Below are 72,089 nucleotides of genomic sequence, written 5' to 3'. Positions count from 1 at the left end.
TAAAATTTATACAGTAATATCCCGATTTTATCACCCCCCTGGTGAATTTTGGGGTGATAAAACAGGGTATGTGACAAAATCGGAAAAAAAAATATTTTAAATTTTTTAATTCATTTTACAAATATAAATCATTTTATGCCTTGGAGAGGCAAAATGCATGAACGGTACCAGTTATTTCTTGTCGAAAATGCTTACAGAATCCTTCCCAGGTACTCAGAAGTCATTCATAATAAACTACTGGCGGTGAAAGTTATTTCATGGAAATCAACGTTGTTTGCGGTATTATTTACGAAAATAAAAAGAATGACTAAAAATTTCAAAAAATTTTGGGGTGACAAAATCGGGACGTGATAAAATCGGGTCGAAAACGTGATTAAATCGGGGGTAGACAAAATCGGGAAGTGACAAAATCGGGTCATTACTGTATTTAGATTCGTACACCGTACCTCGTACAAAAATCGTACAAAAATGTTTGTATGTATGTCCCAAGCAGCACAATTTGTTTCACTACTGAACATTTCACTGTGTTGCAATCGGAAAGAAACCATCTTTCCGCATGTGCCATCAAATATAACTCTATTGCAATCTAAAAAGCGCCTACGGAAACATCATTCGATTGCAGTAAAATTTAAATAATAATATTGCAAAATACTAATGCCGAAAAAATGGGGTTGTTTACAAGTCGTGTCTCGACGTAAACTACGTAAAATCAAATATATTAAACTAAATCAATTCTAGACCAACATTTGAAAAGGGCGTAACAGCCAAAATTTATTTCTACGGATTCTTTGTCCACATATATAGCTTTATATGTAGACGAAGAATCAGAAGGAATAAATTTTGGCTATTACGCCCTTTTCAAATGTTGGTCTAGAATTATTCCGCTCTATATAGAAGAGAAGGAACCATCCCACCGACACTACTACCCAGCTTTAGCAGCACCTCCCACGCTGAGAGGGAGTAAAGACCCCGCTGTCTAGCAGCTGGACCACCCCATTCATACACCCCAATTCAATAATTGATAATACCCTAAAAGTAGGCAATTACCAAGAATTGGAGCGCGCTGTACAGAAGAAACATGATCCATTAAAGAACTAAAATTTTCAATAGTTTAGCGTTGATTTCAATACTATTGGCAAATTGGTAGAGAGTTTGCGAATTGATTGATATATAAATCTTTAAGATCCATTAAAGGATAAAAGAACTATTAATGTTACAAATCTTACATGATTTCGTGACGGTCCTCAATTTTGAAATTTTCATTTTACACCCTGTATTACATGATTTCGTGACGGTCCCCAATTTTGAAATTTTCATTTTACACCCTGTCTTACCCTTAGACGTAGTTTACGTCAAAAAATAAAATAAAAATAAAAAAACTGGATTCGATTTATGGTTGGGATTGATAGCCCTTCACTCTACCTCAGCACCATTTAACACTTCGAAGGAACTGCATGTTGACTCACCATAAAAACCATACGATTATAAATGTTTTGTACTCGAGTTTCCTGTTACTTGATTGCACCATGACCGGAATAAAATGTGAGTTGTCAAAACGTTGAACAATGCTAAATCAAATTGAAGATACATTCAACTTATCTGTAACTTATTTTAAACAAACAATTCAATTTTGAAAGACGCGTCGAAGTTACGTGGTAAAAATATGCAACTTAATGATTTTGTTTCGTGTATGCAACATGCAGTGCAGAATTCTTTGGTTGCTTGTTTCCAAATGTCAAACGCGTACTGTATTGAAATGTTGATGAAACATTGATCACAATTCGAACGTGTTTGACATCTTGATGCAACTTTTGCGTACTTTGATGTTTTGCCAATGCTTTTAATGAAACTGAATAGAAACAAGGTGCTTTTTGGAAGATGTTGCGTGTGATACTTGGGGTATGTTCGCTAGCTACTTCTGAACCCCTGTACCGATTTCAACCAACTTTGGTACACACATTCTCTATCCTAAGGAGAAGAATGGTTATTGGGAAAAAAGGGAGGATAAGAGGGAAGGGGAAATTCAGTGTAACTCCCAACCTCCAGGATCGATTCCAACCAGATTTGGTACACATATTCTCTATTTTTGAAGGATGTTTAGTGAAAAGGTAGAAGGGGCATATAAATCTATCTGATATATAGCGTTAACGCATAAAGCTTCCAACGAATGATTAAATTTGTTATGATTAAATCATTAAACTCTATGATTAAAGATTATGATTAATGATTTATTCATTTTTGATAATGATGACTGATAATGATTAACGATTAAATTCATTTTTGACAATGATTAACGAATATGAAAAAATGAAAAAATCGTTGGAGTAAGATTAACGATTACCGATCGTGATTAAATGTTGACACACTGATCAAGTAACCTTTATTCCAAATTGGTTTAAAAGGTATAAACATTATATGATTATGATTAAAGATTAATGAATAAAAGCGAGATATGCAATGATTAAAATTGATGATAAATGAAAAAACTCAAAACTATTATGAATATTAGTGATTAATGGTTAAATGTGAAATTCTATGATTATGATTAATAAGTAATGATTAAATAAACCATTATCGTGATTAAATCTATGATTAATCACTTATGTTCTGATAGGGGAACTGTGCCGGTTTTGGCCATATTCCTAATTTAGCTAATTTTGCGAATAACTCCAAAAAAAAATTCGTGAGGGTTTCATTAATTCCATCAAAAGATATATATATATATATATATATATATATATATATATATATATATATATATATATATATATATATATATATATATATATATAAAGATAGGTTCAACGCTGCTTTCAACTGATCGATTATTTTGGAAGAATATGTATTTTCCAGGGTTGGCCAAAACCGGTGCACTTCCCCTATATATAACTCAATGTTTGTATGTTTGTGTGTATGTTCCAGCATAACTTTTGAACCCCTTGACCGTTTTCAACCAAGTTTGGAACACATTCTTTTTCTAAAGAAGATGAAGATATTATGAAAACGGGAAGGTTATGGAGGGACTGGGGCATTGTTCAGCTCTCAATCACCTCAGTGTAAGTTCTGATCTCCGTTAGCCGAATTCAGCCAAATTTGGAACACATATTCTTCGGCAAGCCTCGTTGGATAAACGTACAAATCGTGCTGAAAAAATCATCTTTTTGCAACTAGTTGCACAAACTACTATTATGCAGCCCATTTGAGTTGCATAATGGTTATTAAAGCACCAATTTGTATGGAAAAGTAGGCCGTTTTATCACTGAAAGACGAACTGTAAACTAGATATTATGATCAGGAATTGCAAAAAAAGAAGAAGAAAATTATGGCTTTGTCTGTTTTTTTACCACGGGTGGGACAAGTGAAAATTTTCCGACTATGAATGTGAAACAAGTGAAAAATTCATACAAATTTTTGGTTTTCTAAATATTTTGTATCCTAAAAATATTTTTCAAAAATATTGTTCGCAGGCATATTAAGATTGGATAGATGATTCGTTATGTCATAAATATGATCAATTTTATGACTTGATGAACATGAACTATACGATTTCCGTTATCCACTTGCCCCACTGTGCCTTAATTCCTTTAAGGAATTCTTCTAAAATTATTTTATGAATTTGTTGGAGGATACCTTCAAAAATTCTTTTGAAAATTCCCTTAGTAATTCTTTCGGAAATTCCATTAGCAGATCCTTCACAAATTCCTTTATTTTTTTTCGAAAATTCTTAACGATCCTCTTTCAGCCATTCTTCCTGAAGTTCCTTTTGATATTCCTCCAGGAATAATTTAAAACAATCCGGAAAGAATTCATTTGGACACTCCTTTAGTGATTCCTTCCTTAGATCCTCCGAAAATTCCTTTGATTATTCATCCAGAAATTTCTTTAGGAGTTCCTCTAAGAACTCCTTTGAAAACTTCTTTAGTTAGACCATATATTCCTAAAGGAATTTTCGAAGGAATTCCTAGAATTCTCCAGGAACTGCTTTGGAAATTTGTTTTGGGATTTTTTTCTAGGATTCCTTCTAAAATTTCTCCAGGTATTCCTTCCAAGATGGCAAAACATTTTTTGGCTCATAGATCGGAAAAACGATCCAAAAATGTACAATATATATTCAATTGTATGATATTATTGATCTTCTTCTTCTTATTGGCATTACATCCCCATACTGGGACAGAGCCGCCTCACAGATTATTGTTCATTAAGCACTTCCACAGTTTTTAACTGCGAGGTTTCTAAGACAAGTTACCATTTTTGCATTCGTATATCATGAGGCTAGCACGATGATACTTTTATGCCCAGGGAAGTCGAGACAATTTCAAATCCGAAAATTGCCTAGACCGGCACCGGGAATCGAACCCAGCCACCCTCAGCATGGTCTTGCTTTGTAGCCGCGCGTCTTACCGGCCGGCTAAGGAGGGCCTCCAATGATATTATTGATACATTTATTCAACAGACCGCATCGTGCTTTCGTGCTGTGCGGTTATTTCTCTCTTTGCGGAAGGAAGTTTTTAATACTACCCGTAGCTATTTTAATTTCAACGGTGCTTCTTAGCGCTATTTGTACCCACTGATCCCGTTACGATCTTTGCTTGAACCCGTGCCTTCGTTCTACGTTGGACCCGTTTACGGAAGTAAAATTCCGGCAAGCGGTGGTAATCCTGCAGGGACACCGTTCTGGGAAAAAAAAATCTTAGAAGGTCGCGTCTCCACGCTCAACAATGAGCATTAATAAAAACAAGAGGAAGGGTGAGTCTCTGAATTCTCCACTTCCTTCTAAGAAACAAGGTTTCAAGACCGTCCTGCCAAAGCGCGGAAAAAATAGAAGGAAGCTGGAGAATTCAGATATTCCTTCTAACTCTAATATCGGAAATAATTCTTCTCCAATCGAACTAAACAATCTCCAATCAATTGACCAATCGATTTGATTAATGATGAAATTGAGCAAATCGAATATACCTCTAGCCCAGGTGATTCGATTCATGCGAAAAAGCAAAGGATTCCGCCAATTGTGGTATCTGTTGCCGAGTTTTCTGGCTTCCGGAATGAGATTTTGAGTAACCTTCAGGGGATCAAGGTTTCATTTCAGATTGCTAGGAATGGTGACTGCCGCGTTTTGCCGGGATCCTTTGACGATCGCAAACGTCTTCTTCAATATTTAACTGAGAAGCGCCATAAATTCTTCACATACGACGACAAAACTGAGCGATTGTTCAAAGTCGTCTTGAAAGGTCTCCCAAGTGATGATAAATCACTGGATGAGATTAAAATTGAAATTTCTCAATTACTTGTATTTTCACCAGTCCAAGTAATTAAGATGAAAAAAGAAATCCCACTCTGGTACTTCCCAGAGGGCATTTCTCAAGAATTTTATTTAGTTCATTTTAACAAAAGTGAACTAAATAATATGAAAGTTTGGAAAAGGCCTGTATTATGTCCCATGTCCGTGTTACATGGGAACATTTCCGCAGGCCTGGGGAAATTTCAAACCCCACCCAGTGCCGTAAGTGCCAAAAGTGGGGTCATGGAACCAAACATTGTCACATGGATGCTAAATGCATGATTTGTGGTGGAACCTCTCACGCCAAGGACGCATGTCCTGTGAGAGAAGATTCAATAAATTTAAATGTGCAAATTGTGGGGGCAATCATAAATCCAATTTCTGGGAATGCCCTTCACGCAAAAAAGTTTTGAATTCCTGTGCAAAATTGATGACGGGAAATTCCAATCGGATCCCAGATTCGACGGGTAGAAATTTTTCAAACGCTCAAATTTCGAAACCAGATACCGGTCGAGCAATCCATACCCACCACAATTCACAAACAAATTTTGCCGCTCGTCAACGGGTAGCAAGCAATTCAGTAAATTCCAATTTTTCGAATGTACCTACGTATGCAAACATCGCTGCTGGTAGACAAAATTTCTCTTCTCAAAATGAGGTTTATACCCATGTCCCAACGGAAAATAATGGTCATGTTGCCGATTCAGGTAGCATGAATGCTTCCGATTTTGATTTTTTAACTGAACAATTGCATCACATGATTGATGCAATGTTCAAAGCAAATACCATACCAGAAGCTGTTCAGGTTGGTATAAAGTACACACAAAAAATTGTTATCGGACTCCGTTTTAATGGATCTAAATAATTGTGTGAAAGTTCTAAATTGGAATGCCCGCTCTCTAAAGGGTAAGGAAGATGAATTATTCAACTTCTTAACAGTTCATAATGTGCATATTGCCATTATAACAGAAACTTATTTAAAGCCCGGACTCTCCATTAAAAGAGATCCAAATTATTTTATCTACAGAAATGATCGTCTTGACAGCGCCTGTGGTGGGGTCGCCATATTGTCATTAATAGACGTATCAAACATAAATTATTTTCTTCGTTCGAAACCAAAGTTTTTGAAACCTTGGGAGTTTCTGTTGAAACAAATTTTGGTCAATTTTCCTTCATTGCAGCCTATTTGCCTTTTCAATGCAACGGGCAGCAAAAGAATTTGTTAAAAGCTGGGGTGGCATTGTGTATCTCGAATCGAATCACTCGATTCGTACGTTTTTGCATTCGTTTCGAAAAAATTGCGGCATTATGTATTTCGTTCGACTTCATTCAGTCGCAGTACAAGATTTCGAATGGTGCTGTAAGTACTAGCTCAAACGAGTATGTTCTGTCAAACGAAATGTAAACAGAGAGAATAAGAGATAGCTGTCTCCGTGTTTCGTATGCCGCCCGCTGGAGAGACAACCTCCAGCGTATGGCGAATGTGAGTAAATAGAGAGAATAAGAGTAATTTCATCTGCGTGTAGCATGTTGCCTGTTGGAAAGGCATCCTTCAGGGCATGAATTGGCAGTTAATTTATAAACAAGCAAATTGTGCTCAATGACTATAAAAAGGAATATTATTTATTGAGCAGTTGCAACCGATTAAAACATTATGCCTATACGATATGTTTTGTAAATTGAGATATTGTTACGACACAAATTATAAATTTTATGTTTATTCGAGTTTATGCCACAGATCCAATTTTGAGCTAAAGAAGGATTCGAAAATAAATTACTTTGATGTTTCCATGTGTTTTAGTTAAATGCACTTAAGTTATCTCTTACGCGTTTTTTTATTTAACTCAACTATTTTACGTACACACGAATATACACGTTTTTACGCAGATTTTCCCTATCGATTTTTCATGCGGTTTATTGAAATCGGCATGAAATACGTGAAAGCCGCAAAAAAAAAGATTTTAGTTGAAGTTGTTTTTACGCGGATTTCGGGATAATTAGAGATTGCATATTGTCTAGAAACTATAAAAGTAGGTATACTAATGACATTCTTTCCTTCAAGATACAATAATAAAACATTTATTCTCTTCCCGTAGAGAAATAATAACAAATACAATTAAAACTTTCAGCAAGAAATGGCTCTCGAACAACATTCGAAAGATATAAAGGTGACGAGTGTTTTTCATTCGACTTGAGTCGTTTTCCAGTGTGCTATCGAGTATCCATAATGCCAAAACATCTCAATATTCTTGTACCTCATCGAGCATACTCGAACGATGAATCGTTTTCGAGATCGAATCGAAAGCCGTAATGCCAAAGATGTTCGACTCGATAGTATTACGTTCGAATCGAGATGCGCAATGCCACCCCTGATCTTCAAATTCTGACTCGCAACAAATCAAAATTCTTCGTAATTGGTGACTTCAATGCCAAACACCGTTCATGGAATAATGCTCAAAGCAATTCCAACGGCAAAATTTTATTTGAAGATTGTTCTGCGGGATATTATACTATTCAATATCCCAATGGCCCTACTTGTTTTTCTTCCGGTCGAAATCCTTCTACAATTGATTTAGTTTTAACGGATTCAAGTCAGCTGTGTGGCCAATTGGTAACTCATGCTGACTTTGACTCTGATCACCTTCCTGTGACATTTGAAATCTCACGAGAAGCCATTTATAATCCAATCAGCTCTACTTTCAATTATCATAGAGCTGATTGGGATTTATATAAAACGTATATTGATAGGAATTTTGATGTTGATATTCCTCTCGATACCAAAAGTGATATCGATAATGCTCTCGTATCTTTGACAAATTTAATTGTCGAAGCCAGAGGCATTGCAATTCCTAAATGTGAAATTAAATTCAACTCCATTATTATTGACGACGATCTTCAGCTACTGATCCGTCTTAAAATGTGAGGCGACGGCAATATAAAAAGAACTCGCGATCCCGCGTTGAAAGTTAGAGATTTGCAAAATGAAATTAAAAAACGTTTCGCTATTCTGAGAAATACCAACTTTGAGAATAATGTCTCGAAGTTGGATCCCAGTTCGAAACCCTTTTGGAAATTAACGAAAATTCTTAAAAAACCTCAAAAGCCAATTCCAGCGCTTAAAGAGGGAAATAAAATTTTATTAACAAATGGCGAAAAGGCTCAAAAACATGCTCAACAGTTCGAGAGTGCCCATAATTTTAGTCTAGGTCTCACTAGTCCAATTGAGGATCAGGTTACACGAAGCTTGGAAGACATTCTCAACCAAGATAATGTTTTTGACCCTTCGTTGGGAACTAATTTGGATGAAGTGAGATCTATTACTAGAAAATTTAAAAATATGAAAGCCCCGGGTGATGATGATATTTGCTACATACTTATCAAAAAACTTCCTGAGAGCTCTTTATCCTTTTTGGTTAATTTATTTAACAAATGTTTTCAATTGGCACACTTCCCAGATAAATGGAAAAACGCCAAAGTTGTTCTAATTTTGAAGCCGGACAAAAATCCAGCTGAGGCTTCTAGTTATCGCCCAATCAGTTTGCTTTCTTCAATAAGCAAATTGTTTGAAAAGATTATTTTAAATAGAATGATGGTTCATATTAATGACAATTCTATTTTTGCTGATGAGCAATTTGGTTTTCGCCATGGGCATTCAACCACCCATCAGTTATTAAGAGTAACGAATTTAATTCGGCTCAACAAATCTGAAGGATATTCGACTGGACTTGCTCTTCTTGATATAGAGAAAGCATTTGACAGTGTTTGGCATGAAGGTTTAATTGTAAAATTGATGAATTTTAATTTTCCTCTGTACATTATTAAACTGATCCAAAATTATTTATCAGATCGCTCACTGCAGGTAAACTACCAGAATTCTAAATCTGATAGATTACCTGTTAGAGCTGGTGTTCCCCAAGGCAGCATACTGGGGCCCATATTGTATAACATTTTTACTTCTGACTTACCTGATTTACCACCATATGGTGTCAAAAATCTTTGTTTGCAGATGACACAGGTCTCTCAGCCAAAGGGCGAAGCCTTCGTGTCATTTGTAGTAGATTGCAAAAAAGTTTGGACATTTTCTCCACTTACTTGCGAAAATGGAAAATTTCCCCGAATGCTTCCAAAACTCAGCTTATAATTTTCCCACATAAGCCGAGAGCTTCTTATTTGAAACCTTCTAGCAGACATATTGTCACTATGAATGGGGTTCCAATTAATTGGTCTAGCGAAGCTAAATATTTAGGACTGCTAGATCAAAAATTAACTTTTAAAAATCACATTGAAGGCCTTCAAGCCAAATGTAACAAATATATTAAGTGTCTATATCCACTTATAAACAGAAAATCAAAACTTTGTCTTAAGAACAAACTTTTGATTTACAAACAAATTTTTAGACCTGCCATGTTGTATGCTGTGCCAAGCCAATATGGACTAGTTACTGCAATACTAGAAAGAAGGCACTTCAGAGGATTCAAAATAAAATTCTGAAAATGATTATGAAGTTGCCTCCGTGGTATAGTACCAATGAACTTCATAGAATTTCTAATATTGAGACATTGCAACAAATGTCCAACAAAATAATTTCCAATTTTAGACAAAAATCGTTGCAATCTTCTATTGCAATGATTAACTCCTTGTACCATTAGTATAAAATAGGTTAAGATTAGTTTAAGTTGAAAACATTGTAATTCCTACATGGTTCAATTTAACCAGAGGAAAAATTCTAACTGCCAGAGGCAATTGAAATGTATTAATAACAACTAAAAGCGTAACATAGCAAATAAGGATGATAGTGTTAAGAAAACACGGAACACCTAGTCTAAGAGATGAATGCATGTATTAGATAATTAGCAAATAAAACTAGTTAAAAAAAAAAAAAAAAACATTTATTTAAAGTTATAGACCGTTCAATTTAACGGGGAAATTTTCAATGAAATTTAAATATAAACGCCATATTTGTCCTGAAAATTGATTTTTTGCCAATTTTTTTGATAAATTTTGGAGAAGCTTGCGGAAGAATTTCTGGAAAAATGATGAAAGAATTCCTAGAGGAATTTTCGAAGGAAACTTTTACTTTGCCCATTGGAAACGTCAGATGATCTATAAACTTTCTCGACAGTTTGTGAAACCCCCTCAAAAGATGAAAATAATCCATACAAGCTGGCCTCATGATCTATAACTTTGAATAAAGTATCAATAATATCATTGGAGGCCCTCCTTAGCCGTGCGGTATGACGAGGCCAGCTTGTATGGATTATTTTTATCTTTTGAGGGGGTTTCACAAACTGTCGAGAAATTTTTTTATAGACCGTCTGACATTTCCAATGAGTAAAAGTAAAAGTTTCCTTCGAAAATTCCTCTAGGAATTCTTTCATCATTTTTTCAGAAATTCTTTCGCAAGCTTCTCCAAAATTTATCAAAATTGGCGAAAAATCAGTTTTTCAGGACAAATTTGGCGTTTATATTTAAATTTCATTGAACATTTTCCCGTTCAATTTAACTCCACCAGTGATCGTGTTAATTTGCCCCTCTCCTTCAACCCATGTATTTTGCGATTGTAAATCAAAAATCAACAAATGCATAAAATCAACTAATTTTTAAGAGAAGAAAACAGGAAAGCATTTTTTTAGTGCTCAGCTTACTGGAGCGAAAGTAACGTCTGAATAGTTCAAAATAAGAACAAAATCATCCAAGAGAAGCATGCTATAGTCTTCGACTAACCGTGACCCATCACTACTGGTCTGGCCATCAACTTGTACTCAAATTATAAAGTCATCTAAGAGCTAAGAATCTGTAAAATTTCAAGCTACTTTTTTGAAATTCAATTTTCCAACATTTGATGTCATAATAAACTTTCAATCTGTAAGCTGGACCCGATAATAAGGTTAAATGTTGCCTGCGATAGACATCGACTTGCAAACAACTAAAACCTACAAGTCGTATCTTTATGGCGCAGGTCGACACAGTCTGTCAAGTTCATTCATGACATTTCGCTGTCGACTGTGTAGATGACAAACAGAATTATCGTATAACCCATACTACAGAGCATGGTGGATTGCCACAAATTGGCTCCAACATTTCAAAAGGGCGATACTGCATTTGCAAACAAGTGTTTCTCATGTGAATTCTCTTCTTTCATTAAAAGGGGCTGGATTGTGTTGGTGGACACAAATTAGCCCACCAGCGACGGGAGAAACTTTTGTTAACAAAAACAAGTTTCGCCTTTTTGAAATGTTGGTGTCGAAATAGTAAATCTGTCGTATCGTAAGCTAAACCCGTAACAGCAGTATTTGTAGCTAAATGAATAGACTCGGTGGTTGAGCACGTGGTGGTCAAATTTGAATTAGATTTCAGACCACAGTCTGACTGTGTGTGCGATATGCCTACGTATGATGATTGGTAAGTGGTATGTCATCCTCTTATCAATCCCAAATGTACGTATGACGAAATCCATATTCACAATCGAGAACCTTCCTGATGAGTATGTTATCGACACACGATATGTTGTCTGTAAATATTGCTGCTCTTGAAAATCCTTCTCTTTACATCATATGTAGCATTTTGGTTGTGTTCGATGCAGCTGATAAAAAAATACTCACGAGAACTTGTAGAGCAAATACGCAGACAGTCTCTCTTTCCAGAACGAAGAACTCTGTATTTGTTACTCGAAGGGGATAGTCAGTCAGTCAGTAGTATGTTTGCAGTCCTAGGAATTAGTATTTAAGACGCTGCTCAGTGAACCGGTTTGTTTTGTTCAATCATTCCACATTGCAGGCATTATATAAATAGTTATATCCATTGCTTTCTTCTGCCGAGTCCCTAGAAACGCGACGTACGATATTCACTACTGGAGATAAGATTTGTGGAACATTACGGAGCTTTGTGGTTGAATAGTTGATATCGAAAAGTGATAGTTCTGTTTGTGCAACCTTACTGCAGAAGTGTTCTTATTAGAAAAAAAACATCCCTCTGTACAGTGTATTAGCTGATCTAGCTTTGTGAATGGTACCACCTTATCTCCCAAGGTTACAATAATAAAAAAAAGGCTGTGAAAAGTGAAATCATCGTCGTCATTCATCGACATCGAGGCTACAAATCGAATTCTTCCTTTTGAAGATTTGTGTTGTTCGACTGTCTGAGGTACAGGACCGATCCATCATCGCAAAACATCTAGAGTACTGAAAGAAGCATCTGAATCGAACGAAAATGCTATCGCATCTATTGAAGGAGAATGCCAAACTCACGGTCAGCACCGGAAATGTGCTAAATGTGAGCGATCTTCGGAAGAAAGCTGGCCAGAAACCAACCGATGAGGTAAGTGCAGCTAATCATGTATCCATCTTAAGGCACAAACACGGTGCTTCGGGGGATATGCATCTCACGCAACATTCACAGGGCCCTACCCACGGAGTAAAAATAGATCCCTTAAAAATTTCAAAACTCTAAACTAAACTGTCGAGGTGGTTTGATTTTTCCGCTTCGCTTATAATGTGGAACGGAAGGGTGGGTTACGGGCGCGGGTGTGCATAGGGAAAAAAGTTCTTGCCTCCGAAAACATATTGAGTACGCGAGTCGTCGATGGGGAAATTTATTGCTATTTTGGCAGATTTACTTAAAACGATGTCGATGGTTCACCGCCAGCGCGTAGTTTGCGGCGATGGTTGAGTACACTCATAACATCGCTACAGTGGCGATCCGGTCAAAGTGTATACCTACGTATGGACAACATTCTGTACAAATTAATGATCCACTCTGGAAACTGGAATTTGTTGTGATAAAATTGCATCAACTTAAATAAGGGAATGTCGTGTATGGACATTTGTAAATTATGAGTAAATCGTTTCATTTCTAATTAATTGTATCAGTTTGTAACAAATATACAAATATTTCTACTTTTATATTCATTTTCCAACTGTGCATAGAAAGTTCTTAATCGGTCAATGCAAACGTCACGACCGAACGGGAATCGACTACCTTCGACTTAGAAATACTTCAGCCCTTGCCATGCATTCAAATTTGAATTAGCCCAATTCGAACATGTGTAAAACAAGAATCATTTAAATAATAAACAACAGAATGATAATTATATTTTCTTAATTTTAATTCCAATCAAAAAACCAAATTTGTTTTGATAGAAATGTAAAAATATAACTGGTTAAGGAGCGGAGGAACTTATCAATATAGAGTTAGGATACTTATGAAAATCAAAGTTATAAAAACCAAAATGTGTATAAAATTGTTATAAGCATTGTAAGGCATAATTTTGTAATTCAAGCAATACTTCTCCTAAGTTCTGATTTCTTCGTCGTTGTTATCGTCGTCGTGGGGGAAATTTATGGCTATTTTCGTAGATTTACTAAAAGCGTTGTCGATGGTTCGCCACCGGCGCGCAGTTTGTGGTAATGGTCGAGTGCTAATAACATATGTAGCTACAGTGGAGAACCAAACAACGCGTACGTATTTCTTGTTAAAGTAAGTGCCCGAGCAGCACAAGTCAGACAAAAATTGTTGCAGCAACTTGATTGTGACTGAATTCAGTCATATATAAGTTACAGTAACCTATGTGGAACATGTGTGCTGCTAGGGTGATGAAATTTTATTTTAGATTTAACTCAACAATTCGAGCACAATCAGGATTTATTTCTACGCACATTTTTTCAATGACGGTGGTATCCACGAAAATATGAAATTCTTCTTAAAATATAAATCCACATTTTTGTTTTGATGTTTATGTACACTCAGTATGAATTTCTATAATTTTTGCACATATAATGTGATCAGTTACATTGGCCTTTTGCAAAATATGTGCGGCTCTAATAATTATCTGTTCGTTCAATCATGATAAATTATACGTGCAGAACTTTTATAACACGATAAGATATGGATATAGATTTTAAACGGAAGCATCGCAATAAATCCATTAGTATTGCATTCAATTTTAAACACGAATCTAATAAATAGCAGAAAGCAATATCAATATTTTGCAATTCTATTCAAAATGAGTCTTAACACCTATTTATTGAATTTTCATTTATTTTCAATTAGAAGTTCAAATTATTTTTTTCTTTTTTGATATTTTTTGACTCGTTTCCTCATGTTTATTGGCGGGAAAACTGAAATATCAGTAGCATCGGGAATACGGGTCCCTAATATGGAGGGAAATCGCATGGTGATTAAGGGAAACCGAATTTTCTATAGGCTGGCAGTGGTGATCGTATTGTGTTCCTGAAATATAAATAAACAATTTAGCGTTTATCACAGATAGTTAAAAAACACAAGGTTACGATTGCATCACATCCGACGTCCAAGTACAGAATAGTCGCTGAATAGATTATTTACCAGGTTGTTTACCGGAGTTTCGCTCCTGTCAAGAAAAAAATGTGTGATTCATACAGTTATTGTAAAATATAATGAAATTTAGTATTGCCCAAGTAACCACCAAGCATTAATTATTACATGTAATCAATCATAGATCAGCATATTAAATGCTAATTGCATTAGATCAGTTTTAACGATGTAAAGATGCATTTATTCATCAACTGTCAAGCAACGATACAGTAGTTCAGCTTAACGAATGCAGGGATGCATTACTTATGTTTTATTTCAACATGTCAAAGTAGTGAAGCATAATTTCGGTCGTAAAAGGGCCATTTTCCATTTGAAGTCAACTTTAATGACTGTATTATTTGTATGCATATATAGCTCCGTGGTTACTGATCACCCACACTTACCGTCGGATTGATTTTCAACTTCGCGGCTCAAGGCTTAATATGTAATTCCATGTTCTTCTTCTGACTGTTGTCAATTTTCCGTATCACAAATTTTAACCGTTTTTCTTTTTGACAGGCCTTTTGTGTGCTGCATATGATGCACTTCAAATTCAACTAACCTTAACCATAGTTTTTATTAGCTGCATATAAATCTTAAAATAAGCCTCCACTTAAAATTCTAAGTGCGAGAACATTTAAAAAATATCATTCGTTTTATTTAAATGTAGAATGACCGAAAATCTACACAATTGCCAGAACAGGCTCTAAATCTCGCCTTCTTGTGCCCGTCGGATCGTTGTCGAGAACCATTTTCTCCGAGTTACTTTCCGACATTCTGGCTACGTGCCCGGCCCATCGCAGTCGTCCGATTTTCGCGGTGTGAACGATGGATGGTTCTCCCAGCAGCTCATGTCACTCGTGGTTCATTCGCTTCCTTCACGTACCGTCCACCATCTGCACCTCACCATAGATGGTACGCAGAATTTTCCTTTCAAAAACTCCAAGTGCGCGTTGGTCCTCCACGAGCATCGTCCAGGTCTTGTGTCCGTAGAGGACTACCGGTCTAATGAGCGTTTTGTAGATTGTCAGTTTGGTACGGCGGTGAACTCTATTTGATCGGAGCGTCTTGCGAAGTCCAAAGTGCGTACGATTTCCAGCCACTATGCGTCTCCGAATTTCTCTGCTGGTATCATTTTCGGCAGTCACCAGTGAGCCCAAGTACACAAATTCATCTACCACCTCGATTTCGTCAGCACCGATAGAAACTCGTGGTGGGAGGCTTACATTGACCTCTCTTGAGCCTCTTCCTATCATGTACTTCGTCTTCGACGTGTTGATGACTAGTCCGATCCGCTTGGCTTCCCTTTTCAGTCTGATGTAGGTTTCCTCCATCTTCTCAAAGTTGTAACTGCCATAATATCTGTGTCATCGGCGAAGCCAAATAGCTGGACGGACTTATTGAAAATTGTTCCACTCGTGTTAATCCCTGCTCTTCGTATTACCCCTTCCAAAGCGATGTTGAATAGCAGACACGAAAGACCATCACCTTGCCGTAATCCTCTGCGGGTTTCGAAGGGACTCGATAATGCCCCTGAAACTCGAACTACGCACATCCCCCGATCCATCGTCGCTTTGATCAACCGTGTCAGTTTATCCGGAAATCCGTGTTCTTGCATTAGCTGCCATACATAGTTATATATTATGAAAATTAGTCGTGACGAAATTCATAATTTAATGTTAAATTTGGTAACATAATGTGTACCAGATCATAGTTTTAAGTTTCTGTGATGTAAATGATAAAATCATTGAAATTTCAATTCAATATAACTTAATTTTGTATAACATGATTATATCGGAAACCTTGGTGGACGAGCACGTGGTTGTCAATACAAATCAAAACAAACCCCATTCCATTTCACGCAAACCGCCGCTGGAACCTAATTTATTCACATAAGCGTTTACGAAATGTATATATTCGGATATCCCAATACGATGAAGGTCCTGCCGCAGCATTTCATCGCTATAACTCAACGATGTTCGAACATTTTGGCGAGAAATCTGTGTTGCATTTAGCTCACTGAGTCTCAAACGATTCCATCTCGAAGAAGTTTCCGTGTCATGTAAATTTAAGCTATCGTGCAGCCTGATGAAGAATTATCGAATCACCAAAACGCTTGACCTGTTACTCTTTGAGCGACTCGATATTTTGAAGCAGAAACACCCGAGAGGCTAACAAGTGAGGCTCTCACTTTGAGGACCAAAGTTCGATTCCCATGCTCTGCTTCTTTTTTTTGTTTTCCAATAAAAATAAGAACTGTAAAATTCCAGCACGCGTAAATTTAAAACAACCTATAACTTTATGTTATTTAACACGGAGCAGATTTGTTACATCTACTTGAACGGAAATTTACAGGTTTTGTTCGTACTGTATAGCTGGTCCCGATCGATTGTATCATATGCGGCTTTGAAGTCGATGAATAGATGATTTGTGGGCACGTTGTATTCGCGGCATTTCTGCAGTACTTGGCGAATGGCGAACACCTGGTCCGTGGTGGAGCGTTCGCCCATAAAACCCGCCTGGTACTGCCCCACGAACTCTCTTGCAATTGGTGCTAGTCGACGGCATAAAATTTGGGAGAGTACCTTGTAGGCGGCCTTCAGCAATGTGATTGCTCGGTAGTTGCTACAATCCAGCTTATCGCCCTTTTTGTAGATGGGACACACGACACCTTCCATCCACTCCTGCGGCAAACTTCCTCCTGACCCAGTGCAGCGCTCTAGCCAGTACCTCACCATCGTGTTTAAATAGCTCTCCTGGTAGTTGGTCAACTTCAGGAGCTTTGTTGTTCTTCAGCCGGCCAATCTCCTTCTGGATTTCCTGGAGATCCGGAGCCGTTAAAATTATGTCCTGCGCGCGTTCTCCCAGGTCCATCACCATACCGCCATCTTCATCTGCCATATCGCCATTCAGGTGTTCTTCGTAGTGCTGCCGCCATCTTTGGATCACCACACGCTCGTTCGTAAGAATGTTCCCGTTTATGTCCTTACACATATCAGGCTGTGGCACGTGGGCCTTACGTGAACGGTTTAACTTATCAAAGAACTTTCGTGTGTTATTAGCGCGGTACATTTGCTCCGTCTCTTCACGGTCTCGATCTTCCTGCTGGCGCTTTTTCCTCCGGAAAATCGAGTTTTGTCTGTTCCGCGCCTGTTTATATCGTGCCTCGTTCGCCCTCGTGCGGTGTTGCAGCAATCTCGCCCACTCGTGTTAATCCCTGCTTTTCGTATTACCCCTTCCAAAGCGATTTTTAATAGCAGACACGAAAGACCATCACTTTGCCGTAACCCTCTGCGGGTTTCGAAGGGGCTCGAGAAAGCCCCTGAAACACCCGATCCATCGTCGCTTTGATCAACTTATCCGGAAATCTGTGTTCGTTCATTAGCTGCCATAGCTGGTCCCGATCGATTGTATCATATGCGGCTTTGAAGTCGATGAATACATGATATGTGGGCACGTTGTATTCGCGGCATTTCTGCAGTACTTGGCGAATGGCGAACACCTGATCTGTGGTGGTGCGTTCGCCCATAAAACCCTCACGCCTATGGTGGGCTTATTTGTGCTCACCCACGCAATCCAGCACCATTAAATGAAAGAAGAGGATTCGATGCTTCCATCAGTGGTGTTGGATTGCGTGGGTGGGCTCAAATTAACCCACCAGCGACGTGAGAAGCTTTTGTTTACAAAAGCAGTTACGCCCTTTTGAAATGTTGGTGCCGATATCAGGCTGTGGCACCTGGCCCTTACGTGAACGGTTCAACTTCTCATAGAACTTTCGTGTGCTATTAGCGCGGTATAGTTGATCCGTCTCTTCACGGTCTCGATCTCCCTGCTGGCGCTTTTCGGAAAATCGAGTTTTGTCTGTTCCGCGCCCGTTTATATGTTGCCTCGTTCGCCCTCGTGCGGTGTTGCAGCAATCTCGCCCATGCTGCATTCTTCTCTTCTACTAACTGCTCACATTCGCCGTCATAACAGTCGTTTCTCTGATTCGGGGGCTCCGTACCAAGTGCAGCGGTTGCGGTGCTACCAATGGCGGATCGAATATCTCTCCAGCCATCTTCAAGAGACGCTGCGCCTAGCTGCTCTTCCGTTGGAAGTGCCACTTCCAGCTGCTGCGCGTATTCTTGGGCTAGTCTGCTGTCTTGTAGCCGCCCAATGTTAAGCCGCGGCGTCCGACTTCGACGCGTGTTGTACACCGTCGAGAGTTTTGGGCGCAGGCATACTGCAACGAGGTAGTGGTCGGATTCAATATTCGCACTGCGGTAAGTGCGGACGTTCGTGATGTCGGAGAAGAATTTATCGTCGATTAGAACGTGGTCGATTTGGTTTTCCGTTTCTTGGTTAGGTTATCTCCATGTGGCCTTGTGAATATTTTTGCGGGGAAAGAAGGTGCTTCGGACTACCATTCCGCGGGAGGCTGCGAAGTTTATGCATCGTTGGCCGTTGTCATTCGATACGGTGTGCAGACTATCCGGTCCGATGACCGGTCTATACATTTCCTCCCTTCCTACCTGTGCGTTCATGTCACCGATGACGTCCCGCAGTGGGCATCCATCGTATGTCTGCTCCAGCTGTGCGTAGAACGCTTCTTTCTCGTCGTCGGGTCTTCCTTCGTGTGGGCAGTGCACGTTGATGATGCTATAGTTGAAGAAGCGGCCTTTAATCCTCAGCTTGCACAGCCTTGCGTTGATTGGCTGCCACCCAATCACACGATGGCGCATCTTACCCAGCACTATGAAGCCGGTTCCCAGCTCGTTGGTGGTGCCACAGTTTTGGTAGAAGGTAGCCGCTCGATGCCCGCTTTTCCACACTTTCTGTCTTGTCCAGCAAATCTCCTGCAGCGCCACGACGTCGAAGTTGCGGAGATGTATTTCATCGTAGATCATCCTGTCGCAACCTGCGAAACCTAGCGACTTGCAGTTCCATGTTCCAAGCTTTTAATCGTGATCCTGTATTCGTCGCCTAGGTCTTTGCCGATTATATCGAGTCGCATTATCTCTTATATTGTTCGTAACGATTGGTTTTCTAGGCGGCTTATCGGGCCTGCGCAAATCTCCTGTCTCGTCGGAGGGCCGTCGTGTTAGGGCTGTTTAACGTCCCACCTAACACCAGGACTTGGGCTTGTGCGCACACGGCACACGGTCGCTTTGGTTGGGCCTACTTGCGGATACATGCAGCTTTTTATAGGAATTTAAGAAGGCCCACTGTCAAACCCCACCACTTCCTAGGCAAGCCTCGCAACTGGCCTGGGGAGGGATCGTCAAGCCCTTGGACATAGTCCCTGCTGCCCACAAAAAGATCACTGTTGGACTATGGGATCGGAAGTTATGGCCAAAACACAAATTTATACGTAAAAATCGCCAAAAAAATGTCATTAATTTTTCAGGCACTTATCCTCAACCGATTTGCTCGCAACAAATTGCATTCGACGCAGGATCCTGTCCCATTGTTTCCTATTGGAAAATGGCCAGGTCGGACTACGAGATAGGAAGTTATGGCCAAAACACAATTATTATTATCAGACTAAGGCCGGAGTGGTCTGTGCTGCACATAAAAGTCTTCTCCATTCAGCTTGGTCCATGTCTGCACTTCGCCAACCACGCAGTCTGCGGAGGGTCCGCAAATCGTCCTCCACCTGATCGATCCACCTTGCCCGCTGTGCACCTCGCCTTCTTGTTCCCGTCGGATCGATGTCGAGAACCATTTTCACCGGATTACTGTCCGACATTCTGGCTACGTGCCCGGCCCACCGCAGTCTTCCGATTTTCGCGGTGTGAACGATGGATGGTTCTCCCATCAGCTGATGCAACTCGTGGTTCATTCGCCTCCTCCACGTACCGTCCGCCATCTGCACCCCACCATAGATGGTACGCAACACTTTCCTTTCAAAAACTCCCAGTGCGCGTTGGTCCTCCACGAGCATCGTCCAGGTCTCGTGCCCATAGAGAACTACCGGTCTTATAAGCGTTTTGTAGATAGCCAGTTTGGTACGGCGGCGAACTCTATTCGATCGGAGCGTCTTGCGGAGTCCAAAGTACGTACGATTTCCAGCCACTATGCGCCTCCGAATTTCTCTGCTGGTATCGTTATCGGCGGTCACCAGTGAGCCCAAGTACACGAATTCTTCAACCACCACCGATAGAAACTCGTGGTGGGTGACTTATATTGACGTCTCTTGAGCCTCTTCCTATCATGTACTTCGTCTTCGACGTATTGATGACTAGTCCAATCCGTTTAGCTTCGCTTTTCAGTCTGATGTAGGCTTCCTCCATCCTCTCAAAGTTACGTGCCATGATATCAATGTCGTCGGCGAAACCAAATAACTGGACGGACTTCGTGAAAATCATACCACTCGTGTCAATCCCTGCCCTTTGTATTACTCCCTCCAAAGCGATGTTGAATAGCAGACACGAAAGACCATCACCTTGCCGTAACCCACAACGCGTTTCGAAGGGACTCGGGAATGCCCCTGAAACTCAAACTACGCACATCACCCGATCCATCGTCGCCTTGATCAACCGTGTCAGTTTATCCGGAAATCCGTTTTCGTGTATTAGCTGCCATAGCTGGTCCCGATCGAATGTATCATATGCGGCTTTGAAGTCGATAAATAGATGATGTGTGGGCACGTTGTATTCGCGGCATTTCTGCAATACCTGACGTATGGCGAACACCTGGTCTGTGGTAGAGCGTTCACCCATAAATCCCGGCTGGTACTGCCCCACGAACTCTCTTGCCAAAACACAAATTTATACGTAAAAATCGCGTAAAAAATGTCACTCATTTTTCAGGCACTTATCCTCAACTGATTTGCTCGCAACAAATTGCATTCGACGCAGGATCCTGTCCCATTGTTTCCTATTGGAAATTGGCCAGGTTGGACTGTGGGATCAGAAGTTATGGCCAAAATACAAATTTATACGTAAAAATCGCGTAAAAAATGTCACTCATTTTTCAGGCAATTATCCTCAACCGATTTGCTCGCAACAATTTGCATTCGACGCAGAATCCTTTCTCATTGCTTCCTATTGAAAATTGACCATGTCGGACTATGGGATTGGAAGTTATGGCCAAACTACCTTTTTTTAATAGATAAATCACAAAAAATGTCACCTATTTTTCGGACACCTAACCTTGATCGATTTACACGCAACAAGTTGCATTCGACGCAGATTCCTGTCCCATTGTTTCCTATTGAAAATTAACCAGTTATGGCTAAAATGCAAACTTTTACGAAAAAACCGCGTCAAGAATGTCACTCATTTTTAGGCATTTATCTTCAGATTATTTGCTCGCAACAAGTTGCATTCGACGCATAATCCTGTCCCAATGTGTCCTATTGAACATTGGCCAGATCGAAGTATGGGGTCGGAAGTTATGGCCGAAACAACATTTTTGCGTTTTGTCTAAAAAGTATACAAAAAGGCTATATGTTCGCTCCAAAATCAAACTTTTACAGAATGCCTTGAGTTCCATAGTGTTATATACCAATCGACTCAGCTCGACGAACTGAGATGATGTCTCTGTGTGTGTATGCGCCCAATAAAAGTGCGAAAAGTTTAGCTCACTTTTTCGGTACTTATCCTCCGAACCGATTTACTTGCAACAAGTTCAATTCCACGCGGAATCCTGCCGTATTGTTTTCTATTGAAAATTTGGAAGATCGGACTATGGGCAGAAATTATGGCCAAAATACTTTGTGTTATAAAAAAGCGCGTAGAAAAGTCTAGCTCACTTTTAATGCACTTACCCTCAATCGATTTACTCACAACAAATTGCATTGGACGCGGAATCCTGTTCTATTATTTTCTATTGAAAATTGGCCAGATCGGACTATAACCTTAGAAATTGGCCACAATTTTTGCCTTTCTTGTGAAACAAAGTTGTTCCGAAAGGCTATAATTTCTCTCCGAAAACGAACTGTCGGATGCTTCCACACTGATACACTTCCCTCCCTCTTCATACGGGAATTTGGCAGAAGGACGGTCATGATATTTATATCATAACAAATATTTTGCCCTCCGCTCGCTTGATGGGAATGACATTTTCGTTTTCTTTTTGTGTAGTCGGAGCTTCAGTTTAACAAACATCCAAAAGTAAAATCCTTAAAATATATGACTGGGTAAAATAAAACAGAGGTATGTACGTCAAAAAGATGGGGAAAGGATAAAAATTGTCGAAATTCTTATTAGCATATTGTAGATCAAGTTGAAAACCGAACCGATGTCTCGCGACAATCGCATTTTCTGGCATTTCCGGATGTTGCAACTGCATCGCGAGTGGTGCGCATCTATGCCATAGTCGTGCACCACTCGCGATGCAGTTGCGACATCCGGGAATGGGACAAAACATGATTTTTGGTTTTCAACTGGATCTACAATATCTTTGCTCGAAATAATCCGATTTTCATAGAACGGACAGATTTTTTTTTCTTTTTTACTCCTAGCTACTAGCTCATCTATTTTCAAGTACACACATTTTACGAAGGTCGAGAAAGGCACCATCACATGTTTCGAAATGGACAAATTGATATGAAATTTGTGAAAAAGAATCCACGTGTCTTGGAGGGACTCGAAACCTCAACCTCCTACTCTCTAGATAGGCGTGATAACCCCTACACAACAAGACCACTTAAAGGTCACGTTTGCGGAAAAGCCATCAGAATACGAGTACCAACCTCCACCGCGGTTAGCTCTTTTCTGCAAATTGGATAGCTTTCGGATGCTTGATTTGTCCAATCTTCACATGTGCTTTAATGTTGTATATACATAGTCAAGCGAGCCCACCTTGTTTTATTATCGAGAACATCACCCTCTATGCCCCACAACAACGGCTGGGCAGACTTGTATAGAGAGTGTAAATCAATCACACTCTGCTGTGCCAAAGGCTTGCTGACACACCACACCATACCACTTAGTGGCGAAGTATTTTCTCCACTTTTATCAATTATTAGATTGAGCGTATCTTGAATTCCTATTAAAAATAGGTTATGAATGCTTAAAAGTAAAGTTTGAAAATTGTAAGGATAGGGAAAAATAAAAAATGATCGAATTTTTGCTTTCTTCTTTTTGTCCGATTACGACATCTGATTAATGTTCTATCAAACGACAATGGCGACCTAGTTTCGGCGAAAATTTCTTATGCACGATTTATCGAGTTTTCACACCTCACTTTCTGTTCTTGCAAAAGGCGTGATATGTTTATTGTAAACAAACGCTTCCCATGTTTATGATATATTTACAGTTCAAGAAATGTTGATTTTGCGTGTTATCAGTTTTCTTCTGTTTAAAAGAAGAAAACCAAAACAAAATGACTCAAATTATTACTTTTCACACATGAAAACAAGCAGGCGCTAGGCTATTGCGCCTCGGCAAATGTATCTAACACGACAACTTCAACGTTATATTCTTATTTAATAAACTGCATCGTTAATTTGTGAATGAGCAAAGGTGACGTCGAAGTTCGGGAAAAATAATATTGCCCTCATTGATTCTTGATCCTACGCCAAGAATAGGGCCTATGCTGAACCTGGAATAAACTGTCGTTATCCCGTAAGCTGTACGCATTTCTACAATGCTTTTTCGGATGAATTTATTTTTGATTCAAACTTGCAAAATGGTCCCGAGATGTTATACATAAAAAAATAAACGGGGTGTGGTGAAGCTCAATAGCATTCAAGTAATACTTTGTCGACAGATGCATGCAACTAGCTGATAGCTTACAAATCTTATATCGTTATCCAAAAAATCTGATATTCATATCAGTTACTTTCTTGACATGTATTATACAGTGTGACACATTTTCATATCACAGTTGCACATATCACTCAACATATTTCCACACTTCCACCCATCGCCGATATCTATAGATATCTATTATATGTATCTATACTATGAGACATGTCGGATATCAGACGAAGTATACCTCTCACATGGCAAATCATGAAAGGATAACTTTTGTATGGAATGCAAAATTTCTCATCGACGACGTTGAGGTTGTTTTTGGGATACAAATAGCTCTCTTCATTGGTATATTATTTATGACAAACGGCAAACAGAGTGGCAGTTTCCATTTTAGAACAACACATCTAACATTCACAAATTTCTCTGATCTTTGAAGACTTCCATATGAAAAAAAGATACCGTAAACCGGGGTCTAATCGATCGTTTTTTGACTTTCTCATATTGGCAAGTTTAATTTATGATCGAGAATTTATATAAAAGTTTCATATAATGATTGCTTTATAAATGTCCAAAATGCATTTTTCCACATCGTTTCCATTAGCACCAATTGTACTTCATGATATGCTTTGCCATCACACGGTTTTTGTTTGACCTACTACGGCTGCTACCCAAGCCGTCGAGTGTCATTCAAACGATCCGTGATGAAGTAGGCAAGATAAAAATAAAGAACCCCCTTCTAAGTTGCATTGTAGCTTACTCGATATTCCAACACACAGCAGAAATCGCACGGAGAGCGTGTTATCATCTTTCGTCATTATCATCGCTATCACCGTTATCAGCTCCATAAAACTGAAGCGATTTGGACCAATTTGAATCGATGCAATAATGGCTGTAATGTCATCAACCTGAACCGGTGCGGTTGTAATATGTAGAATGGAAGCACGTGTTCGTTGTATCTTCTCAACCTCAACATACCTACACCGACCGGCTGCTCGAATGTTTACTTTTTATTTTGCAAACAGACAGTGGAACCACCAACGGTTTCGGTGCGGTTTGTTTCGCGCCGTATAATCACCATCGCAACCTTGTGGCCTTGAAGTGGCGCTTGTATTTATTCTTGGCGATTCACAAGCGACTTGCCCAGTGATGCCAGAGGGGACTGTAATAAAATGAGCTGCGTATAATGGATCAGCTGTTGTTGGTAGCAACACCGGTACATAAACCGTTCTGGGAACGGTTCGAAATGCAAGTCATCCAAGCGAGATTTCACCACCATGACGTCACTACATTGAGTAATGTGTTCAATCGACTGAATATCGTAGTAATGATGACTTGCAGTTTAGGAAGCAACACCGAGAAGGAGTTATACGCTTACTTCATGAAGTAATTTAAATTCGTAGCTAGTATTTCTATAAGTACCGTTTTAACTCAAATCCCGAACATTACTCATTTTAGCGTTTTAGCGCCCTCAAACTAAAATTTTCATCGGTTTTCCGCACTGACGATCAAGATTACAAACGAATTCAAGATCCTATGGAGAAAATTACATGAATAAAGCCAAAATGGTCATTTAAACGCGAGTGTTCGGAATATGAGTCATGTTCGGAATTTGAGTCAAAACGGTAACGCTACGAATTTAACATCATTACTATTTTTATTGGGTTCTTTAGCCCAGAGAGTAGTTGATTATTACCTCGCTTCTTGCTTTTTATTTTCCTAAATTCACGAAAATACGTAAATTTCCAGATAGACATTTCCAGAACTGGGAGCATCCATAAATTACGTAACGCTTAGAGGGGGAGGGAGAGGTTGCCCTAAATGAGACAATTCATACAAAAATTTCAAATGATTCATTCAAAAAGTGCGCTACGTAATTAATGGATCTTCTCCTAGGCTATAACAAATAAGAAACATTATTATTATCATTATTATTTATTTATAAAAAAAATGGAAGAGGGAAACAACCCCTTTGAGTGAATTCTTTAAGAATTGCTTCTCAAAGAAGCGCAAAACCGCTTCATCTTTATAGAAAAAACGTTACAAAATAAAACTTTAAACTAAAGGTTCATTCTGCCTAAATACATCGAGGAGCCAGATACTTTGAACGAGGACATCATGAAGTTTCTTCATTCTTCGGTTCCAAACAAAGAGCATTAGGAAAGGAGATCAAACAGAACTTCAAAAAGTAGTCAAAAGGTTCAAGTTTAGTTCGAATATGAGATAAGTTTCGTTATAATACGTTATTCCAATTTCACCACATCATGTACCTTTTGTTCTTCAGCTTCCCCATTTTCCGTCATTGCTGCGATCTTAGCTCTTGGTTCATCTTCTTCCTTTCCATCGTGTATACGCTTTTGACCGCTTCCTTGACGGGACTGAGCTGAACAAGTTCGAGCTAGATGGCCACGTCGGTTACAATTATGGCATACATTGTCCAGATTTGGACAATCTACAGGGGCTGGCGCATCGTTAACAAGCACTTCTGAATGAACTTGCATGGAGAGACTTATTACGATGATATAAGGGACCTTTTCCTCGATAACATCCATGATATCTAGATCCAGATCCACGTCTTAGCTGAAATCGTTGAGATGTGCCTTGCGGTATTGCAGCTACTGTAGCGATGTTCTGTTGGGTTAGTTTCTGGTATTCTTCTTCGTCGAAAATCTCCATCTCTCGGTCTCGTACCATAGCAATTAGGCTATCCATGTCGCATTAGTTAACCCAATTTCGTTCAGCTAAAACGCGCACACGACTGTCACTTGTCCCTTTAACAATAGTCCGATCTATAGCCTCCATTTCCTCCTCGAATTTGTAGTCACACAGCCTAGCTGCCGCTGCTACTCGACGAACGAAGGAAATGTTAGATTCTCCTTGGAGTTGTATAGTGTTCATCAACTTGCCTCGTTGTCCAACAATATAAGTCCTTGATTCGAAGAATCGATCTAGCTGAGCAATTGCGTTAGAGAACGGATGTGTAATCTCCGGTGGTATATCTACAGCATTCGATGTTCCTTGCATCACAGGTAAAAGCTTCGTCCCAGCTTGAATTTTAAAGATGTTCATCTTCGCACCTTCATCCGTTGCTTGGACCAGATTAAACGAAGCTGTTACAACCTCCTTCCAATACTCGTATGCCTTCTTGTCAATATCAATTTCCCCTTCAGATGGACTACATTCCGGGACATTTAACGATCCGAGTGACATGTGGTTCATGGTGGCTAACAGGGACTCGTTGCCAGATGCTTGTTGTTGACACATTTCATTTTGTCCCACTTGATTGTTTCCGGAGTTTTCTTTGTCAAGCAGTAATAATTAATAATTATTAATAATTATTGTTCGTTCTGCTACCATTTGCTCAATTAGCATCTTTTTCGAAATCTTACTCTTTGATTTGAGTTTCATTCTGTAATAACACAGTAACAGGTATACTTTGTAGATTGACTTAGGGTCTGTCTCAATTGGATAATTAAACTGAAATTAAACTTAGAAGTGACATTTCCATAATTATCGAATAACCCTGCTCGCAGAGCAAGATTACTTTTGACAGATATCGAATCATTTTCCATCGATGTCTTATTGGAATTGCTGGGTAGCACCAGCCATTCTTATAACGGGGTGATTTTTTAATTTTCGAACTGTCACTTTTAAGTTTAATTCTTCAAATGAGACAGACCCTTAATCATTCTTTTTTTAGGACGCTGCCTCGACTACAGCTTTATAATGATATTTTACTCTGGTTTAACTGTCAGAGTTCAATCATATTTATCAGATTATGTCTCGTCTACAGCTCTGTAGACTCTGATTACTATTCAGGAGTCCTGACGCTCTGCATTAACAAGGGTTAAGTGCGCAATAGTGGACCCCAAACCAATAGTGGACCCTCCAGCCATTTTTGCATTATTACAGCACAATGTTTACATTTTACTACGAAATTCCACCGGGAGAACCTACCTTACAGTCCTATGATTTGATTATATGGATTGGAAATGCTATGGAAAGTAAAATTAGATGATTTTTTACAATTCTATTAAAAATAAACACGAGAGTGTCCATTAGAGTCATTCAAAATTTGACTTTTTTGCACCCCTACCCCCACCCCAATGCTTAAAATATTGCATTTTCCGTTTTAATAATCCTCCTAAATTTTTAGTTAATTTGGATTTAATTTGAGTGAATACGCGCAGTTTGAAGTTTGTATTTAATTCTGAAAAGTTTACTGTAAATGTCAGTAAATGTATTTTTGCCTTTCTCATACAACAAAGTTGTACAGAAAGGCTATACGATTGATTGTTTGCCATTGAAAATTGGCAAGATCGGACATTGCATATCTTAATTATTAAAAAATCATTGTTTTTTTTTCCAAAGGACCCCCCCCCTCTTGAAAAAAAAAACGATTTTTTTGGCAAAAATGGTGAGAATGCGTTTTACTCAATTCCAAAACATGCAAAATGATAAAAAAAATGTGATTTACTCCACTAAAGAGCTTATTTGACCTTTCTAATGTGATTTTTTCAATATACTGTATAATGCACGAGAAAGGCATCTCACTGCTAGGTCGATTAATTTTTTTTTTTTATTTAAGAAAATTGCCATGATAGCGTGGTAGTATTTCCATCATATAGTCCTTTCAAAGAGAATACCGCTACCAGTAATAACGATTTACAAGATCCGGCCGGAATCCCATTCGTGGCATAAAAACAAATAATAGCAATACTATTGGCCCTCCTTAGCCGTACGGTAAGACGTGCCTCAAAGCAAGACCATGCTGAGGGTGGCTGGGTTCGATTTCGGATTAGAAATTGTCTCGACTTCCCTGGGCATTAAAGTATCATCGTGTTATCCTCATGATATACGAATGTAAAAATGGTAACTAGGCTTAGAAACGTCTCAGTTTGTGTGGAAGTGCTTAACTAAGCTGAGGCTCTCTCTCAGTGAGAAAGTGAAAGTTTGTTTCTTGTCCAGTCGTGTTTCTCCAGTAAGCGGATCGGCCGGTCGTCGAAATTTAATTTTGTTTTGCGCGGAAAGCAAATTTTATTCTCACCGAAATTTTATTCATTTATTCCGAAATTTTATTCTGCTTTATTTATTTAATGTGTTTATCAACACGCATCTTACAGCCCAAATGATTTTATATAATGCTATTCAAACTAATACTAAAGCGTACAGGCTCTTAATGGTTCAACAAGTTACAAAATAAACGAAAAGTAGAACTATGTACGAAGAGCAAACAAATTGAAAAACTTTCGTCTAAGATTAGAGCGACTAACACTAAAGTCGAACACTGAAGCCACTCTGTTGAAGATCCTTTGCAATCCAGTAATCGCACCGTGCATGCTGTAGTTGGTGCGTTGGAAAGGTAAACGGAGCATGAGGTTATTTCTCAAAGACCGAGGGGCAACGTTAATGTTCACATGCCCAAGAATCGTTGGACAGTCTAAGCGACTTTGAAGAGCGTCGGCGATGAACAAAGCCCTCGCCGTATTCCTACGCACGTACAGGGCTCCAGATGTATTAGTTGGCAACGATCGTGGTAACTCGGCAGATGAACAGGGTTTCTCCATGGTAATTTGCGTAGTGCGTAGCGCAAAAACCTGCGTTGTACCGACTCGATTCTCTCAACGCCATTGTTGTAGTTTGGGCTCCAGACTTCAGAAAGGTATTCTAAGATGGAGCGCGATAAAGAACAGTATAACGCTTTCAGGCAGTAGATGTCGCTGAAGTTTTTGGCGATTCTGAAGATGCATCCGAGAGATCGAGAAGCTTTAGCTACAACATACGATACATGCTGTTTAAATGTGAGTTGGGAATCCAAGATAACTCCCAGATCCTTAATATTGTCCACGCGTACGATATCTGCGTTCAACAAACGGTAGCTGAAGTGAATCGGATTTTTTTCCGCGAAAAGGAAATTACTGAACATTTCTTCGGGTGTACCATCATACGGTTGAGTCTGCACCAATCAGCGAACAATTCAAGCTGCTGTTGGAGAAAGCAACAATCTTCTGTTGAGCGAATTAGACAAAACATCTTGAGGTCGTCAGCGAATGACAATCGTGGTGCCTTCAAAGCTAGATGCACGTCATTGAAGTACAATAGAAAAGGAATGGACCCAAGTGGCTACCTTGAGGTATCCCTGATGTTGAAATAAAGCTGGGAGCCTGGTTATCTCCAATGATAACCGCGGTCTTGCGGTCTGTGAGGTATGAACGGAACCAATGTAGGAAGCTACCGTTAATGCCGAACTTGTTCATTTTGCAATCGCAATGTCGTGATTCACTTTATCGAAAGCAGCGGCCAGGTCCGTGTAAATCACATCGGTTTGCGCACGTTGTACCATACTATTTGTTATAAAGGAAGTCAGGCAGAGCAAATTAGTAGCTGTCGATCGCCCAGACGTGAAGCCATGTTGGTCGTTACTGAGAAACGGTTTGCAATGGGCCTCAAGTGGCTCCAAAATAACCAGCTCGAATAATTTGGAAACAGCGTTTAATGAAGTGATCCCGCGGTAGTTATTGATATCGCGTTTGTTGCCCTTCTTGTGAACCGGAAACATGTTTGCAGTTTTCCAGCAAGCAGGAAAAATACCACTATTGATTGATGCTTGGAAGAGAAGAAGTATCGGGGTCACCAGAACGTCCAAATGTCTTTTTAGTAGAACCGAGGGAAAACCGTCGGGTCCCGGAGAGAAGCTACATTTAAGCCGAGAAGAAGCACTGATAACCATCGTTGCATCAGTGTCGAAGGCGCCAAGAGTTTGGTTGACGGTCGGAGCAGTAATCGCAGCGTTCTCAATTTCCACGGCTGTTAGTGCCTCGTTTGAGAACACGCTCGAAAACTTCTCGGAAAAGAGCGAACAAATGTCCTGGGTCGTAGATGCCGTGTTGTCATTGAGCGTCATGGAGGAAGGTAATCCAGATTCCTTGCGTTGCTCGTTGACGTATTGCCAGAAGCGTTTAGGATGCGATTTGAGGTTGCGTTGAATATTAAGCTGATATCGAGAGTGACACTCCTTACTGGCTCGCTTGTACTCATAATTGAGCCTAACATAATGGTTGCGCAGTGAGACTGAACGATGCTTGGAAAACTGCCGTAAAGCAGCTTTTTTAGTAGTTTTCAACCGTCGCAGCGAGCTGGAGTACCATGGAGGACTAACTATCTTACGACGAACTTTCTTTGGAACGTGTTGATCAATGACGTACGCCAAAACATTGCAAAAAGTTTGTGCTCCGATATTCACATCTTCTAGGTCCAGAATGTTACGCCAATCGATGGATGACAGTAGCTCAGTGATGTTATGATGGTCGGCTTTGCGGAAATCGAAAGATACGGATTCATAAGAGGTATTGAAATCATGCGTCAATCCGAGGTTAACCACGACGAGCAGCGGCGGATGGTGTGCCACTGATTTTACTAGCGGTGCAGGTGCAATCAGGGAAGATGTAGCTGTGCTATGATCACTGATGAAGCAGAGATCAAGGTGACGATTATTCTCGTTGGCGATGGAACTAACTTGAACTAATGCTGCTGAACTATAACTATCGAGAAGCTTTACCGCTCCGGTGTGTAGAGAAGAATGATCTGTGTCTGGATAGAGATAGCCGTTGGGTGAAGTTATCCACGTTATGCTCGGTAGATTAAAATCCCCAAAATTATGATTTCATCAAGCGCAGTTGCTATTTCTAGAATATTAAAAAGCGAACTGCAGTGAGCTTCAACATATTCTGTATCCCGGACTCGGTCAGGTGGGATATATAGCGCACACAAAAACAGTTTACGGTCACTAAGTTCGATCGTTATCCAAACCTGCTCGAGGCAGTCCCACGATGATTTTTCGACAGCTTTTGCTTTAAGACTAGAATTCACGGCAATCAGTACATCGCCACCTATTGTTTTACGACTGTTGTTGGAATTTCGATCGCATCGAAAAACCTCGTAAGCAGGACCAAATATCTGGCTGGAAAGCGTGTCATCTTTCAACCAAGTCTCAACGAGAACTATGATATCGAAGCACTGATCAGATGCTGCAAGGCGGTAATCCTCGACCGTGGAATTAATGCCACCCACATTTTGGTAGTAAAGCAGCAGTCGTTCATGTAGCTTCTGGAGCGGATGTGTGGAACTGAAAGCGATGAGCGAATCAATACTGGAATATTGCAAAACATTGGGGTATACTTGCATCCGCGAGGATTTTGGAAGACCTCCTCGCCGACACCATACGCAGGACCAAGACGGTTGCAGGTCGTTGACGGGAAGGGCTCGACTGCGATGGGTGGCTTAGAGGCTTCCATACAGCTTACGGCTAGCGTGCGTCCCAGTGACTCGATGCATACAGTACGGTTAGATTCGTCCGAAAAAAGTTGACTGGAAGTCGTAGATATTTCAAAACACGAAGTGTTCGAGAAAGAATTGTACTTGCCCGAATTTGGATTTTGGAAGTCCTCTTCACCGACCCCAAACACAGGACTGGGACGGCTGCTGGTCGTCGGCTGGAACGGCTCGACTGTGATGGGGGGGTCCAAGGCTTCCAATAGGCTTCGGGCAGTCGTGCGTCCCAGTTTCCAAAGATGGTTATTGTTTGCGCGGGTGAGTGAGTTAATCAGAAAGTGAAAATTTAGTTTGCATCCAGTTGTGTAGGGGCTCATTCACAAATTACATAACGCCCTGAGGGGTGGGTGGGTACCCAATATTCCGTTACAAAATGTTACGGCTTGTCTAGGGAGTGGGTGGGTTTGTTCAGTTCTGTTACGGGTAACGAATAATGTAAAAAATGATATCACTAATTAAATTCAAATTTGACAGCATTATTATTTATTCTGCTTTGCGCGGGTGAATGAGTTAATCAGAAAGTGAAAATTTAATTTGCATCCAGTTGTGTACTGTGCGGTCGATAAAATTAATAATTGGTGTTCGTTTGAATGTGTTTGTTCGAAATCAATCAAACTACACGCTATACACGGCAGACCGTTTACCAAAACGAACCCTGCCACACTCCCTACCCCATATACCCAAATTCCAGTGATTTTTCGTGGAAGTGCAGATGACTCGTCAGCTTCCATCAAAGCGAGTATCACGTCAACAGTTTCCTACTTATTCCTTAATTGACCTACATTCGGACACGGCCGGCGCTGGTATTGCTTATTTTGGGTCACCAGTTCTTACACATTGAAGATGATGTTAGTCCCAAAGTTCATCTGTTGGTTCTCTGTGTAATTACTAATTACCTGGCAATAACGGAGTAGCAACCGTGGGCGGTCAATCATGCTCATGCTCATGCTTACTAAGCTGTGGCTCTGTCCCAGTGTGGGGATGTAATGCCAATAAGAAGAAGAAGAAGCAATATTATTTCGAGAAAGCTTCATCATTGCACTTACACATAAGTTTACGATGTAGCTTATGAAAGCTGAACTAAATAGTAAAATTTCTGTAGAGGGAAGTGCTAAAGCGTAAGAGGCTGCCGGTAATGCATGTCGTTTTTCAAATGATTGATACAAAAATAATATTCGTGCACATGTTTGAATGACTTGGAAAATAACTGTGAGATGAGCAAGAAAAAAAAACACACGGTTCGAAAGAAAACCGTAGGATGAAATTCCAGAAATCTCGATTAACTTTTCAAAAGGACCTAAGTAACATTTTTTTCATGAATTAATTTGAATACTGCAATCAATAGCTTTCATGTTGTTCTGTTGATTGCGCTATTCGAATTAATTCATGAAAATATGACTAGGAAGCTCGTTATTTTATTGGTAGTTTAGGCTATAAACATAATCAGACAATGCATCAACATTATATACAGGTACGCCATGTTGATATAGGGCTTGAAACTGTTCGAAAACAAGATCCATGCTGATTACGTACCAATTTTCTTGAATGAAGTTAAAGAAGCTCAGCGTTCAGCAAGCTCTACATTTCGTGCTTACGTCCTTGAAGACGAGGCTGTTTGTTTTTCCAATTTCGTTTATTTGGTAGGCTCAGGCGTGTATAACACTTTACGGAGCCATTGTTCTTTGTGATATATACAATCAATATCATTTTATTTTACGGTTAGTAAGAGGGGGGTAGAAGCCAGCGTACTCGTGGTGACTCGAGGTTAGTTTACAATGTTTAAGGATGGACAGGGCTTAGGATTTGGGATCAGGAAATTTCAGCTTCTCATCCGGGCATTTGGCGTCAGTGACGATGTGGCGTGTCGTCGTGCTCGAGGAATGGTTCGACTGGGAGCATCTTCCAGATGGCAAGAGCTATGGAGCTCTACGGAACAAAAACTCAAAGGTGCAGCCCAATCGGGTTGTACGCAAAGGTGACGTTGAACTACGTGGCTTTATATAATGTACAGGTTTTCGACTTTACTGTTCGATGAGAGAAACCAAAGCAAGCGTTTTTCAAGCCCAGGTTGAATCTGTTTTCGTTATTTCTAGACCAACATTTGAAAAGGGCGTAACAGTTACGCCCTTTTCAAATGATGGTCTAGATTTATCTTGCGCTCCTGAGATTGAGTGAGCATTACGCACTCTGGTCATAGATATAATTATCAAGATGTTGAGGTCAGAGCAAATTAGTACTCATTTTATGATTTCTCAGTCTAAAACCCCGGTGGCTCGTGATAGAAAATCACATCGTGAAAGCTGGGCTGATAATGGCGTTTGGTGGACTTCCTATGGAAGAAGTCAGAATTGACGCGATAAATAAGTTTGATAATAATTATTATTCCTTCATGTGAGTTACGTGGGACTTTGGACACATAGTAATCTGCAAAAACGAACTGAAGAAAGTTTCCCAGAACACATCCACTGCAGCAGTGAAGAATATTCCGAGCTTCTCTACTGGCATCAATAGGAGATGGCGAGTTCGATTCTCGATCCAATCTAGGATATTTTCGGGTGGGAAACATTCTCGACACCCCGAGCATAGTGTATCCATTGTATTTGTCACACAAGATACATATTGAATACTCATATAAAGCTTTCAATTAATAACTAAAACAATGCTAATAGAACTTTGAAAAGCAGGCCAAGTTCCATTTGGAATGTAGTGCTATGGAAGAAGAAGTTTGCGATACACTTACGAGATTGACTGATTCACCGAAACCTAAACTGCTAAATATTATTATTATTGCTAAATTGTTAGCAAGTTTTCAATACAAAATATTATCATACCTAAATATTGTAACACACTGGAGTCGGTTTTTGCGCGGAGGATGTGGGCCGAATCCCGAAATTCTAGTGAAAACTAAATCGCATAAAAAGTGAATCGTGTACAAAAACTGCGTGAAAAATGACTTCATTGTACATCGGTTATGAAGCGTTGACTCTTCCTTGATCGAATGGTCCAAGAAAATTGTAAATCCATCGAGAAACGGCTGAGATATTAACGATCAAAGTCTATCATATTTTCGTGACGTTTTTTGATTTTTCGAAATCGTAAAGTGTACCCCAATATAGAAAAGACAGACGTAGTTCTACGTCAAAAGGCAGAGACAGAACAAAAAAAACTTTAAAGAAAGAAAAAAAAACAAAATGTTAGATTTTGATGCCAGAAGCACAAAGAAAACTATAAATGGCCTGCATATAGACAACATCACGATCTCCCAAAACACCGCGAACTTCCCTGAAGGGTTGTTTACCTCGGGCCACAAGGGTATCCAATAATTGCTCTCTGGAGGCGTCATTTTCCGAGCAGGACCAAACTACGTGATCGATGTCATCATAACCAGCTCCGCACCTACATAAGTTGCTATCGACAAGGTTTATTCTGTACAGATGTGCGTTTAGTGAATAGTGATTAGACATAAGTCTCGACATCACGCGAATGAAGCCTCGACTTAAGTCCTCACCTCTGAACCACGCTCGCCCAGAAACTTTTGGAACTATGGAAAATAGCCACCGTCCAAGTTCGTTGTGTGTCCAATTTCTTTGCCAACTTTGAAGAGTACTCTGACGGACTAATGGGAAAAACTCGTTGCTCGAGAATTGTCTATCATAAACCTCACCTTCCTGTGCGCCCACCTTTGCCAGCGAGTCTGCCTTCTCATTGCCGTAGATTGAGCAGTGAGATGGGACCCAAACAAAGGTAATCTTGAATGATCTTTCGACCAAAACACGCATCTGCTCTCTTATGTTTGTAAGAAAGTAAGATGCGTGTAACAGGTTTCATCGACCGGAGTGCCTCGATAGAACTAAGACTATCCGAGAAGATGAAATAATGGTCTACGGGCTGATTGGAAATTATCCCCAAAGCGAAGTTAATTGCTGCCAGCTCAGCAACATAAACCGAACACGGTTCCTGAAGTTTTCGGAAGGTGGTTGAAGTTACATTGAAAACACCGAAGCCAGTGGATCCGTTAATGCGAGAACCATCAGTGAAATATCTACTGTTGCAATTGACATGTTCATATTTTTCAGAAAAAATGGAGGGAATAGAAATATTTCGAAGATGATCTGGTATTCCTTGAATAGCATGTTTCATGGACAGATCGTATTCAATTGAGGAACTGTCGTTGGTGAAGTGAACTCGAGGTGGATTATAACACGGAAGACAAAGATCTGAAGAAATGTAGTTGAGATAGACTCTAAGGAATCTTGAACGACAAGCCAGTTCAAGCATTTTATCGAAGTTATCTAGAACAAGTGTGTTAGTTGTTCCACATTTGATGAGTATTCTAAGTGAGAGCTCCCAGTAACGGTGCTTCAAAGGAGTGACTCCAGCAAGCACCTCCAGGCTCATGTTATGCGTTGAATGCATACAGCCAAGAGCAATACGCAAACAACGATACTGAATTCGTTCCAATTTGATCAGGTGGCAATCAGCTGCTGAGAGGAAGCAGAAAGAGCCATACTCTAAAACAGAGAGAATAGTCGTTCTATAAAGTTTGATGAGGTCTTCCGGGTGAGCACCCCACCATGTTCCGGAGATAGAACGTAGAAAATTGATCCTTTTCCGGCATTTTTCTATCAAATACTCAAAATGGAGTTTCCAAGTACATTTAGAATCAAACACGACCCCAAGGTATTTAGAAGATAAAGATTGGTTGATGTCATCATTCAACAGTTTAAGTTTCAGTTGAGCTGGGTACCGCTTCCTAGTAAACACAACCAACTGAGTTTTTTGCGGTGAAAACTCGATCCCTAGATGTCTGGCCCAAACAGTCAGATTATCCAGGGTACTTTGCAATGGTCCTTGCAAGACAGCTGCACATGGACCTCTTAGAGAGACCACGGCATCATCTGCAAGTTGTCTGAGCGTGCATTGTCCTTCCAAACAATTGTCAATATCTTTAACATAGAAATTATAAAGCAAGGGACTTAAACATGAACCTTGGGGAAGGCCCATGTAGCTATTTCTGGAAGTTGTCAGAGTACCGAGTGTAAAGTTCATTTGTTTTTCTGACAACAAATTATACATGAAATTGTTCAAAATAACGGGTAATCCACTACTGTGCAGATTGTCTGACAGTACTTCAATGGAAACTGAATCAAAAGCGCCCTTAATATCCAAGAATACTGAAGCCAATTGCTCCTTGTGCGCAAAGGCCAGCTGTATATCTGCAGAGAGCAACGCTAGACAATCGTTTGTTCCTTTCCCTTTTCGAAATCCAAACTGAGTATTTGAAAGCAATGCATTTTATTCGACCCAATGGTCGACTTTTGAAAGGATCATTTTCTCCAATAATTTTCTCATGCATGATAGCATGGCAATCGGTCGGTATGAATTGTGATTAGACGCTGGTTTCCCAGGCTTTTGAATAGCTATTACTTTGACCTGTCGCCATTCAGGTGGCACAATGTTGTACTCCATGAAACAGTTGTACAGGCCAAGTAATCGTCTTTTTGCGATATCTGGGAGGTTTTTAAGAAGATTGAATTTGATGTTATCGCATCCCGGAGCAGAGTTATTCGATGAAAGAAGAGACATAGAAAGTTCCAGCATTGTGAATGGTCCACCCAAAGAACCGGGATCAGTGACTGATTCTCGAAATAGCGGTTCTGCTGGTACGGAATCTGGGCAGACCTTTTTGCGAAGTTGAATATCCATCGATTGGAGTATTCTTCACTCTCATTGGTGGAAATGCGGTTCCGCATGTTGCGAGCCGTTTTCCAAAGTGTTGTCATTGAGGTTTCTCGTGATAGTCCCTCGACAAAACGTCGCCAGTAGCTACGTTTTTTTGCCTTGAGAAGATTTTTGAGTTTTCTTTCGAGCCTCAAATACTCTTCAAAAAGCTCGGACCTTCCGTGTTTACGGAAAGCCTTGAAGTCATCAGATTTCTCAGAATACAACTTAGTACATTCATCACCCCATCCAGGGGTGACTGGTCTTCTTATGACAGATGTACTTGGAACGCGTCATTTCTGAGCTTCTAGTGCGCTTTTTTGAATCAACTCAGTAAGGAATCGATATTCATCCAAAGGTGGAAGAGTATCAGTTGATTCAATACCAATTTTTACCGCCGATGCAAATTTTGGCCAGTCAATGTTTTTCGTGATGTCGAAAGGAACATTAACTGGCTCAGATTGTTGATAGCTACTTTTAATTGTGGTAACTATCGGCATATGATCACTACCATGGGGATCTTGAATTACCTTCCACGTGCAATCTAATGATAGTGAATTTGAACATAAAGACAGATCAATACGGCTTTGTTGACCATTCGGTCCTATTCGAGTTACTTCACCAGTGTTCAAAATATTCAAATTGAAATCGTCACACAAATCATAGAAAATAGGCGCTCTATAATCGTCATACGTTTCGCCCCATCCAATACCATGTGCGTTCATATCACCCAATATCAATACTGGAGATGATAGGAGGGAGACTGCGCTCCAAAAATGTCGACGATTAATAGAGGCATTTGGAGGAATGTACACTGAAGCTATGCAAAGATCTTTATTCTTCACATTTACTTGGCATATGACGATTTCTAAGCCGGGAACAGTCGGAATGGGAATTTTGTAGTAGGAGTAGCATTTTTTGATCCCCAAAAGAACGTCACCATAATGGTCATCCCGATCTTGGCGAATAATATTAAAATCGTGGAAGTTGATTTCATCTTCAAAAGAAAGCCATGTTTCACAGAGTGCAAATATATCGCAATCGGAATTGCGAATCAAAAACTTGAACACGTCTAATTTATTTTTCAGACTATGACAGTTCCACTGCAGTACAGTGATTGTATCTTCGGTATTGGCCGTATTATCCATCGAAAGATACAATTCCTGCAAGAAGGGGCCATGAAACAGTCAATTGCTTCAGATAACTTTCCACTGTTGGTATAAAAAGGTCAATGATAGGCCTCAATGAATTCGGAATATTGAATAAATTCAAAAAACGGTCCACAAGGTCCTTAAAGGAGATCAATCCTCGCTTGGACGGAAAACTTTTACTAGAAGTGCGAATTACTTTTTTTCTTTCGTTGATTCTCCTAGCCGGATTTTTCTTCGAAACATCGGATTTTGGCAATGGCGGGAATGTCTTACTGCAACTAGGATCAAAAGAAGCAGTAGGGACAGGTTGCTTCAGGATTTTAAATAAACCCCATTACCTTCAGATTTTGCCAAGCTTTTATGGATGATTTTTGTTCTCTTGCGGCGCGATCCGGGGAAGACGGTTTGCTTCCTCTTTTTCGGGCACGTGTACCTCCGCAGGATCATCCATATCGGCTGCGTCAGAGTCCAATTCATCAATGGATATGGAATCATAATAATCACTTACACGAACGGTGGCTGAAATAGCAGTCGATGCAGTGGCTGTGGCGGATGTGTCTTGCGACTTAACCATACGACTGCTTGGAGCGCTGTACCAACGAGCGCTTCACTTTTTGGGTGCGCTTTTTGTACACCGGGCATTCCTGCAAACCATGGGGAGGATTCAAACCACAATAAGCACATTTTGTTGCTTGTTGCTGGCAGGACTCCTCCCGATGCCTTTCAGAACATTTGCCACAACGTGGTTTGTTGTCACAAAACTCGGCAGTGTGACCAAGTTGTTTTGCAATTGGTACAATTAAATACCCTTGGCACAAAAAGACGCACCGGAAATAGCATGTTTTTAATATCAACATATTTTGGGAGCATCGAACCGGCGAACGTCACCCGAAGCGAACCTGACTTGGAATATACCTTCTTTTCATCTACCGTGGCTGCTGAATGCAATTCCTTGCAGTCCAGAATATCCACGGTAGACTCCATTGCATTCTTTAGGCGGCCTTTTCCCGCAAGTACATCCTTGCAAGTCAGGCTCGCTGCGTTGATCACACCTTCAATTTCGACCTCCCGCGAGGGGACATAAACCATATATTCAACATTGTACGCCCTGTCGCCAGCAATTTCATTCGCCACCTGGTATGTAGGTGCGGTGATGCGTAGTTTGTTCCTGTTGATCTGGCTAAAATCAAGCTTCGGAAAACGACGCGTCAAATCTCGTTTAATGCCGAGAAAATCTAGGCTCTTTACTTTCTGCCGAAAGTAAACAACCCAAGGCCCAGGCGAAGCCGCATGGTACAATCGAGTGCGCCCTCCATCTTTAGCAGGCACATTGCCTTCTTCAGTCTCCTCCTCCATTCTCACCCCGCAAGGTGGAAGGATAATTTTGCTTATACTAACTTAGAACTAATAGCAAATTAGAAAAAAAAAACTTAAAAAACTAATTCGATTATTCTAAGCAGTCCCACTCTGTATCAAACAGAAGGGAGAACAATAAAAAGTTTTGCCACTTATCTGCCCCTGCTGCTGTAGGTAGCAGCAGTAACAATAGCCTGCTTCACTGGCGTCGCCAGAAGCAGCTACTTCACTCGCCGACAGCAATCGCCTTGGATCCGTAGGTAGGAGCGCACCACACAATAGCCTTTTCACTACCGAACACAATCCGCGATGAGACACAGCACACACGTCTGGCTCGTTCGAACTATCGGCACGGAATGAAACGAGGCTGTTTGTAATTACTGCAGATCAATAACCCTTCATCATATAAGATTTTTTCACACTATTCACGAACGGAAGCCACAAGTTCGTAATTCGACATTGTTGTTTCAAAAGGGCGAAAGTCGCAAACGTAAACATTGACTTCTTCTGCTGATTTCAGGAAGATTTGAGACTTCTGGCGGTATTTTCCACTTCCGTTCGATAGAAGGCCTGGAGCGCCACCAGTTCCAAGTGGTTGTTAGCTGGGAGCGGTCCTAGTTTTTGAGGAATTTGCAGGAAAAGGCATTGTTTACGTTTGCGACATTGGCCCGTTAGAGATGAGCCAGCATAGGGCTGAAAATCTCTTTAATAAAGATATATATATAAAAAAAAAAAAAACATTGGCCCTTATGAAACAACCGTGTCGAATTAATCCGTACTGCGGTCTGGCGGGATGTCAATAGCTCCAATCACAACATGATGACTAACAATTGTCGCATTAATGAACAACAATTCGTTGGAGGTTGACGGAGGTACTGCAGTCGTGGATTATAGTTCTACTAAAACATAGTGGAAGATCTCCAATTTATTTTTCAAATAAAATTTTCCACATGCGAGTTTTTACATCGAGTTTTCAAACATTCTATAGCACAAGTTAAACACAATTGATACCCAGCACTTTTTCTAACCTTATGTATGGAGAAGTTTCGTAAAATAATAAATCCATGAATGTTGATAAGAAGTATATATTCATAGTTGAGAATTGTGTAACATTTCTACACAAATGTCGTAATTTCCGTTTCATGGAAATGTGGCCGTGAGAGAGAAAGGACAAGCGGAAATGCTTTGAAGATACTGCACCTTAAAATCTAGTCAAGTCACACTTGCATCGCTGTTCTCGTTACATCTAACCGAGTGTGGTCTCTCTTTCCACTAATTGCATTTGGTTGGAAGCTTTAATTGCCAGAGATTTATTACTGTCACATTAAATCGCTTCTGCCCGTACGACCGGGCGGCGTTACGGTCGACAAGTGATATCTCAGCTTGACGTGCAAACATGGAAACTCTTTCAGGTTGTGTATGGTTTGGCAAGGCCGAACGGAGAGATTGATATTTGATATTCATGAAGTTTGGGGAAAGCGAATTGGGTTAGGCGAATCGGGAACGGATTTTGACATTCTCGTCTGTTGATCCAGTGTGTCGATGGGAATTGGACAGATTGTTTCTTCAAATGCCATGCTGTTTTTTTAAACATTATTAATATGGCCGCGTGTTGAAATTCGAGCAACAGATATGCAAGGAGCCAAAAAAAGAACAAGCTTTGTCGAAGCAGTCATATACCCTATATGAATATCAGCTGTTGCACTGCGATGTTTGGCATTTTCCATGATGATCGTATCGAGGATGCAAGGTTTTTAATTAATTAACTAGTTATTTCTGGTAGGGCATGACAAATCACTCCACTAAAAATTGAAGCATGATGTATCAAGCTGCACTAAAATTGAAATTCATTGACGAGAAATTTAAAGCTCTTGTTTCAGCAGTGTTTTTCATATGTACAAGTGAAATTTAAATAATAACACATAATTTGAAAAAGTGATAAAGTCTCGATTCAAGAAGACCATTTTGATTAGCAACTGAAATATTTCTTCAACTGAAATGAAACTTATTTTAGCCCCTATTTTATGGCAAGTGGTCCCTAATCGATTGTACCATTACCATTTATTTTCAGTTGGTTGACAGCCTGCGATCGACATTCGCGGAAGCGGAGGTCGTTGAGTCCGGTGGGTCTCGTCTGGTGACACGCAAAAACAACGACCTGCTGGAAAAGATAAAGGAACATTCGCGAACGGACATCAAGGTTGGGGCGAAAATTTTCCTGAATCACTTCTCGGAATCCTACCTGACGGAGGCCGTGGAGATTTTGTTCGAAACGCTGAATGTATCCTACCTGGACAATCTAATTTTGGCCTTCCACCCACGGACGGTTGTGAGCAATGGGGTTGACGAAATCAACGGGGAGGTGAAGGAAGGCGTCATCGAGTGGGCTGTGGGTAGCGAAAATGCCGGTGGGAATCTGCGGAAATTGTGGAGCATTCTGGAAAAATATGCAACGGACAAGAAGATCGGTCAGTTGGGCATTGCAGATTTGGACGTGGACTCGTTGAAGGATTTGTATGAAGGATCCACTGTGCATCCTTCGATAGCGCAGATCAATTTGGCTGCCTGTTGCGTAGTTCCTCCACAGCTGCAGGAATATTGCAGCAAGAACGAGATTCAATTGCTGACACACAGTGATCCACAAGGTATGCATGCTAATAATTGTTATGTTAAAACAGTTGAAGTTAAATAACAACATTAACCATTACAGAACTTCTACCGCGACAAGTGCTGGATGATTTGGAGCTTAGCACCTGCCTGGCTGCATGGACCACCCGTTTCCAGGTGCACATCAAATGCCGGGGGGTTCTCGCAGCTAAGGGATTTATTGTTAGTCTGTCTCATAAGTAAATACTGTTAATCACTAACAACGTACGTAACATTCATGTTAATTGGTCGAATGTCAAGGTTAGGATAGTCACTGCTTAGCTTGTTAGAGAAGCGCCATCGCTACAAACGCAAAAATCTAGAACTGTCCAACGAAAACAAAAACCGTTAGAAATATTTATCGACTATCGACGAGAAGGAAACCAACGGTAGGACATGCTTTCAATGGCATCTACGTATTCATATTCCGCACTAGTAGCAAGCAAACTGGGTTATGCAAGAGAAGCACTCGTGCTTATATTTTTGTTAGTCACTGTCATACACGGGTACACGTTTCTTGTGTCGCATTTACTTCACATGCTTGATTACAGCGCTAAGCGAGCCTTTCCCGTGCACTATCAGTAATTTTTATAAAAAATAAAATGCTTTACTATGCACTGTACTCATATTGTACACAATAGTAGCGAACTTGGGCACAGGGATAGCAAATCACGAATGGTTAACGATTTTCTAAAAATTTTGAACAAATTGCATGTAACTTGCAATATGTAATATCTCATAGGGATCTACATATTTATTACATGTTGAGTTTTTGAAACACTCAAAAACGAGATGCCTTTTAATAAAATAAATATACTCAAAAATTTGCCTGATTTTTTTTCAAAGGTAGAGTCACTGAGGATCACTTCCTTTATTCTCACAATATTTATGGATACATATATAAATATTACTTGAATTAAATGTAAAATATATGTAATGGGGAGCTATGGAGTTTATAAAATTACCTAGGCATAAAATCATAAACTTCAGAAAATTTGTCAATTTCTCTGAGTTTCTTTGAATTTCCGCAGGGATGTTATGATTAAGAACTTTATCAATGCTTGAAAGCCCGCTATCAGCTAAAAAAATATTACAATTGTCGCTGCCAGTGGTGATATTCTTTAATAACAAATACAATCCATCGTGCGTGGGTTTTGCCAAAATCAAAAGAAAGTTTCGTCTAGAGATGTCGTAAAATCCCGATTAATCGATTAGTAACTAATCGATTGCTCTCAATTCTTGTCGATTATTGAATCGATTAGTCGTTGGGAAGTAATCGATTCAAAATTAATCGATTATCACAACGATTAATCGATTAATCAAAGTAATCGATAAATTTGCGACATTTCTAGTTTCGTCAAAATCCTCACCGCACCAGAGACCTAGTTACTGTAAACATGCTGTATGGACTGTGAAACTACATAATCCGACGGTTCACGCTCTGTACTGAACTCAATTTATTTGTCTATGATCAATGTGTGGTTTCATGCTGATTTCTAGACTCCATTTCTATTTTTTTTAAATTTGTTTTATCATTTGTGGCCTACAATATAATCGTTATCTACTCGTGATTCTACTAAGAGAACATATTTGTTGATGTAAAGATGTGCTGTTTGCAAAGAACTCCCCGCAGTGCGAGCTGTTCTTAGCGTGTTTAGTGTGTATGTGTACGGGAAGTGCACGAAAGCGAAAATGTGTCCTCGCTCAGAGTGACGAAGAGTCGACATTGTTGGTTTGCTTCCTTACTAGTTGTATGTTCTAAGCAATGTTGAACGCAATCGAACCCAGATGATTGATGCAAATTGAAATATTATAGATTGCAGCGCTGTATTTAATACAAACCAAACATAGGGCTAGAACTGTTAGAGGACTATGTGATGTAGGCATTATACACAACTTGTAACAACATTATTGAATAAGGTATGCAAACATGTTAGAAAAATAGACTATAAATGATTGATTACATAAAAACTTCAAACACTTTTACATCGAAAAAATAGGCAGTCTGCAGCATAGTTTTCGTTATTTTTGAAATTTCTATGAGCATTTCTTTTTATTTGTCAGTAAGTGGAAATTATATTAAAGTTTATTTGAGTAATTTGTTATTCATATACTGAAACTTTGAATATAACTCCTTGGTTTTTTTTTTTAAATCTGAACAAACATGGGTAGATTGAACCTAAGGAGTGGAATATATGGCAAAAATAGCCAAGAACGCAAATCCTTCAACTTATTTACTCGAAACATCACAACCAGCGAGCATCTCAATTGGAAGTTGGGCGCCAGTCATTGTTATTTGGTGTGGTATAACTTGGTGCAAGAACTATAGCGTGCCTGTGATGAGTGGTGCCCCACCTCTGGTATTAAATCTGTAAAGCTATGCGAAAGAAATGTGTAGGCTTTGCTAATCTTAGTTCGGAATGATTCAGAATACCTTACAAGGATTGTGTAAGGTGATCAATTCGGGTATCCTTGGACTACGAAATTTACGTTTATTTCCCCGGAAATTTCACCCGTAATTTCTTAAGAGATTCGCCAGAGAGTTCCTCCTGTAATTTTCCCTGGAGGATTTGTTTGCCTCATGAAATTACTCCAACAACTTTTCATAATTTTTTTTAAAAGCTCTAAAAAATTGGTTCAAAGCTTTGGGAATCTATTGAAAAATCGTTCAGAATATTTTCGAAAGTTTCTCCAGGAATTTAATCCGGTTATTCCTCCAGAAATTCACGAATACGTCTGAAAATTTCTACAAGAACTACTTCGGAAATTGCTTCCAGACTTCACTTTTACCGCAAGTCGATTTTTTAGAAATCGTCGGAAATATTTTTAACGTAAATAACCATTAAAATCAATAACATTAAACGTATTTTCGGTTTGTTGTTTTAAAACAACATTGCGCATTTAAGGGTTAAGTTTAATGTCCAAGTAAATCCTAAGTAAAGTTCTCCAGAAATTGTATTGGAGACGACTGCAAATAGTTTTCATGAAAGAATTGCGGCTATCTCAGTCTTTGTGCAATTCAACATCGCACATATGATTCACCCATCATGTTTATATTGCTTGCACTCGCGACTCACCTCGTGATGAAGAAGGAATTGACTGACTGCGAATGTGTCTCCTGCATGCGATGGCTGCTACGATCTGTCAGGTGACTGAAGAACAGTATGTTTATGTTTATAGACCTGTTCAACACCACACATCTCCCCTCTTCTCTAAAAAAAATACGGCTGGCAGCTATGTTTAAAGAAAAAACAACTTTACCGACATATTATTAATGATGGGGTTACTCTCTCACAATGATAAAAAAACATCTTGAACCAAACGATCACTTCCGGCGCATTATTGTACAGCGAGCGTCTAATTTCGTAATCGAAACAAACCATCATTATGGTTGCCCAACCTAAATATGGAAAATCATTCTCAAGACATTACCGTGCAGTGGTAGCTCGCAATGGAAACACCATTTTTAATAACCCTCTTTTGCTTCTAGTAAAAATCATACTACCTTTACTACCTTTACTACCTTTACTTTCTTTGAGCACACGTCTATTTCAATGTGTAACTATAAATGTCAAACAATCAGCAACAAAATCTAGAAACCAAACCGGAATAGTATCGATAAACTGTTCTTAACTATAGGCTGATATATTTTCTCAACGCAATCAATCTCCACGAGCACCCTACGAATCCACGATAAAATCTTAATTCTTGTGGGCGTTCTACCATTGTGGAGAAATAAAAATCCTGCCTACTACAGAGTTCTCACCATTCCGGTCTGTAGTAATACTATTCTTCTTGCGGGCGTCCCACCAACGCAGAGAAAGAATCTACTGAATGCGGGCGTCTCACTACGCTGAATTGTGATAATTCCGATCCACAAAAACACATTTTTTCTTGCGGGCGTCCCACCAACGCAGAGGAAAAAACACTTCAACGCGAGTGTCTTTTCACGCTTAACTAAAACAATAAAACTCTTTTTATTGAACTCCTCGCTAAACTAAACTCCTTAAATTTTTCAATAGAAAGACAACATTCAAAAAGTGGTTCTTTCAATTTCATCAATAATTTTATTGTGTGTGTATTGATAATCATACTTTAGTTTAAGAAGCCGGTTCATATCGCCTTGCTCCGAAGTTAATCATCTTTCACCCATCGCACACTTGGAATAATCCATCAACAAGCAAATCCTACCGGCGGGATCAGATTCACAAAGTAACTTTCGTAAGGTTTTCTTTACATGAGTTAAATAGAGTAGTTTATTACTCTATTTAACTCATGTAAAGAAAACCTTACGAAAGCTACTTTGTTTTACATACCAATCAAAGAGTATGAACATGAACCATAAAATGTCAGCACATAAACGTCCCAAACATCCGATGTTTTTCAAATGTCCAAGAACAGCACCCAAAAGCTGGGACGGTGGATAAAATCAAAACGATAAAATAGCATTCTCATACTATTTTTTTAATCATTATCATTGTTTACAAAGCATTTCTTTGTTTTCTGTTAGAAATGTCAATCTTGCCTGTTTGCTGCTATTCTATAGGCATAAAATGCTGAAGAGAAAATAAATAAAAAGTAAAACGTCTCATAAAACATCTTATAGCTAACTACTAACAAAACTCAATAAGTGAACGGTACGAATTAATTTTACATTCGGCGCAATCACTTATGGAACGTACACACGGTCAAGCAGTTTGACCAACACCGACTCCACCTCTCGTTTGTTCAAACATCCATCAAGTTTCACCAACAGCGGCACGAACAATCAATTTATTCGACCAACAATATCACACACGAACGACCGAAGCGCCAACTTAAGCACCAACCATCAGAAAATATATGGGGGTTTGTGCAACTTCACTACAAATGCTCAAACATGTTTGACGAACCTTGACTCCGCCCCCGACAGCTCAAACCAAAATCAAACCATTTTATTTTTTTCCAACCGAGCCGCCGACTGTCAAATGGCTGTTTGAACAACTTCACACACGTTCAAACAAAGCAGCAATCGAAGCGTTTTCTTGGGGGCGGAGTCAATGTTCGTCAAAATGCTTGACTGGTGTGTACGCTGCATTATGCAATGCAGCAAATCGAAAAAATAGCAACGCCAGCACACACTCCTGGCAGGATCGCCAAATGTGCAATTCAACATCGCACATATGAATCACCCATCATGTTTACATTGCTTGCACTCGCGACTCACCTCGTGATGAAGGAGGAATTGACTGACTGCGAATGTGTCTCTTGCATGCGATGGCTGCTACGATCTGTCATGTGACTGAAGAACAGTATATTAGACTTGTTCATGTTTATAGGCCTGTCCAACGCCACACAGTCTTTAAAAGCATTAAACGGTTAACGTTTTACCGTTAACCGTTTAATAGTTTTTAAGACTGATATAGCCGCAATTCTTTCAAGTTCTCCAGAAATTTCTGCCGGAATTACCTTAAAAGTTCTCCAAGTACTTCCCGCAAAAATTTTGCCAGAAAACTCTGCAGGATTTTTTTCTGGAAAATTCCCTCAGGAATTTCCCCATAATATCCTAAAAAATATCCTGGAATTTTCGAAAAGATAACTTCAAGAATGTTTGCACAAACTTTTCCAGAGATTTATCTAAACTTCCCCGAAAATTCGTTTCGAAATTTCTCCAGAAATTCATTAAAGTAATATGCAGAAAATAACTGCAGGAACTTTTCGGGAAGAACTCCGAAGGAGTTACTAAAAGAGTTCCTGAAGCAATTACTTAAGTTTGAATCCTTGTTTGGCAAATGGTGGGTAATGCGTTGTCGTTGGTACTTCGCGGACCTGAAGGAATAAAATAGACCCTATTTCGCGAGCCTATGCCTCTTTCCACCAGCAACTCCTATTCCTACCTCCACGTGGTGCCGGGCGGGATACGAGCAACCTTAGGGAAGATCGGGTAACTAACCCCGGTCGGAACTTTGGTCGTATGCTGATAGGAAAGGGGGAGGTTTGATTTTCTTCGGAGGTGGAATGTTCAGAATGTGCAGTTAACCCGTTTCGGCCCGGGTTACGATTTCAAATTGTAAAATCCACCGTTCTCTTGTTTTTCTACCGATTTGCATGAAATTTGGAGGAAAGATGCATTAAACCCTATATTTTTATGTAGATGTATTGATTTGGTGATTGGGTCCTTGGGTACGGTTTTATCGAGGGGGTCCCCTGGGTCAAATGGGGTCAAAAATAGGTCAACTTCCTTTTAATCGTAGATAACTAGTAGAAAATGCTCTCATTAATGATGCAATCGTTTTTATTCATCATTTTGCAATAGTGGGAATGGAAACTGCACGTTTGGACCCCCAAAATCCGGTTACAGATGTTCCGGGAACCTGGTTCCCCCAGGGAAGTGGTCACTTTCTGAGTTGTTCTGAAACCCAGCTTGCGACACATCAAACTTCATGATTTTGCAACACAAATATAATAGAAGACATTTGCAGAACATCTGACCACATTGGCCACTTCCGAAAGTTCCTTGGGCACCTGGTGCCCTCTGGAAAGTGGTCACTTTCTGATTGATTCCTAAACCCAGCTTGCGACACCTCGAACTTCATGATTTAGCAACGCAAATACAATAGAAGACATTTGCAGAACATCTGACCACATTGGCCACTTCCGGAGGTTCCCTGGGAACCTGATGCCCCAAGAGAAGTGGTCACTTTTTGAGTTGTTCTGAAACCCAGCTTGCGACACATCAAACTTCATGATTTTGCAACGCAAATACAATAGGAGACATTTGCAAAACATCTGACCACATTGGCCACTTCCGGAAGTTCCCTGGGAACCTGGTGCCCTCAGGGAAGTGGTCACTTTCTGATTGATTCCTAAACCCAGCTTGCGACACCTCGAACTTCATGATTTAGCAACGCAAATACAATAGAAGACATTTGCAGAGCATCTGTGCACATTAGCCACTTCCGGAGGTTCCCTGGGAACCTGATGCCTCAAGGGAAGTGGTCACTTTTTGAGTGGTTCTGAAACCAAGCTTGCGGCACATAAAACTTCATGATTTTGCAACGCAAGTACAATAGAAGACATTTGCAGAACATCTGACCACATTGGCCACTTCCCGAGGTTCCCTGGGAACCTGATGCCCCAAGGGAAGTGGTCACTTTTTGAGTGGTTCTGAAACCAAGCTTGCGACACATAAAACTTCATGATTTTGGAATGCAAATACAATAGGAGACATTTACAGAACTTCTGAGCGCATTGGCCACTTCTGGAGGTTTTCTGGGAACCTGATGCCCCAAGGGAAGTGGTCACTTTTTGAGTGGTTCTGAAACCCTGCTTGCGACACATCAAACTTCATGATTTTGCAACACAAATACAATGGAAGACATTTGCTCAGCATCTGGGCACATTGTCCACTTCCGAAGGTTCCTTGGGAACCTGATGCCCCAAGGAAACCTCCCACTTTTTGAGTTGATTTGATACCCAGGTGGTGACACATCAAACTTCAGCTCTTTTCATCACAAATAGACATTTATAGACATTACAGCCATTTACAGAGCATCTGGGCACATTGGCCACTTCCGGAGGTTCCCTGGGAAGCTGTAGCTCTCAGGGAAGTGGTCGCTGTGGAATGTTTCTGAAACCCAGTTCACAACACATCAAATTTTCTGATTTTGCAATACAAATACAATAGAAGACATTGGCAGAGTATCTGGGCACAATGACCTATTGCGGAGGTTTCTTGAAAACATACTGCATTTCACAACCTTGGGTGGTTATGAAACCCAGCTTGCGACACATCCAACTTGATGATTTTGTAACATAAAGAAGTTGAAGGCATTTGCACATTTGCAGAGCATGGGGGTACATTGGGGTCATTCGCTGAAAACCTCGCCAAACACCCCCCCCCAGAAAGTCATGAAACCCTGCTTGCTATATATCATACATAATTTTGTAACACGAATACAATAGACAACATAAGCAGAACAGCAAGACCAATTCAATACTTCTTGAGCTTCGCGTGTGCAGCCAGAAAAGTGATTACTTTTTTATGGTACTCCAGCTTGCGACATATCAAGCTCCTCATGAAACCTGGTGTCTTCAGCACAGCGCAGCCAGAAAATTGTTAATGGGGGGGCGGGGGGTAGGTTTCTGAAAAAAAATATTGTTTGAGAGGGTTCGAAAATAAAACTCCTCCCCGTGGCTTCGCCACAGGTAAGTGAATGTTGTTAGGTGGTTTTGAAAGCTATCTAGCAATACATCAAATATCATGGTTTTCTAACACAGATTCAATGAAAGATACATGGAGTTCGAAGTGTCGCAAGCTGGGTTTCAGAGCCACTTACAAAATAACTACTTCCCTGAGGGCACCAGGTTCCCAGGGAACCTCCGGAAGTGGCCAATGCGCTTAGAAGTTCTTTACATGTCTCCTAATGTATTTGCGTTGCAAAATCATGAAGTTCGATGTGTCACAAGCTGGATTTCAGAATCAATCAAAAAGTGACTACTTCCCTAGGGGCATCAGGTTCCCAGGGAACCTACGGAAGTAGCCAATGTGGTCAGATGTTCTGCAAATGTCTTCGATTGTATTTGCGTTGCAAACTCATGATGTGTGTCAATATGTCGCAAGCTTGGTTTCAGAACCACTTACAAAGTGACCACTTCTTTTAGGGAACCAGGTTCCCAGGGAACCTCCGGAAGTGGCGAATGTGCACAGATGCTCTGCAAATGCCTCCTATTGTATTTGTGTTGCGAAATCATGAAGTTTGATGTGTCGAAAGCTGGGTTTCAGAACTACTCAAAAAGTGACCACTTCCCTGGGGGCATCAGGTTCCCAGCGAACCTCCGGAAGTGGCTAATGTGCACATATGCCTGCAATTGACTCCTCTTGTATTTGTGTTGCTGAATCATGAAGTTCGATGTGTCGCAAGCTGGGTTTCAGAACCACTTACAAAGTGACCACTTCCCTGAGGGCTTCAGGTTCCCAGAGAACCTCCGGTAGTGGCGAATGTGTACAGATGCTCTGCGAATGTCTTCTATTGTAATTGTGTGGCAAAATCATAAAGTTTGATGTGTCGCAAGCTGGGTTTCAGAATAACTGAAAAAGTGACCATTTATCTTGAGGCATCAGGTGCCTAGGGAATCTCCGGAAGTTACCAATGTGGTCAGATGTTCTGCAAATGTCTTCTATTGTATTTGCGTTGCTAAATCATGAAGTTCGAGGTGTCGCAAGCTGGGTTTAGGAATCAATTAGAAAGTGACCACTTCCCAGAGGGCACCAGGTGCCCAGGGAAATTCCGGAAGTGGCCAATGTGGTCAGATGTTCTGCAGATGTATCAATCATGAAGTTCGAGGTGTCGCAAGCTGGGTTTAGGAATCAATCAGAAAGTGACCACTTCCCTGAGGGCACCAGGTTCCCAGGGAACTTCCGGAAGTGGCCAATGTGGTCAGATGTTTTGCAAATGTCTCCTATTGTATTTGCGTTGCAAAATCATGAAGTTTGATGTGTCGCAAGCTGGGTTTCAGAATCAATCAAAAAGTGACCACTTCCCTGGGGGAACCAGGTTCCCGGAACATCTGTAACCGGATTTTGGGGGTCCAAACGTGCAGTTTCCATTCCCACTATTGCAAAATGATGAATAAAAACGATTGCATCATTAATGAGAGCATTTACTACTAGTTATCTACGATTAAAAGGAAGTTGACCTATTTTTGACCCCATTTGACCCAGGGGACCCCCTCGATAAAACCGTACCCAAGGACCCAATCACCAAATCAATACATCTACATAAAAATATAGGGTTTAATGCATCTTTCCTCCAAATTTCATGCAAATCGGTCGAAAAACAAGAGAACGGTGGATTTTACAATTTGAAATCGTAACCCGGGCCGAAACGGGTTAAAGGATCAAAGGCCGATTCTTCTACTTTAGCATAATCAACGTCCACACCACACACTCCGGAAGTACTGATGTTGACAAGGATGCATTCTCCTCTACATGCTCGATCATGAGTACGACAGCTCCCCAAGCCGCGACGTTATAATCATCATAAGCGATTTAATCGATCGACTATATATTGGAAAGTTCAGCGTTCAGCGGCTGACAAACGAAACCGACATGGCTAATTGATTTCGCCATAAGCAGCACCTACTTCCAACAAATCCTACCGTATCGGTACACCTGGAGATCACCACTGCAGACAGAACCACATATCGACCACATTTTAACTGGTCAACGGCACTTCACCGACATTGTCGACGTCAAGACCTATCGTGGCGCTAACATCGACGCTGACCACTATGTGGTGATGGTAAAACTCGATGGGGCCCCAAAATCACCAGAGTTGCGGCCGATCCACAGATACTGGGCTAGAATGGAAACACGAGCTTCGGAGGCATCGAAAATCTATATATCTATCTTCTTGTATACTTATACATAAATAATAATTTCTGTCTGTCTGCCCTTATAGACTCGGAAACTACTGAACCGATCGGCGTTAAAATTTGTATGCAGGAGTTTTTGGGGCCGAGGAAGGTTCTTAGGCTGGTTTGAGACCCCTCCCCGTTCTAGAAGATGGGGGGCTCTCATACAAATGAAACACAATTTTCTACATAACTCGAGAACTAATAAACAAATGTTAACAAATTTGACATGTGGAGGTTCTTGGAAGACAGATTTTTTTATGGTGCTTCGAGACTCACCCCCATCCAAATGTTCGATTTATTAACTGTACAATAAAGAAATTGCAAATGCAAAAAATAAATCAGAAATTGGACGAGACCAAGTTCGTCGGGTTTGCTAGTGTTTAATAAAATGTTTAATTGGCCTCTCACGACTGCATTTCTTATTGGCTAGTAATACTAACATTTTCATTTTTTTTGACTAATTTCAGGTCCAAATGTCCAAAATGTCCAAAAACTTTCTAAAACTCATTTGCTGCAATCTTATTTTGGCCTAATATTGGGAGAGCACACTCTCATTGTTCAGGCCGGTTCATACTGAAGCACTTATTTGATTTTTTGTTTTCGGTTATTGCAATAGTTGAACGCGCCAAAAAATATGGGTGTTTGGGAATGTTGACCTTGAATAAGTTGAATAGCGGAATGAGACAATGAGATAACTTATTTTAAGAAAATTATTTTGAGCTTTTTAGTGGAATGTCTTCACTTGTCATAAGACGAGTTTATACAATCCCATTGAATTCCATCACTTAATTGTATCTTGACAGATACGTATTTCGACCTCAACAGTAAGGCCGTCTTCAGTGTCTCGTACTTGACTCGAATTGACTTGAGACTGAAGACGGCCTTACTGTTGAGGTCGAAATACGTATCTGTCAAGATACAATCTATTACAAATCTTATGACAAGTGTATGAGATAATGTTTGCGTAGAGAAGGATTGAGATCTGCAAAATGTTGGTTAAGGACCTGTAAAAAACCTTATGAGTTCATTTAAGAATTTAGCTCCAGCATTTCCATGTATTAAAGAATTTAAGTGAAATAGATATGCGTAAACCACGCCGACAACGCCTAAATACCGGGGGGACCGAAATCCGTACAGCACCGAAATCCGTCCACTTGAAGGGATATCAATAAATCAAAGGGGATTTAAAGTAATTATATACAAATAATTTATCTTATCTTGTTCTTTACTTGACAGTAAGATTTTAGGCCATTGATATGGAAAGTAGGTTTTGAAATCAAAACAACATGAATCGAAAACAAATCACCACCCACCAAACGCGGAGTTTCTGGCGCCATTTTTAAACGTGTAAAACATTATTCCATCAAAAGTAAGTGTGTTTTATTTGCAAATTGCGTTTAATAAAGTAAGCTAAACGGATTACAAATCAAAGACATCGCTTCTCAAGGTACGCATTTAATTATGAACAGTGGTGTCAATCAGTCTGCTTCAATTCAGATTTCTAGTTAAAAATAGCTGTATGGATTCGAAATTCGTCCACGGTGAACGGATTTCGGTTCGGAACCTTTCTTAGTTTCTAATGGGTAAATGCGCAACACTTTAAAAGTAGAGGCCTTCGTGCTCCTGTATCAACGATAAACGTTTCATTTGCATTTGTTGCTTATTCTCTAAAGCCTTTTTCACATACATACTGAGGTGCTTAAATGTACGGATTTCGATGCCCCACGGTATTGTATTTTAGTCCCTGACAATCCCGTGACAATAGGTTGATAAACTTATTTTTGGCGAGTAGTTCTAAGTGATGTAATTTGATCCCGTACACTCTTTAGTCTTCCTAATACATTAGAAAAAAGTTACACATTATGCATTGGGGTCCATTTGGACCCAAGATTTCATCACGATCACAAAAACTAAAATTTCAACCGATTTTTGATCTTCAGGCACAAAACGAAAGCTGAAGATACTTAGAACAAGTTCATGGGGTGATTCATCCAAATTGACCTCTCTAGTCCCCGGGAACCTGTACTAAAGAGATACTGTTTGGCATCAAACTTTCCCAAATTTATCCCTCTAGCAGTCATCGGAGAGCCCTCTGGAAGATCCGGAACTACCTTAAAAGTGGCCAATTCTAAAAGTTCATCCCAGAGCTTCGCGATTTTTAGGTAACCATTCATTCTGGCAAATTGTGGGTGCAATCAATAGTTAAAGCCTTCTGTGACCTATAAATGTCTCAGAAACGATCCTCCGGATGATCCGGAAAATCCGTAAAATGGCCAATTGCAAAAGTTCATCCCAGAGCTTCGCGCGATTTTTTCGAAACCATTCATACCGGCGAATTGTGTATGTAATCAATAGTGAAAGTGCTCTGAGACCAAATGCTCCCAAAACCCCTCATAAAAATGGTCATTTCTAAAAGTTCATCCTTGAGATTCGCATTATATCGTAATCATCCGTCCTGGCGAATAATGAGCGAATAATTCCGTGATCCCAAAAAGCTCCTGAAACGGTCATCCGAAAGATTCGGACCATACGTAAAAGTGGCTAATTTCAAAAATACATCTCAGAGCTTCGCAATTTATCCATAACCGATTTTCCTGTGCAATCAATTGTGCAAGTCTTCTGCGACCCGCAAATGCTACCGAAAGGGACCGATACCACAAAATCATTTCAGAGCATTGCTGTTTTATTCGTAACCATCCATACGGGCAAATTGTGTACGCAATAAATTGTTTAAGTCTTCTGAGATGACTTCATACGGCTTTCCGTGAAATCCGAAAAATCCGTAAAAGTGGCCAATTCCAAAAGTTCATTCTCAAAGAAATTTTCGAAACTGTTTATATCAGCGAATTTATTATGCAATCAATAGTGAAAGTCTATTGTGACCTGAAATGACCACCAGGAATTGGCCACTTTCACGGATATTCCGGATCTTCCGGAGTACCATTACCGTACAGTATCGAAGACTTTTATTATTGATTGCAAACACAATTCGCCAGGTTAGGTGGTTACGAAAAAATCGCGATGCTTTGAGATAAAGTTTTGGAATTGATCAATTTTACGAATGAACCGGATCTCCCGGAGGACCGTCTCTTGAGCACTTGGAGGTCACAGAAGACTTTCCCTATTAATTTGCCAGAATGAAAGTTTACGTAAAAATCGCTGTTTCGGGACATTTCTAAACCACAGAAGACTTTCACTATTGATTGCAGTCACAATTCACCAGAATGGATGGTTACGAAAAAATCGCTATGCTCTGAGGTGAACTTTTGAAATTGCCCACTTTCACGGACGTTCCGCATCTTCCGGAGGACCGTTTTTGTGGCATTTGGAGGTCACAGAAGATTTTCATTATTGATTGCATCCATAATTCGCCAGGATATATTATTATGAAAAAAAAAAAAAAAAATGCAAAGCTCTGGAACGAACTTTTGGAATTGACCATTTTTACAGATGTTTCAGATCTATCGAAGGACCGTTTCTGGGACATTTAGGGGTCACAGAAGACTTTCGCTATTGATTGCAGGTACAATTTGTCAGAATGGATGCTTACAAAAAATCGCGTAGATCTGGGATGAACTTTTGGAATTGGCCATTTTACGGATGTTCCGGATCTTCTGAAGAACCATTTCTGGAGCATTTGAAGGTCACGGAAGACATTTACTATTGATTGCACCCACAATTTGCCAGAATGAATGGTTATCAAAAAATCGCAAAGCTCTGGGACGAACTTTTGGAATTGGCCAGAATGAATGGTTACGAAAAACCGCGGAGCTCTGGGTTTAACTTTTAAGCACATTTGTAGGTCACAGAAGACTTTAACTATTGATTGCATCCACAATTTGCCAGAATGAATAATTATCAAAAAATCGCGAAGTTTTGAGATGAACTTTTGGAATTGGCCATTTTACGGATGTTTCGGAGAACCATTTCTGGGGCATTTGGAGGCCACAGAAGACATTTACTATTGTTTGCACCCACAATTTGCCAGAATGAATGGTTACGAAAAAATCGCGGAGCTCTGGGATAAACTTTTAGAATTGGCCATTTTACGGATGTTCCGGAACTTCCGATGGGCTTTCCGATGACCGCTCGAGGGATAAATTTGCCCAGAAATAACATATACAATATGGCAAATACAGTTGGGATCATCAGAGCACATATTTGCAAGCAATTTTATGTTTAATAACCCGAAACTCGAAAATTTGTTGCCAAATTGAGTAGCTCCAACAGTACCTCTTTAGTACGGGTTCCCTGGGGACTAGAGAAGTCAATTTGGATGAATCACCCCATGAGCTTGTTCTAGTAACCTACACTGCCGCTAACCGCAAGTCGGGCACATCTGTATATGGAGCCCCATATACAGATGTGCTCGACTTGCGGTTAGCGGCAGTACAGCTTTCGTCAAGTGCCTAAAGATCAAAAATCGGTTAAAATTTGAGTTGGACCACTTTTTTGTGGCGCCTCTTAGGGAATCTTAGTTTCCGAAAGTTAGGAAGATAAATAATATAAAAAAAAATGTCAGTATTTTTCAGATTTATATCTCGTTGCGTTACAAAGTTACAGCAATGTTTTGGGTGTGCTTGGGTCGAAATTGACCCCAATGCACTAGGAAGGTTAGATCGGACGCTTTTGCTAACAAGATTTAATACATTTTTCAAATCATATTCGTGTACGATGCTGGGGGAGGTGGCTCAAAAAACACTTTATCAAATTTTTTGATGGGCCGCCCTTTTATTCGGTTCTATTTGATGCCATGATGCTCTGGACAAAATTTCAGCCAAATCGGTCAAAGTTTGGGCTTTGCTAAACTCATTGGAAGTTTATATGGAAAAATCTATGCAGAAACATCCAAAAACAGTGATTTGCAGTTGGACGACACAATTTACGATGAAGAACTATGATACTCATTCAGTTCTTGTAGAATTGATTACAGAATGTTATGCTGAAAACCGCGAGAAGATTAGAGTTTATTGAGCAAAGATATTAGCATTTTACTGGAGTGTTGTAGGGGTGAATTTATTTCTTTTCAAAGGTAAAAGAAACGGAATTTGCGAAAACCCCACTTCACTGCCGTAATCTGGAAAAGTGACGTAACAGCCATTTTACAACATGCATGTTTTCCATTTTTCTGTTAAAGAGCTCGATGAGTAGTACTTGTTAACACCATTTTTGGGAAATGGCGTATACGTCACTTGTTCAGATTACGGCAGTTCAGAGAAATGCTAATAATTTAGCCGGGCAAACTTTAATCTTCTCGCGGTTTTCTGCATAACATTCTGTATTAAATTCTTCAAGATCTAAATGAGTATCATAGTTCTTCATCGTTCATCGTCCAACTGCAATTCACTGTTTTTGTATGTTTCTGCATACATTTTTTCATATAAACTTCCAACGAGTTTAGCACCGCCCAAACGTTGACCGATTTGGCTGAAATTTCGTCCAGAGCATCAGGGCATCAAATAGAACCGAAGGAGAAGGAAATAGACGTGGCGTTCATCACCGAAACGCACCTAAAACCGGAGGTGAACATCAACATCCCGGACTTCCGCATCGTGCGACTCGACCAGCCGACCAGGGGAGGTGGTGTGGCCATCGCTCTTCGCTACAACATCAACTGTCGTCTGCTTCCAAGCTTCCAGCTCAGTGTCATCGAGGCCATCGGTGTCGAAATCACCACTTCGGTCGGCACAATCGCGCTCATCGCGGCGTACTGTCCAACGCAAGCCAAAGCCGGCGATGGATCATCGGCTGCCCTTCGGAGGGACATCGTCAAGCTGACGCGGAGGCAAGGCCAGTATATCATTGTCGGCGACTTGAATGCCAAACATCAAGCCTGGGGCAACAGTCGCGGAAATCGAAACGGCACCATCTGGAGCAACGACATGGAATGCCACTTCACGATCTTGAGCCCGGATTCCCCCACTCGGCTGAGTCGGTCCGGTGCCCACGCAACGCTCGACCTCTACATAACAAACCTGGGTGACCACGTCTCGCAGCCGGTTGTATACCAGGAGCTCAGTTCGGATCACTATCCGGTGGTGGCGGAACTGGGCTCCTCGGTGAATCGGCACCAGCAGTTACGGCGGAACTACCACCGAGTGAACTGGCAGCGGTTCCAGCAGTGCGTCGATAACACCGTCGATTACGAGGTGCGTCCGGAGACGCCGGAAAGTATCGACCGCCAGCTGTGCGCCATCGAAGAGGCAATCTCGGTGGCCAGAGAGCAGCATGTCCCGACCGCTCGGCAGGTAAGCAACTCCTTAAACATCGATACACTCACCAAAGATTTGATTCGATTGCGGAATGCCACTCGCAGGCAGTTTCAGCGTACTGGACTGCCTGAGCTTAAGGCACGCTGTAAACGAATCTCAAAAATTATCAAGGCCAGAATGGTGGACCTCAAAAATAACGACTTCTCGAATAAGATCCGCACTCTCCCAGATTATGCTAAGCCGTTCTGGAAAATGACCAAAATTCTAAAATCCAAGCCTCGGCCCATTCTAGCTTTGATCCCACTAGACTATAATGGAAGGTTTATCCAAGCTATTCGAAAAAGCTATTCATCATCGGTTACTTGAGTCTGCCGATAATCTCATCATCTTGCTCGAGGAACAGTTTGGTTTCCGACGCGGTCGGTCAACTGTACACCAACTGACCCGAGTTACCAACGTCCTCAGAGGGAACAAGTTTGTCTCGAAAACATCCGCCATGGCCTTACTCGATGTCGAGAAGGCATTTGACAATGTATGGCATGATGGCCTGGTGTACAAACTACAACGCTACAATCTTCCCAGCTACCTGGTGAACATCATCAACAATTACCTGTCGGCAAGGACATTCCGGGTCTCAATCAGCGGAGCGAGTTCCAATGCGCACAACATCGTCGCAGGCGTCCCCCAGGGCAGTATCATCGGGCCCCTTCTTTTCAATCTGTTCACCTCCGACATGCCAGAACCTCCAGAAGGCGGCATTCTGTCTCTGTTCGCAGATGACACATCCATCGTCTACAACGGTAGAGTTATCAGAGCGCTAGTGGCAAAACTCCAACGAGGCCTGGTTGCCCTGACAGAGCACCTCACCAGCTGGAAGATCTGTATCAACGCGGCGAAGACCCAGGTCAACATTTTCCCCCACTCCAAATCCCCTAAACATGTTCCGCCTGGGGACTGTAAAATCATCCTCAATGGCACGAATGTGGAATGGGCCAATGAGGCCGACTACCTTGGCTTGACCCTCGACAGCAAGCTTATTTTCAGGAAACAGGTTGACAAAACGGTGACAAAATGTAACGTTTTGTTGAAACTACTGTACCCTTTGATCAACCGCCGGTCGTCATTGTCCCTGAAAAATAAGCTTACTGTCTACAAGCAAATCATCCTCCCTGTGAATATGGCATGCCGGTCTGGGAGAGCTGCGCTAAAACCCACCACCTCAAACTCCAACGGGTCCAAAACAAATTCCTGAGGATGATCCTCAACACCCCTCCCAGGACAAGAACATCTGAGGTCCACCGTCTGGCCGGAATAAAAACCTTACATGAACGCTTTGGTGAGTGTAAAGAAAAGTTTAGGGTCCGTTGCTTGCACTCGGACCAACAAGCGCTTAGGGCGCTAGTTCCAATCTAGGTTATCAAATTTTTATTGTAAATATTAGTGTACAAAGTAGTTAGGTTATCAAATTTTAAAAAACACTAGCGCCTCCTGAAGGCCGTCATGATACATTATATTTAAAAAATTAAGTAACAACATAATAATAATAATAATAATTAAAATCGAAGTTGGAGGGCCAAGCCGACCGATCACTGTACGTACATGTTAAAAATAATTGTAGAACAAAAAATGTTTAAATAAAGAAGAATTTTACTACTACTACTACTACTAAATTGAACCGAATAAGAGTGCGGCCCATCAAAAAAATTGGCAAAAGTTTTTCCCGTACTAATTTGAGCCACCATAATGCTGGGTCATTAAGCCAAAGATCATTAGGCTGAAGGCCATTAGGCCGAATGGCCATTACGCCGAAGGAAGAAGGAAAAAAGACGAAGGAAGAAGAAAGAAGAAAGAAGGCAGAAGCAAGATGGAACATGAAAGAAGGAAGACGGAAAAAGGAAGAAGGAAGAAGAAAAAAAGGAAGAAGGATGAAGGAAAAAGAAAAAAGGAAGAAGGAAGCCGGAAGACGGAATAAGGAAGAGGGAAGAGAGAAGAAGGAAGAAAGAAGATGGAAGAAAGAAGAAGGAAGAAGGAAGAAGGAAGAAGGAAAAAGGAAGAAGGAAGAAGGAAGAAGGAAGAAGGAAGATGGAAGAAAGAAAAAGGAAGACGGAAGAAGGAATAAGGGAGAAGGAAGATGGAATAATTAAGAGGAAAGAAGAAAGAAGGAAGAAGAAAGTAGAAAGAAGGAAGAAGGAAGAAGAAAGAAGGAAGAAGAGAGAAAGAAGAAAGATAAGAAGGAAGAAGGAAGACAGAAGAAGGGAAATGGTAGAAGGTAGAAGGAAGAAAGATGAAGGGAGATGGTAGAAGGTTGAAGGAAGAAAGAAGAAGGGAGATGGTAGAAGGTAGAAGGTAGAAGGTAGAAGGTAAAAGGAAGAATGAAGAAGGCAGAAGGAAGAAGGCAGAAGGAAGAAGGAAGAAGGAAGAAGGAAGAAGGAAGAAGGAAGAAGGAAGAAGGAAGAAGGAAGAAGGAAGAAGGAAGAAGTAAGAAAGAAGAAGGAAGAGGGAAGAAGGACGAAGGAAAAAGGAGGAATGAAGAAGGTCGAAGAAAGAAGGAAGAAGCAAGAATGAAGAAGCAAGAAGGAAGAAGAAAGAAGGAATATCTTCTCATTTCTCACGTTTTGCTTCTTCTTCTGATCTAATCTGATCTGATTCTAATGATCATTTCGCCTGACGCGATCGTGTACTTATTTGTTGATTAGTAAAAGGATTTACTTGTGATGGTGTGTAAAATGTGTCAATGCCAAATTATGCTTGCTTGCTGCCAAATTAGAAATATCTTAGACAATTACTGCCAGCATTAGCCATAAGTCTACCATAGTCGTCAGGCGGCCCTTTTGGTTGTACCATTTTTCTTCCTCTCAGCAACATTATTTCAAACTACATACGATGACGTTGTTCCAAATATCCCGTTAAGCACCGCAGACGGTTTGTACTGCCGCAGCCAACGCGTTTCCAACCACAGTCCTGCTATCGAACGGCCGAAATAATTCTACGAATTTCGAATCTGAGAAAGCCAGAGCATCGAAGCCGCGGGTGCATAATTTATTGGATTGCAGCAGAAAGTCACAACAACAAGACTGCCGAAAATATTCACCGAGTGGTGAGTTAAGCAATATTGCCGCCGCCGCTACGTTTGCATCGAGCCATATTTAATGGGATGGCAGGATGGGCAGAGAACCCAGGAAAGCATTCGTAATCGACAAGGTTTAGCAAATTCCGGCTGTTGGTCGTTGTTCTTGTCGGGGCCACTTCTAACGGGAGGGCTGCAAGAGGGTACAAAACCGGGCGAAAATTCAAGCAATTCGCAAAGTAGCGAGGTAGCTAACGATGAAATATGTTTCATTCATCTGTAGCATTCATTCATCAAATGTTGTCACCACTGCAACTGAGGCAGCCTCCCGCACTGTTGTAGTTTCCCGACATTGACCTGTGCAGTTTTCGTAATGCGTCAAGGGATTTTATTTGAAGAAAATTTCATTCAACGTTCACGGCTGTCCGATGTCGATTATTATTTTTTATTGCTGCACACGCGAAGCGACATTTCTCGTTCGATTTAGAATATATGATTTATAGAGTTGATTGTATTTATCTGAATTATTTAGATTTATGCATGATTGGTAAAGCAATTCAAAGTTTATGCAAATTCCTTACCAAAAAGTTTTTTTTTTATTAAATAGCACTACACTACTTTAGTGAAAGCTTAATAAGCTCTCTATGATTACTGTAACTGGGGCATGGGACATCGTATCATGTGATATGTTTTGGCGATAAAAGTTTACAAGAAGAAGAAGAAGTCGAAGGATGATATATTTTGAAAAAAAAAAAAAATTGCGCTGGAAAGCATTTGGAAAATTTCTTAAAACTCTTCTAAATAAATCTAGGAGCAATTTAATTAAAACGGTTTGCTTTACATGGTTGGACTTTTCTTATATTATAAAATTAACACATCATTTCGATATTGAATTTTATGTTTATACATACCATGAGAGAAATCCAACCCCGAAGTGCTAACCATTTGAATTAAATTGCTTCTAGAATTTTTTAATTTAAAAAAATGCCATTTGCTTTCTCGTGCATTTTTTTAAAATATCATCCTTCGATTTCTTCGTGCAATCGTTATTCGCCAATCGGTATAAAAATATTCATTTTATTGTATTTTTAATCAGTTTCATATGAATAATTGTATCAAGACAAAAATGGTGAAAAACATCAACTTTCTATGATAGTTTTAAATAGATAAGATAATTAGAAACATAAATAATTACAAACGACTACTAAAACTTCTCAATTGTATTAACTTTTCGCAACTTAGTGCTAAAAAAATTCAAAACAATTCTCGCGACTTGTTCACTTGAAATGCTTCTAATCCTATTGCCGAATGAGGCCAAAGTTCAAGTACGGGCAACAGCCACACCCACACCACTCCTTGATCATCACTCAACAATCAACATTTGGTATTTCATCACTCTTCCATCCCACATTATTAAATTATACTTTTAATATAGCAAAAATTGATTTATCTTGATACCGTCATGACGTTCCTCCTTCAACGAAGCTGCTGCTGCAATCGTTCGAGAGTTCAAATTCGTTCAATGCCTGACGACGCCTGGCGCTTCGCCGTGGATCGCGCTTATCACGATCGATCACTCATTGCGTACAAAACGTCTTTCGCCTTCCTGAACGCCAGTTCTGCTAAATCGCAAATTTCTCGAACCAGAAAGCTATCTGACTGCTTAATTGCCCTCGCAGGCTCGGTTTTCCGTATCCCATTGCGCATACATCCGTACGTCGAAGGGGCGAGCTTTTCCTGCGCCACCATAAGCTTAACCTGATTGAGCTCATTGATTTTGATTATTTGTTTTTCTACCTTGTATGGTAAATTATCCAATGTTCGGGTATGATATATTTCCAGTTTCTATACTTCGATTTTGACATGAGACTCTAAAGCTAATTTAAGATATTAATCACAATTGAAGAATTGATATATCAAAAAGCCGTTCATTAAAACAGGTACGAGTTTGTTAAACAAAATAATTGAAGCCATCACAATAATGAGGGCATTTACCATACCTTACAACCATCGAAAGGCAAAACCAAGCATACTTGCTCGACATCACCTTTCTCCTACAATCTCACATTTGCAGTTTGGTGCAGTAAGTACGCTCTGAAAGCTGTTGCGTACACTCTTGGAGCCTATAGATCTCCAGCAGGACTGCATTCTGCCAAGCTGCAAGAAAGAAAATCTCCAATAAAGTCGTTACCTATGGACGAGCAAACAAAGTAATTATTTTATATCCGATCCCCGTGAGCCGATAATCTCTTGCCCGTGGGGGAAAAGCAGAAAACCATACGAGCGAGAGACGTCGAACCCATCATTCCAGCTAGATCAAGATGCAATGTCCGTTACGGTTGAATCTCTCGGGGAAAACAGCCAAGCCACCCACATGTAGATCTTCAATCGTTCGGTTGCTGTACTCGTGTTCATATTCAGTACAACTAGGGAGGATAAAACGAACGATTAATATAGTTAAGAGTTTTACTTGACTTGGAGCAACATGCATTTTTTTCGACTCGCTATATGCTGGAGGACTTTTACGATTCGATGGAATATGATTAGCTAATTTGTTGATGATTTAACTGCGTATAATATAGTTTAGAATTTTTGATATATACTGAATATCATAATTTTTCTAATCTTTTTCATAATTGATGGATCATATAATCTTCAAATTAAAAATGTGCTGAACTGCCATAGTTCTACGGTAAGATGTCAGACTACAAACCTCATCCTCGAACAAATAAATTATGGAAGTTATTTAAACACTATGGTATGAGACAAAAATGTCCCAGTACAGGGTGATTAGGGATGCTTGTCAGTGTTTGAAAACGGTGTCAGGCCATTAGGCCGAAGGTCATTAGGCCGAAAGGTAATTAGGCAGAATAGCCTTCGGTAATTAGGACCAAATGAGCAGAAAGAAGCAAATAGTGAAAAATGAAAAGTTCTTCCTTCACCTTACCCCTTCTTTCTTCTCCCTTATTGCTTTTTCCTTCTTATATCTTTCTTCTTTTTTATGTATCTCCTATCTTCTTCCTTCAATCATCTTTCTTTTTCATTTTTCTATATTCCTTCATTTTTCTTATTTCTTCCTTCTCTCTTCTTTCTTCCTCTCTTTCTTCTTTTTCTTTCCCCTTTCTTCTTATTTCTCATTCTTCTTTATCATTTCTTCATTCTTCTTTCGTCCTTCATCCTTTTTTTCTTCTTGCTTCTTCCTTCTCAATTCTTCTCCCTTTCTTTTTCCTTCGTTTTTTCTTTTTCCTTCTTAGCTTTGTCTTCCTTCTGCCTTCTTTTTCCTTCCTTTTTCCTTCTTACCTTATACTTCTTTCTACTTCCCTCATACTTCATCCTTCTTCCTTTTACCTTCTTCCTGCTTCCATCTTCCTTCTACTTTCTTCTTTCCTTCTTCCTGCTTTCTTCTTCCTTCTTCCATCTCTTTCTACTATCTTCCTTCTTCCTTCTTTTTTCTTCCTCTTTCCTTTTTCAGTCTTCTTTCTTACTTCTTCTTTCTTCCATCTTCCTTCTTCTTTCTTCCATCTACTTTCTTCCTTCTCCTATATTCAGTCTTCATTATTTATCTTTCTTTTTTCTTCATTCTTCCTTGTCCTTTTTTCCCTCTTTAGTTCTTCCTTATTCTATCTTCCTTCTTCTTTTTTCTTTCTCCATCTTCCTTCTGCTTCCTTCTTCCTCCTTCCTTCTTTCTTCTACATTGTTGATTCTCCCTTCCTTCTTCTTTCCTCTTTCGTCTTCTTTATTTCTGTTTTACTCTTCCTTCTGCTTTCTTCCTTCTTCCCTTTTCATCCTCCCTTCTTTCTCCTTCCTTTATATTTATTCCTTAATCCTTCTTCCATCTTCTTTCTTCTTTCTTTCTTCTTTTTTCTTCCTTCTCCTCTATTTTTTCTTCCTTATTTCTTCTTTCTTCTTCCTTATCTCTTCTTTCTTTTTTCTTCTTACTTCTTTCTTCTTCCGTTCTACTTCTTCCTAACTTCGCACCACTCACATCTCACTCTCCACTTCTCATTCGGCCTAATGGCCATTGGGCCAAATGACTATTTTTTCTTCCTTATTTCTTCTTTCTTCTTCCTTATCTCTTCTTTCTTTTTCCTTCTTACTTCTTTCTACTTCCGTTCTACTTCTTCCTAACTTCGCACCACTCACATCTCACTCTCCACTTCTCATTCGGCCTAATGGCCATTGGGCCAAATGACCGTTCGGCCTAGTGACCATTCGGCTTAGTGATCATTCGGCCTAATGGCCTTCGGCCTAATGTCCTTTTGCCTAATGATCCAGCAACTTTGAAGACAATGAGCTTCTTTAATGTTCTCAAGAAGCGTTTGTCTTTTTTTTCTTCGAAGGTGAAGTGTTTGGATTATGCGTCTGTTCGGGATTTGAGTCAAAACGGCACCAAATCAGCTGTCTCATCGTTTTTCCAAGCCAGGGAACCGCATTCTGTCAGTTAAGGAGTTTGTAAAACATTTTTACTTTAGCAGTTGCAGAAGAATTTGTGCAGCAATGAGGTGAAGATCCCCTGATACTGAACAGCTAAATAATTCAACGCAAAGCTCTTACATTATGAGTTAGGGAAGATTAATTAATTTGTTTTTTGTCTTTATTGTCGAAACTTTTAGTCCAAGGCTGGCCCGTCTCGTATTAATTAATTACGTCACGTAAACACTGGCCATTTTCATTCAATAGGGGGAACCATATGTCACACTTTTTGTACGAAGCATCTGAAATTTTTAAATGGGTCGTCAAATTTCTGGTGTCCTCACCCCCTCTATGCGTTACGTATTTTATGGATGCTCCCTTATGTTGAATGGTACACAATACGAGTAATGTGATATTTTTTAAAACAAGTTTGAACATTTTGTTAGACGATGAGTTTTCATGAATATGTAAATGGATAAAATTTAAATGGCAGGTGGATGAATGGTCACTATTGGCATAAGACGTAAAACGTGTGACCAAACGTCGGAAGGTAGTGAAGCTGTACGTATGGTATGTTGTCACTAGTGAGGAAATAGGTCGACTATTATTGAATGCAATGGCATGGCAAATGCTGGGTATTGTGTACCATTGGTACTTCGAGTACCTGAAGGAATAAAATAGACTCCATTTCACGATCCCTAGCCTCTTACACAGCAACTCCTATCTCGTGGTGCCGGTCGGGGTACGAGCAACCTTGGGGAAGATCGGGTAACCAACCCCGGTGGGAACTATGGTCGTTTCCTGACCGGGAAGGGCGGGATTGTTCCTCTCAGGAGGTGTCAATCTGATCGAGCGTCTGTTCATCATGTTAGGGGCGGCTCACAAATGCGTCTGTCCATGTTAGGAGCGGCTGAGCATCGTTCGAGTTCCAGCGAGTGACTCTAAGCGGAACTGTGCACCATGGTCCGCCGGAAATTTAGGGTGTTCGGTTACAGGCCCTGCAAGCCTAGTCTACTCCGATGAGAATTTTGCCGGTCCCGGAATCTTCCCGAAACTGATCTCCTTGAGTCGTACAGCTCCCACCTTGATCGCAGTCTCTTCAGATAGTCCTCGGGCGATGGATCAATCCTTCTCCAACGGGAACTTATCCACGAATCCACCCCGTTAACCGACCGTGTCCCAATACTCTCTCTGTGTCCAGCTCTCAGATTGATTGTGGTCCCCGGTGGCGCATATATTATACATCGATGGTAGAACCCCGACAGCGGATGCTTTTTCGTAACCGACTGTTTCCCAATAGTTGCTCTAGGGTCACTAGAGAATATTCGTTGATGCCACTCCAAGTCCGCTGTATGTAGTCATGATGGCGATGATGACGTAGCTGACACTGCATACCAGTTTTCAAGGCGGTAAGGCGGTGGCACATTCCCTGGCCGATGGTCTCCGTTGCAGTTTTTCTGCCGATTTCGTCCAGTATGTTATCCATGTGAACAGAACATGTTCGGTCACGTCTGGGCAACCAGGGCAGGAAACATGTGGTCGAACCTACCCTACTAGCACAGTTCAGATCGATTTGGTTGCAGCAACTCCAATGTGACTGGATTTGGTCGCATATGAGTCACAGTGACTGATATGTGACAAGTGTGCTACTCGGGTACTGTTCATTTTTGGACAACCTTAATGAAAACCAATTTCCAGAGCAGTGATTCGTTTGTCCAACAGTTGTGACCGCGTGTAATGGAACGTACGAACGGTCAAGAAGTTTGACCAACATTAACTCCACCTCTCGTTTATTCAATCATCCATCAAGTTTTACCAACAGCGACACGAACAATCAATTTATTCGACCAACAATATCACACACAAACGACCGAAGCGCCAACTTGAGCACCAACCATCAACAAATATATGGGGGTTTGTGCAACTTCACTTCAAATGCTCAAACATGTTCGGCGAACCTTGACTCCGCCCCGACTACTCAAACCAAAATCAAATCGTTTCAATTTTTTCCAACGGAGCCGCCAACTGTCAAATGGTTGTTCGAACAACCTCACACACATCCAAATAAAGAAGCAACCGAAGCGTTTCTTATGGAACGTACACACGGTCAAGCAGTTTGACCAACATTGACTCCACCTCTCGTTTATTCAAACATCCATCAAGTTTTACCAACAGCGACACGAACAATCAATTTATTCGACCAACAATATCACACACAAACGACCGAAGCGCCAACTTGAGCACCAACCATCAACAAATATATGGGGGTTTGTGCAACTTCACTTCAAATGCTCAAACATGTTCGGCGAACCTTGACTCCGCCCCCGACTACTCAAACCAAAATCAAATCGTTTCAATTTTTTCCAACGGAGCCGCCAACTGTCAAATGGTTGTTCGAACAACCTCACACACGTCCAAATAAAGAAGCAACCGAAGCGTTTCTTATGGAACGTACACACGGTCAAGCAGTTTGACCAACATTGACTCCACCTCTCGTTTATTCAAACATCCATCAAGTTTTACCAACAGCGACACGAACAATCAATTTATTCGACCAACAATATCACACACGAACGACCGAAGCGCCAACTTGCGCACCAATCATCAAAAAATATATGGGGGTTTGTTCTTCACTACAAATGCTCAAACATGTTCGGCGAACCTTGATTCCATCCCCGACAACTCAAACCAAAATCAAACCGTTTTATTTTTTTCCAACCGAGCCGCCAACTGTCAAATGGTTGTTCGAACAACTTCACAAACGTTCAAATAAAGCAGCAATCGAAGCGTTTTCTTGGGGGCGGAGTCAATGTTCGTCAAACTGCTTGACTGGTGTGTACGCCGCATAACAGTCCCGTAGTGCTTAACCTTCGCTTGTGTGAGAAACGGCATGCTCTACGATGATCGTTCCGACGCCGCGAACGAAATGGTTCGGCGTTAACGATTCTTCTGTTCCTGACTGCGGGTCAGTCCGTGGGCTCCGCAACTGATGTTAGGAAAACTTCGCCGGTTATAGACCGGCCATCGTTAAACACCGCCAGCGCCGCTTTTACTGACCAGTCGCTCCCAGACACCTCCCATGAGTGGAGCGCCAGGTGGATTGAAATTCCAACGGGTTCTAGAATCCGTAAATTCCTTACACCTCATGCAAGACTTCCCGGTCCGCTTCAACTCTGCTGTCGTATTTCGTTCACGGCAGACTCCACATTTCCATGCGCCCCTTTTTGATGGAAGTATTCGAACGTGGCTGCTACTCAAGAGGTCCGATGGCCTAGATCCGGAGAACGTGAATTCCGAGCCGTGGATCCCACGACCAATACTGCATTCAAGTATAACATCTATCACAGCGGCGGTGAAAAAGCAGAGCATGGAGTTGGTTTCGTAGTGATGGGCAAGCAGATGAAGCGAGTGATGCGGTGGAAACCCATTAGCGAACGAATCTGTGTGTTGAGGATACGGGGCAAATTCTTCAATTACAGCCTAATCAACGTTTACGCACCGACAAACGATAAATCCAACGACGTAAAGGACACGTTTTATGAATGTCTTGATAAAGCCTATGGAGAGTGCCCAAAGCATGACGTGAAAATTGTTATCGGAGACGCTAACGCTCAGGTCGGTAGAGAGGACTTTTTCCGTCCCATAATCGGTAGGGAGAGCCTTCACTCCGCTACCAATGACAACGGCCTACGGCTAGTAAATTTTGCTGCTGCCAGAGGGATGGCCATCAGTAGCACCTACTTTGCACGAAAGAACATCCGAAAGCACACCTGGAGACACCCAAATGGTGAAACTTGCAACTAGATAGACCATGTTCTGGTGGATGGGCGCCATTTCTCGGATGTTATCGATGTGCGGACATTCAGAGGTCCGAACATTGACTCTGATCACCACCTCGTCAGTCAAATTCGATCACGATTGTCAACTGTATCGAACGAAAGATCACAGCGAACGATGCGTTACAATATCCAGCGATTGTCGGCGGAAGGAGTATCGGCTGAGTACCGCCAGAAGCTCGACGAACGGATAAGTGCAATCAACGTTAGCGACAACATCAACGATCTATGGGAGTCGATCCATGGAGCGGTGAGCACAACAGCACGAGAAGTGGTAGGCACTGCACAGAGGCGACCCAGGACGGGTTGGTTCGATGTGGAGTGTCAGAGAGTGACAGACGAGAAGAACGTTGCCAGAAGCCGGATGTTGGTGTCAGGTACCCGATCGAATAGAGATCGGTACAAGGAAGCAAGAGCAGCCGAAAAACGAACCCACCGCAGGAAGAAAAAAGAGTACGAAGAACAAGTTATTAGTGAGGCGCATGAAAAAATGGAGCAGAACGATATGCGGAGGTTTTATGAGTCTGTCAATGGCGTGCGGAGAAAGACAGCGCCATCTCCCGTCATGTGCAACGACCAACAAAGGAATTTGCTGACAGATAAAACTGAAGTGGTTGCCAGGTGGAAGCAACACTTCGAGACTTTGTTGAATGGAGGAAGTGACGGTACA

The 72,089-nt window shown here is 40.6% G+C and overlaps 1 protein-coding gene across 2 annotated transcripts; it reads left to right on the top strand.

Moving 5' to 3' along the window:
* Window positions 1-11,925: 11,925 nt before the first annotated feature.
* On the top strand, window positions 11,926-45,714 carry LOC134224182 (glutamate--cysteine ligase regulatory subunit). 2 transcript variants are annotated; one of them, XM_062703469.1, is made up of 4 exons: window positions 11,926-12,024; window positions 12,105-12,595; window positions 42,919-43,492; window positions 43,558-45,714. In XM_062703469.1, exons 2-4 carry the CDS (start codon window positions 12,488-12,490, stop codon window positions 43,695-43,697), a joined length of 822 nt encoding a protein of 273 aa, XP_062559453.1. In that variant the 5' UTR covers window positions 11,926-12,024; window positions 12,105-12,487; the 3' UTR covers window positions 43,698-45,714. The 2 variants fall into 2 exon arrangements, with proteins under 2 accessions (XP_062559453.1, XP_062559451.1); XM_062703467.1 differs by having other exon boundaries at window positions 11,972-12,595.
* The last annotated feature ends 26,375 nt before the right edge of the window (window positions 45,715-72,089 follow it).

Source organism: Armigeres subalbatus, chromosome 3 (genome assembly GCF_024139115.2).
Source record: "Armigeres subalbatus isolate Guangzhou_Male chromosome 3, GZ_Asu_2, whole genome shotgun sequence".
NCBI classification, from domain to species: domain Eukaryota; kingdom Metazoa; phylum Arthropoda; class Insecta; order Diptera; family Culicidae; genus Armigeres; species Armigeres subalbatus.
The sequence above is the reverse complement of the archived record's forward strand: the minus strand, read 5'-3'. Positions and strand labels throughout refer to the sequence as shown.

Excerpts from the sequence above, each read along its gene's own strand:
- LOC134224182 (XM_062703469.1), top strand. The coding sequence starts at position 12,488 with ATGCTATCGCATCTATTGAAGGAGAATGCCAAACTCACGGTCAGCACC. Across the intron at positions 12,596-42,918 it reads GCCAGAAACCAACCGATGAG|TTGGTTGACAGCCTGCGATC; the intron begins GTAAGTGCAGCT and ends ATTTATTTTCAG. Across the intron at positions 43,493-43,557 it reads GACACACAGTGATCCACAAG|AACTTCTACCGCGACAAGTG; the intron begins GTATGCATGCTA and ends TAACCATTACAG.